Raw genomic sequence first — 72,089 nt, 5'->3', positions numbered from 1 at the left:
GAGATATGGTATGATCAGATCATGTCCCAGTATGGCCAGACACATCCATTACACAGCACATAGCAGTGACACATGTATAAGATTATCTCAGCACAGGAACATTTTTTTTAATCACATCCAATTGTGGAACTTATTATTATTCCAAGATCAACTCATAAAAATGAACTTAGTTAATAGGAAAACCACTTTACTTATAAATCAGGCCAAAATAGACTCTAATGGCAAATGATTCTCTCAGATTTTTTTACTCCAAGTGAGATTGTCTACTGTAGATTTATAAGGGAAATTAAGATAGAAGGGACGTGCTGCGATTGTACCTGGTGGTGGGGGGTAAAGGACTAATGTGCCAAGAGGCTGCACCCCTGCACAACCCCAGTTAAAGTATGTGTGGTCGGCCTCAGGAGCTGGTGGGAGCCGTGCTGGCTGGATACATGTGGCCACCTCTTCGATCTTGCTTCCGGGTGTTACAACGTGATTGGAGGATACCGGGAGTCCACCACCAAAGATCCTGCCACACACTTCTCATATGCCCGGTTACCAAGCAACCGCAGGTCCTTACTAAGTTGTTGAACCGCCCAATTCACGGAGCTGCTCCTGCCGTCAATCCCTCGGGCGGGATATGAACATGTGATTGGGGCAAAAATGGTGGTCAGAAATAAAAATTTTTATTGAACCCTATAAATGGCCATTTAGAGGGTTCAATAAAAAGGTTTGTTTTTATCCTTGGTTTAAATCGTTCTTTCCCCAGCGCTCCATCTAACCGCCATTTTTGCCCCAATCACATACTGTAGATTTATGCTACTGTAGTGTCTAATATTCTAATAGAAAGTGAGCCCAACAAAGGATGTCTCTTACCTTGTGTACAGTATTGTAAGCATAAATCACTGAATAAATCATCTTAGTATTCAGTACCTCTGAGTTTGTGCCATACAGTATATCAGATATTTCCCTCTTCAAATACACTCTTAGACAAGTGAACCTGAATAAATATGAAGGATTGAAGATCAATGTTAAAATGTATCGGTCCACAATTCTTCTTATAGTGGTCAATGTTTGTTTTTCTAATATAGAGCTCGAAATATCTTCCTTGCTTTATACATACTAAATCTCTGACTACCTTTTAACTGAGGATGGCTTTATTCTCCCATTGTAGTCAATAATAAATGTCTACTATAAGCTTCTATGCGTCCCATAGTGGTGATTGCAGCCAGTCAGAATGCTATCATTTAACACTGTGGCTGCATAAAGAGAAGCATGGGATTTGGAACTTGGTAACAGTAAAAAATGTATTCCTCCTATAGAGATAGAAGAAAAAGAGGGGTTATGAGATAAATTAGAAGATGGGCTGATGTTACCTTCATTGGTTCATCAATCACACCACTTTGAGTATAATTATAGTCTCATTGGCTTCCCTATAGTTGGATGAAGCACCGCCCAGATGACTTATGACGATAATTAGAATATGCTTTATTTCTGATAAAAATTAACAACTATCTGCTTGATAATACAAAGACATTCAAGGATTGCTTTATAAAAAGGATTGACGGATCTTTGTATGGGAAAATCGGGACGGGTTTGCGTCAGTTAACAATAACGATCCAGAGGTTACACAGCCAACAAATTATTTAATTCTGAGTGCAGCACCTTGTGTGAATTGGAAATTGACCAAAAAAGGAGAAAAGCTTCACACAATTTAGATGCGCACACCAGTAAATACAAATAAGAATGTAGAAATCTTTATTAAATCCATAAACAAACACACCATAAAACCATATAAAAAACAGAATTGTCACAAACCACGACCTCCATAGGATTATAGTATACCACTAATAAGTGATGGTGATCCAATTATACAATAATATTCAATATGAAAATAACATATCCATTGTTACAATCCTCAATGCAGCACATTGCATGCATATACACACAGGGCCGCCATCCGGGCATTACAACCATGACTGGTGCTTAGCTTTATTAAGCCCTGGCCGCTCCCTCTTCACTAGGCACATGGGCGGCACTGTACCTTTAAATCTTCCTGTCTACCACTTCAGACGTGGCTACATAGCACAATGTGCGTGGTCAGGTACTGGCGTGCAGATCATCATTCCCGTCATCGTCTCTGCTTCAGAGCAGGACCTGTGGAGCTCAATACAGGCTCCGCCCCTCCACTTCTTGTGCTGTGATTCATTGCTTCTCTCCCTTTAGACATGTAGTTCCAGGCCAGATAGCGTCTGGTAAGATGGATGTGTGGTGATGTAACAGGGTAAAAATGTACATAAGATAAATTTGCATATTTGTTTGTTAATGTATTATATATATATTTATGCTATAACTTAAATGGCCACTAGGTGTCACTAGAGGACAGGCACACTGCTAGACAGTAAGGGGTTACATTAGGTTTCCCTAGTAACCTAGACACAGAGAGACAGTTGAAAATTTCAGTCAGGATCTAAGGGACTGCGCAAGAGAAAGATGGCTGTCGTTTTCCCGTGTTTGGATTTATAGGATTGCCTAGTTTTTTTCCTTTTGTGGACTGCTTACTCATTTTTTTTTGGAGCTCCTACTGCCCCTGACGAGGGGAATTCATCTGAGTGAATTTTTTCTCCAGAAACTGTTTGGATAAAATCATCTAAAGGCCGATTTACACGCTGCGACATCGCTCAAGCGATCTCATTGGGGTCACGGAATTTGTGACGCACATCCGGCCACTTTAGCGATGTCATTGCGTGTGACACCTATGAGCGATTTTGAATTGTCGCAAAAACGTTCAAAATCGCTCATCGGTGACATGCCCCTCTATTCTCGATTATCGCTGCTGCTGCAGCTAGTGATGTAGTTCCTCGTTGCTGCGGCAGCACACATCGCTATGTGTGACACCGCAGGAACGAGGAACCTAACCTTACCTACGTCCGCCCGCAATGAGGAAGGAAGGAGGTGGGCGGGATGTTACGTCCCGCTCATCTTCGCCCCTCTACTTCTATTGGACGGCGGTTCAGTGACGCTGCTGTGACATCGCTGTGACGCTAAACGAACCACCCCCTTAGAAAGGAGGCGGTTCGCCGGTCACAGTGACGTCGCTAGGAAGGTAAGTAGTGTGCCTAGTGTGGGTCCGCTCGATGTTGTGCGCCACAGGCAGCAATTTACCCATGTCGCACAACCGATGGGGGCGAGTACACACGCTAGCGATATCGGTCACGATATCGCAGCGTGTAAAGCGGCCTTAAGAGTGAATCAGAACCAGTCTGAGGGGACGGACGCTATCTTGGGTGAAGACTTCAGTGAGTAACAATTGACCTGAGACCGATCGGTGTATAATAGTCAGTTAGGGACAGATAGATAGATAGGATAAAGGAGAAGGAAGATTATTCTTCGACCGATTATTCACTAAGAAGGAGCTGTGTTTCTTGTTTATCCTGAGGCGTTTGCTCTGAAGTTATTAGAGGTTAAGCTGTGTTGTGCTGATAATAACAGACTATTCTGCCTTTGCTTCATCACACTGTCTGGGGGCAGTGAGGTACTGTGACACCCTGGACTAGTCAGGTTGTCCCAGGTAGTCCCATGCACACACACCCCCTCCCTAAAAAGGTGACAGCAGCCAAACTTCAAAACCTTGTCACCACCCTCCAGTTCTGATGTCCACACTAGGAGGGTGGAGTTAGGCGGTTGGTCCCGCCCACCGAGGAGTTCACAGGCCTGGAGGCTGGAAAAGCAGTAGTTCAGAGTAGATGATTAGTCTTGACAGTGGAGGAGAGAAGTCAAGTCCAAGGGCAGACCTGTGACAAGGCCTGCCATAGTCTACCAGGTGTCTGGGTTGGAGCCCAGTCAAGGAGGCAGACGGTGGTGGCCACCTGCAGGAGCTGGGATTACAGCCGGTGGAACCGTAGGGACCGGGGTCGGGCGGTGGCCCGCCGGTACTGAACCGGAGAGCCGATTGGAAACCGGAGCACCAGGAGAAGTACTCAGACCCACTACGAAGTCCAGAAACTACCGGGCCGAGTCGAATCAACTGATTGAGGACTGGACTTTAGGACCTTTCCCACACAAGACCCAACTGAAGACAACAGCCCAACCATTAGGGCAAAGCCACCGCCAAGGCATAGAGACCCAAGGGGCCAGCGTCTGCGGGCAAACAGGGCTCTCCCGACACCCAGCAACCTGGGGAGTGGACTACCGTGTCTTAGGCATAGGAGTCATACCATTTATATTCAGGAGGTGCAGGAGAAAGGCGGAAACCACCAACCTGTTAAGAATGAAGCTGCAGCCGGCTGCGGGCCCCATTCATCATCCCGTTTGGTTTACCAGAGACTCCAGTGTGTTTTGTCATAGTGAGTACACCAGTGCCTTCGGGCAGCGCACCGCACCGGCACCCAGCACGCACCCACTTCCCCGCTTCAGCACCTCCCTCGGGCCCCCGATACCATCACTCTCCTACCCACGGAGGGGTCAACACCAAGCTGCGCAACACCGTGCCCGGGAGGCCTAGTCAACGGCAGCGGTGGTGTCCATCCATTCACCACAACCCGAGGGTGGCGTCACAAACTTACACCCCTTACAAACAACCGCGGCCCCGGCCTTGGAACTCCCCACCAAAGTCCCTGCGTGTAGCACCAACCCCCTTGCAGAGCGATGTGACCCCCGGGTCCATGAGGAGCTCAAGCCACCCACCGTACGAGCATGGATCCTAGCGGCTCGGCAGCCGGCCGAGCCCACAGAGCGGTACAGTACACAATATTGAATAGAGGTACATGTACATATATTTGCTTGTTTCTGGCTGTATATGGGAAGGTGGCCAGGTACCCTGAATGAAATGTAAAGATAAGGGGAGGTGGTTGTAAGATTATATCCATGGAGGTATCACGTGCCATTATCTGTAGTAGTGCACCCGGGTAAGCCACATTAAGAGATAAGGGAGGGAGCGGTATAGTGGGGGGAAATATAGTCCAGTTCATCCTCTACAGACTGACACTTGAAGTCCTCCAAGTTGCATAAACTGTTATTGTTTATTCCGGGCTGTTGTGGCCTATACATTGTAAGAGAACTGGGGTTTTTTGTAAAAAAAAAATGTTTTGAGACATAAAGAAAATTGTTATTCACCATCTTTGTGTCCCTGGGTTTTCCATAGTGCCATCATATCTTAATAATCATAACGACCAGCATTCAGTCGTTACATATTTGGCATAGTCGGCAGGATACGGTGCTCGCTATGGATAACTCCGATCAGGTGGGAGATGCTGTAACACCCCCTGTAGTAATTCACCCCCCTTCCCCCTTGGTGACCAGCAGTGAGCGGCTAATAGGGTGCTCTGCAATGGGAGCACTGCTAAATCACCTGGCTAAATTTGATGGGTAGAACTTACTGTTCAGTGACTGGGTGGGCCGGCTGAAGAATGCCATTGCCTTGCACAGCATACACCAGAAACTGCAACCCGAGGTCGCACTGAATGCTCTGGAGGGGGATACCCACAAGGTTGTTCTGCTGAAACCAGAAGGTCAGCGAAAGACAGTGGACGAAATAATTCAGGTCTTGGAAAAGGCTTTCGACTATGTGGCAGCAACCGGACAACTGTGAGTACAGTTTTTCGCTCGTACCCAGAGGAGTGGAGAAAGTCTGATCCAGTATGGCATCGCATTGGAAGAATTGCATCAGGAAATTAAGAATAAGTCGAATTTAATGGGGGGCGCTGAGGCTGAGGTTGATCGCATTTTACGGGATCAGATCATTGAGGGGATCCAAAATGAGATGTTAGCCCTGGTGTGGGCCATGACCGAAAAATTTGCTGAGTATCTAGCAGGGTCGGAGGTTCTTGTAATGACAGACAATAACCCACTAGCTCATCTGGAGAATGCCAAACTGGGAGCGTTAGAACAGCGATGGGTGGTGCGAATGTCCAAATTGAATTACCGCATTCGTTTCCGGTCCAGCAAAGAGAACTCCAACGTGGATGCCCTGTCACGAGTAACGTGAGATGCACCAGTGCGTGAGGTAGACGAAGATCTCGAGGATACTGAGATTCCTGACCTGAGGCGATTACCTGAATTTGTAGATCTGGCACGTTCAAGTGGGGTGGTGACACGAGTAGCCAGATTCCTGGGGAAGACTCGTCAAGAATAGGCTGATCTACAGAACGCAGACCCTGGGCTGTCACGAGTAAAGAGGTTTGTGAATCAGAAAACTTGGCCTGATGTGAAAGCTAGAGCTCAGCTTAGCTCGGAGGAGCAGAAGTTGTTATGGCAGTGGGACAATAACAGAGGGAGTGTTGTATCGCTGGATCTACTTGCCGGCTGAGTTAGGATACCGAATGCAGGTGGTAATCCCATCCTCGGCAGCCCCAGAGATTGTTTGCGAGGCCCATACCCAGGGTGCTCACCTTGGGCCTGAGAAAACTTATCGATGGTTGCACCGATTTGTATACACTCTCGGCTTAGAAGAAGTTGTAAGGGAGGTGTGTGCTAGATGCCGGCCCTGCGAGTTGTATAAGTTCCCTGAACAAAGGGTCCCTGTTCAAACCATCGTGACATCCGCCCCGCTGGAGGTGTTAATGGTAGATTACCTGACAATTGGGTATTCTAGGAGTGGACATCATTCGTTCCTGGTGATGACTGATCACTTCACAAAATTTGCTGCGGTTGTCCCCACTAGGGACCAGACCGCTGAAACTGCAATAAAAGCAATCTGTAAATATTTTATCCTGACCTACGGGTGTCCACAATGGATACATTCAGATCAAGAAGCCTGCTTCCAGGGTAAACTCATGACTGAGTTTCTGCAGGTCTATGGCATCAAACAATCGTGAACAACACCCTACCATCCGCAAGGGAATGGGGCCTGTGAGCGGTTCAATCGTACGCTGCTACAGATGTTGAGGACGCTTGAACAGCAACAGAAGGCGAGGTGGACTGAGTTCATCCCTGAACTTGTGTGGGCCTATAACAATAGAGTCCATAGCACTACCGGGTTTACCCCTTACATTATGATGTTTGGGCGGCCTGGGAGGGAGGTTGAGGAACTGAACTTGTCAGTACCTGGGGAACTCGATTATCGCACAGCCAGTGAATGGGTTCAGAGTCGCCAAGCTGCGGGAAATCCACAGATTAGTGGGGGAACAAGTGCGGGACCATCCCCATCGAGATCGTGGACTGGTGCATGGAGATGAGTTCCTAGTGGGCGATAGGGTGCTTGTACGAGTTACTCGCCCAGGTGGAATGTTGGATGATCAGTGGAAAGCTACACCTTACACTGTGGTGGACAGACCATTTACAGGGGGAAGTGTGTACACTGTGATCCCTGAAGGATGTGTTGGGTCCCGTCGTACATTGCATCGGAACTGGTTAAAAAGGTGTATCTCCGACACACCCACATGCCCACCTGTCTCGCCTGATCCACCAATCACGGGTTGGCCAAATAACCTTGTGTGTCACTGCTGTGATGATTTCAGCAACGTGGCACCAGATGACCAAGATCCGGCATTGCAGATTCCAGTTGCGCCAGAGCCACCTCCAAGTGTCGTTGCTCCGCCAGACTTGGAAATTGCCCCCACGAACACGACAGGTACTGAATTACGAAGATCTGAAAGGAATACAGCTGGTGTTCCTCCGATACGGTACAATCCTGAAGAATATGTACTGCATGTAAGATGTAGAAATTGATTTATCGGGATGCCAAATCTTAAGTGGGGTGGAGTGTAACAGGGTGAAAATGTACATAAGATAAATTTGCATATTTGTTTGTTAATGTATTATATATATATATATATATATATATATATATATATATATATATATATTTATGCTATAACTTAAATGGCCACTAGGTGTTACTAGAGGACAGGCACACTGCTAGACAGTAAGGGGTTACATTAGGTTTCTCTGGTAACGTAGACACAGAGAGATGGTTGAAAATTTCAGTCAGGATCTGAGGGACTGCGCAAGAGAAAGATGGCTGTCGTTTTCCCGTGTTTGGATTTATAGGATTGCCTAGTTTTTTTTTCCTTTTGTGGACTGCTTACTCGTTTTTTTTGGAGCTCCTACTGCCCCTGACGAGGGGAATTCATCTGAGTGAATTTTTCTCCAGAAACTGTTTGGATAAAATCATCTAAGAGTGAATCAGAAGCAGTCTGAGGGGACGGATGCCATCTTGGGTGAAGACTTCAGTGAGTAACAATTGACCTGAGACCGATCAGTGTGTAATAGTCAGTCAGGGACAGATAGATAGATAGGATAAAGGAGAAGGAAGATTATTCTTCGACCGATTATTCACTAAGAAGGAGCTGTGTTTCATGTTTATCCTGAGGCATTTGGTCTGAAGTTATTAGAGGTTAAGCTGTGTTGTGCTGATAATAACAGACTATTCTGCCTTTGCTTCATACACTGTCTGGGGGCAGTGAGGTACACAATATTGAATAGAGGTACATGTACATGTATATTTGCTTGTTTCTGGCTGTATATGGGAAGGTGGCCGGGTACCCTGATTGAATTGTAAACATAAGGGGAGGTGGTTGTAAGATTATATTTTTGGAGGTATCACGTGCCATTATCTGTAGTAGTGTACTCGGGTAAGCCCCATTAATAGATAAGTGAGGGAGCAGTATAGTGGGGGGAAATATAGTCCAGTTCATCCCTACCGACCGACACTTGAAGTCCTCCAAGTTGCATAAACTGTTATTGTTTATTCCGGGCTGTTGTGGCCCATACATTGTAAGAGAACTGTTTTTTTTGTAAAAAAAAAAATCTTTTGAGACTTATAAAGAAAACTGTTATTCACCATCTTTGTGTCCCTGGGTTTTCCATAGTGCCATCGTATCTTAATAATCAGAACGACCGGCATTCAGTCGTTACAGTGACAGCTGGTGACAGGGATCTGCTATACTGTGCACAGCGGTGGGCTAGATGGAGAGCTAATAGAGGGTCTATAGCTGTGTATGTTATAAGGGGCTGGGGAGTCTGAGCTGTGTATTTTATTATATGAAGCTGGGGGGGCCTGAGCTGTGTATAATATTATATTGGGCTGGGGAGTCTGAGCTGTGTATATTATTATATGGGGCTGGGGGGGGCTGAGCTTTTTATAATATATGGGGATGGGGGGCCTGAGCTTTTTTTTATTATTATATGGGGCTGGGGGCCTGAGCTGTGTATAATATTATATGGATCTCGGGAGCCTGAGCTGTATATATTATTATAAGGGGATGGGGAGTCTGAGCTGTGTATATTATTATATGGAGTTGGGGGCCTGGGCTGTGTATATTATTATATGGAGTTGGGTGCCTGAGCTGTGTATATTATTATATGGGGCTGGGGAGTATGAGCTATGTATATTATTATAAGGGGTTGGGGGGTCTGAGCTGTGTATATTATAAGAGGCTGGGGAGTCTTAGCTGTGTTTATTATATGGGGCTGGGGGGGTCTGAGCTGTGTATATTATAAAGGGGCTGGGGCATCTGAGTTGTGTATATTATTATATAGATATATATCAGAAGGAGGACATATACACAGTGTGCAGAATTATTAAGCAAATGACTATTTTGATCATATGATACTTTTTATACATGTTGTCCTACTCCAAGCTGTATAGGTTTGAGAGCCAACTACCAATTAAGTAAATCAGGTGATGTGCATCTCTGTAATGAGGAGGGGTGCGATGTAATGACATCAACACCCTATATAAGGTGTGCTTAATTATTAGACAACTTCCTTTCCTTTGGCAAAATTGGCCATAAGAGAGATTTGAGGGGCTCTGAAAAGTCCAAAATTGTGAGATGTTTTGCAGAGGGATGCAGCAGTCTTGAAATTGTGAAACATTCGAAGCGTGATCACAGAACAATCAAGCATTTCATGGGAAATAGCCAACAGGGTCGTAAGAAGCATGTTGGGCAATAAAGGTGCAAAATAACTGCCCATGAATTGAGGAAAATCAAGCATGAAGCTGCAAAGATGCCATTTGCCACCAGTGTGGCCATATTTCAGAGCTGCAATGTTACTGGAGTATCAAAAAGCACAAGGTGTGCCATATTCAGGGACATGGCCAAGGTAAGGAAGGCTGAAAAACGACCACCTTTGAACAAGAAACATAAGATAAAACGTCAAGACTGGGCCAAGAAATATGTTAAGACTGATTTTTCAAAGGTTTTATGGACTGATGAAATGAGAGTGAATCTTGATGGACCAGATGGATGGACCAGAGGCTGGATCAGTAAAGAGCAGAGAGATTCACTCCGACTCAGATGCCAGCAAGGTGGAGGTGGGGTACTGGTATGGGCTGGTATCATCAAAGATGAACTTGTGGGACCTTTTCGGGTTGAGGATGGAGTGAAGCTCAACTCCCAGACCTACTGCCAGTTTCTGGAAGACAACTTCTTCAAGCAGTGGAACAGGAAGAAGTCGGTATTGTACAAGAAAAACATGATTTTCATGCATCCAACTACTACACAGTGTGGCTGGCCAGTAAAGGTCTAAAAGATGAAAAAATAGTGACATGGCCCCCTTGTTCACCTGTTCTGAACCCCATAGAGAACCTGTGGTCCCTCATAAAATGTGAGATCTACAGGGAGGGGGAACCGTACACCTCTCGGAACAGTGTCTGGGTGGTTGCTGCACGCAATGTTGATCTTAAACAGATCAAGCAACTGACAGAATCTATGGATAGTAGGCTGTTGAGTGTCATCATACGGAAAGGTGGCTATATTGGTCACTAATTTTTTGGTGTTTTGTTTTTGCATGTCAGAAATGCTTATTTCTAAATTTTGTGCAGTTATATTGGTTTATCTGGTGAAAATAAACAATGAGATGGGAATATATTTATTTTTAATTAAGTTGCCTAATAATTCTGCACAGTAATAGTTACCTGCAAAAACAGATATTCTCCTAAGATAGAACTAAAAAAAACCTACTCCAACTTCCAAAAATATTAAGCATTGATATTTATGAGTCTTTTGGGTTGATTGAGAGCATAGTTGTTGATCAATAATAAAAAATTGCATAATAATTCTGCACATGGTGTATGCTAGGAAGAGGACAAATAAACCAGGATGGGGACATACTGTACATACCAGGATGGGCTCAGAAGGGGGACATATATACAAGAAGGGGGACTAATATACAAGGAGGGGGACATATATACCAGGAGGTTATTATAGTGTACAGTGGTAGTGTGTGTGGGGAGTTATGCAGAGTTGCAGCATGTGTGGGAGGATATATATATATATATATATATATATCCTCCCACACATATATATATATATATATATATATATATATATATATATATATATATATATATAAAAAGAGAGACAGCTTGTGTGGGGGATAGTATACAGGGGGGCAGTGTATGTGAGGAATATTATACAGAGGAACACTGTGTGGGGTAATATTATACAGAAAAGCAGTGTGTCTGGGAGAGATATTATACAGAGGAGCGGTGTGTGTGGATATTATACACAGGGGCATTGTGCAGGGGTATATTATATAGAGGGGCAGTGTGTGTGTGGGGGGGTATTATACATGGGGCAGTGTGGGACAGATATTATGGAGAAAGGCAGTGTAAAGGGTGTATTATGGAGAGGGGCGGTATAGAGGTGTATTATTAATTTTCTGCGGGAAATACTTCATTTTCTGGAACAAATTCAAGGGTACTAATACTGTGTGTGTCTTTATGTGTAAGGCTGAGCACACCTGGTGAGTAAAACAGAGAAAGTGAAATGTGATATAAAAATCACATTCCGCTTGGACCAATTTTACTCTATGGGGCCGCTGCCATGAGTGATTTTTTTTCTGAGCCCTAATCAAACCAAGCAAACAATCACAGTATGCTGTGGGTAAACTCCGATTTGGTTTCACTCGCACCCATACAAGTCTATAGGTGCAAGACAAACATCGCATTGCACTTCCATTACAGCAGTGTAACGCGAGTGCAGGATGAGAATTGCATTAGCTGACAGTGATGAAGATGGGGAGATAAGTCCTTCCCTCTCCTCTGCTGCACCCACCCTGTCCTCTGCGGCTGTGTTGCATTTGCAGGATTGGAGCATATTGGCATGACACTTGCATAACACTCGGCATACATTCCAGCAGAGCGGGAGCAGAGTGTTATGCGATAGACTCGCAATAAAGCCCGTGTGTCCCCAGCCTAAATATATGTATATATATATATATATATATATATATATATATATATATATATATATATATATATATATATATATATATATATATATATATATATATATATTATATATATATACAGTCATATGAAAAAGTTTATGCACCCCTATTAATGTTAACCTTTTTTCTTCATAACAATTTGGTTTTTGCAACAGCTATTTCAGTTTCATATATCTAATAACTGATGGACTGAGTAATATTTCTGGATTGAAATGAGGTTTATTGTACTAACAGAAAATGTGCAATCCGCATTTAAACAAAATTTGACCAGTGCAAAAGTATGGGCACCCTTATCAATTTCTTGATTTGAACACTCCTAACTACTTTTAATGACTTACTAAAGCACTAAATTGGTTTTGTAACCTCATTGAGCTTTGAACTTCATAGGCAGGTGTATCCAATCATGAGAAAAGGTATTTAAGGTGGCCACTTGCAAGTTGTTCTCCTATTTGAATCTCCTATGATGAGTGGCATCATGGGCTCCTCAAAACAACTCTCAAATGATCTGAAAACAAAGATTATTCAACATAGTTGTTCAGGGGAAGGATAAAAAAAGTTGTCTCAGAGATTTAAACTGTCAGTTTCCACTGTGAGGAACATAGTAAGGAAATGGAAGAACACAGGTACAGTTCTTGTTAAGCCCAGAAGTGGCAGGCCAAGAAAAATATCAGAAAGGCAGAGAAGAAGAATGGTGAGAACAGTCAAGGACAATCCACAGACCACCTCCAAAGACCTGCAGCATCATCTTGCTGCAGATGATGACACTGTGAATCGGTCAACAATACAGCGCACGTTGCACAAGGAGAAGCTGTATGGGAGAGTGATGTGAAAGAAGCCGTTTCTGCAAGCACGCCACAAACAGTGTCGCCTGAGGTATGCAAAAGCACATTTGGACAAGCCAGTAACATTTTGGAAGAAGGTCCTGTGGACTGATGAAACAAAGATTGAGTTGTTTGGTAAATACAAAAAGGCGTTATGCATGGAGGCAAAAAAACACGGCATTCAAAGAAAAGCACTTGCCACCCACAGTAAAATTTGGTGGAGGTTCCATCATGCTTTGGGGCTGTGTGGCCAATGCCGGCACCGGGAATCTTGTTAAACTTGAGGGTCGCATGGATTCAACTCAGTATCAGCAGATTCTTGACAATAATGTGCAAGAATCAGTGACGAAGTTGAAGTTACGCAGGGGATGGATATTTCAGCAAGACAATGATCCAAAACACCGCTCCAAATCTACTCAGGCATTCATGCAGAGGAACAATTACAATGTTCTGGAAAGGCCATCCCAGTCCCCAGACCTGAATATCATTGAACATCTGTGGGATGATTTGAAGCGTGCTGTCCATTAGAGATGAACGAACTGGCCATGGTTCGGCTCGAGTTCGGTTCGTCGAACGGAGGTCTCGTTCGAGTTCAGTTCGGCGAACGTTCGACGAACCGAACTCGAACCAATAGGATATAATGGGAGGCAATCACAAACACATAAAAACGCATTATAAATGTACACATACAGTTAATAAACATTGCCATAACACTTACCGGTCCCCGCGATCCCTCCTGCACTCTGTCTCCTGCCGCTATTCCATCTGATGATCGCTGAATCCTCCCGGTGACCAGCACTGCCAGCAGTGATGCAGGACCTATCGTGACGTCAAAATAGCCATATGACCAGTCACGTGGCTATTATCTCATTGGCCACAGACTGGTCACATGACTATGACGCGTCATGTAGGACCTGTCATTGCACTGTCCGGTACACGGTGCATATTTGTGTATCGCCGTGTACCGGCGACATGCTCTAGCACACGGTCGACTCCCCGTTCCGTTAGGGACCGGCTGACACAGCCGGTCATTAACGGAGATCACCGTTGCCATAGCAACGCAGTTAGCGGTGACGTCACCGCTAACCGCGGCTCCGGGAATCACATGATCGGAGCCCTGTTGCTATGGTAACGCGTCTGTCACCGCCAGCAGCACTAATCTCTCATGGAGTGAAGGCTGCACGTGGCTTCCTGTGCAGCCTTCATGGAGTGAAGGCTGCACGGGAAGCGAAGCAGCGTCTTCCCCCATGCAGCAGTGATGGAGCAGAGTTGCAGTTGTTGAACGAGAAAGACAGAAGACCATGGATCGTGGAGGGCTGACAGGGGGTAATAAAGATGGAGTCTCTAATGTGTCTGTGTATTTATTTCTATTAAAGTATTTTTTCTCTGTGTGGTGTTTTTTTTAACCCTTTATTGGAGATTCTTAATGGCCGGGTCAAACGTGCCTGACATTAAGAATCTCTGGCTTAATACTGGCTAGTAAAACAAAGCCAGTATTAACTCATGATTACCCAACAAGCCACCCGGCTCCAGGGCTGTTGGAAGAGTTGGATACAGCGCCAGATGATGGCGCTTCTATGAGAGCGCCATTTTCTGGGGCGGCTGCGGACTGCAATTCGCAGCAGAGGCGCCCAGAAACCTCGGGCTAACCTGTGCTGTGGATTCCAATCCCCATCTGCCTAGTTGTACCTGGCTGGACACAAAAATGGGGCGAAGCCCACGTCATGTGTTTTTTAATTATTTCATGAAATAAGTGAAATAATTAAAAAAAACGGGCTTCCCTATATTTTTGGTTCCCAGCCGGGTACAAATAGGCAACTGGGGGTTGGAGGCAGCCCGTGGCTGCCTGCTGTACCTGGCTAGCATACAAAAATATGGCGAAGCCCACGTCATTTTTTTGGTGGGCAAAAAACTTCTGCATACAGTCCTGGATGGAGTATGCTGAGCCTTGTAGTTCTGCAGTTGCTGTCTGCTCTTCTCCATACAGACAGACAGCAGCTGCAGAACTACAAGGTTCAGCATACTCCATCCAGGACTGTATGCAGAAGTTTTTTGCCCCCTGAAAAAATTATGTGGGCTTCGCTATATTTTTGTATGCTAGCTAGGTACAGCAGGCAGGTACGGCTGCCCCCAACCCCCAGTTGCCTATTTGTACCCGGCTGGGAACCAAAAATAAAGGGAAGCCCTTTTTTTATTATTTCATGAATTTCATGAAATAATTAGAAAACAAATGACGTAGGCTTCGCCCCATTTTTGTGTCCAGCCAGGTACAACTAGGCAGCTGGGGATTGGAATCCGCAGCACAGGCTGGCTTGAGCTTTCTGGGCCCCACTGCTGGGAATTGCAGTCTGCAGCCGCCTCAGAAAATGGTACTTTTATAGAAGCGCCATCTTCTGGCGCTGTATCCAGCTCTTCCAGCATCTGCCTGCTATACCTGGCTAGCATACAAAAATATGGCGAAGCTCACGTCCTTTTTTTGTAGTTTTTTGGCAAAAAAAATAAAAAATGCTTCCCTGGATTTTCCATTGCCAGTGAAGGTAACACCAAGCAGTGGGGGTTAGCAGCCAGTAGCTGCTTGGATTACCCTTAGCTAGCAATACAAAAAATGCAGCGGGAGCGCATATATATGTTTTTTTAATTATTTATTTAAATAACTAAAAACAAAATGGGCTTCCCTGTATTTTGATTGCTGGACATCACAGTGCTGTAAAAATAAATGTTTAAAAAAAATGACGTAGCGCTCCGCGGTATTTTTGATTCTCAGCGCAGATAAAGCAGACAGCTATGGGTTGCCACCCCCATCTGCCTGCCGTTACCTTGGTTGGCAATCAAAATACAGGGAAGCCCATTAATTTTTTCTATTTAAAAAATAGTTAAAAAAAATGACGTTGGGTCCCCCCATTTTTGATAGCCAGCTAGGGTAAAGCAGACGGCTGTAGCCTGAAAACCACAGCTGGCAGCTTTACCGTGGTTGGGGATCCAATGTGGAGGTCCCCCCAGGCTCTTTTTTTATAATTATTTTATAAATATTAATAATTACACAAAAAAAGTAGGTCCCCCCCAAATTGGATCACCAGCCAAGGTAAAGCGGACAGCTGTGGTCTGGTATTCTCAGGGTGGGAAGGTCCATAGTTATTGGGCCTTCACAGCCTAAAAATAGCAGGCCGCAGGCACCCCAGACGTGGCGCATCCACTAGATGCGCCAATCCTGGCGCTTCACCCCAGCTCATCCCGTGCCCTGGTGCAGTGGCAAACGGGGTAATAAATTGGGTTGATACTAGCTGTAAAGTCACCTGAGATCAAGCCCAGCAGTTTGTGATGTCATGGCGTCTATTAGATACCCAACATCATAAACTGTCAGTACTAACAAAAAAAAAATCAACAAAAGAAATTTATTTGAAAAAACAGTCCCCAAAACATTTCCTCTTTCACCAATATATTGTAAGAAAAAGATAAAGGGGTCCCACGATGACTCTGGACCGTCTAGAATATGGGGGGGAGACACTCAGGGAACGTATACCCCATTTTCTAGGAGTGCAGACCCTTCATGTGAGGAGTGTGGGTGCAATGAATCTGCACTCACTCTCCCCGGGTCCACAGCAGTAGAGTCCATGTCGTAATGGTTGCTACCAAAGCTGCAATGCCCTGCTCATGAGGTAAGGGCATGCCTAATCAGGAAAACTATTCTACATTTCCAAATATTGGTATTTGCTGATATTATTGCTATTCCTCCTACTATATATTGGGGATAGGATCTTGGAGATGGAATACCAATTTAAGTCCAGTTATCCAGCTGAATGAATACTTAACAACAGAGCTCGCTATTTAGATGTGTTTTCTTGTGGCGTATAACGGACTCTCATGTTTGGTAGTCGTTCAGCAGAGAAACTATAAAAGCAAATCCCTCCATTTGGAAATGTAGTATATAGCTCTCCTGATCAATTATGTTCCTTACCTCATGAGCAGGGCATTGCAGTAATAATAATAATTTATTCATTTATATAGCGTTATTAATTCCATAGCGCTGTATGTCTTTGGAGTGTGGGAGGAAACCGGAGTACCCGGAGGAAACCCACGCAAACACGGGGAGAACATACAAACTCCTTGCAGATGGTGTCCTTGGTGAGAATTAAACCCAGGACCTCAGCGCTGCAAGACTGCAGTGCTAACCACTGAGCCACCGTGCCGCCCATTTAGCTTACAGATGCATAACCACCACTCACTGTGTCTGAACACAGGAAGCTGAGCTGATAGACGCTATGTGCATGCGGCAGCGTCTATTGTGAAGGAGAGGGCCGTGGGGGAATCAACGCTGCACAGGTACCGTGGGACACCGGGGAACACCGGTGGTGTTATAGGGGGTGACCTGGCAGGGCCTGGGGAGGAGTTTTCTGTCGCATGTGTCATGGCACATGCGACAGAAATCAGAGGAGTAGGGTGAATGCGGCCGGCGCGCTGCTGTGCACGCGGCCATCTTGGATTTCTGGGAGGGCATCAGGGGGGGGGCACTTTGGCGACACCGGGGGACCGGGGAGGAGATTTATCATGTTTGTTCATGCCAGATTGGAGATAAATAATTTTTTACCGGTGCTGTCATTTACTGTAACGTGTAACGGTGTATACCTGTGATCACGTGAGCGGGGACCGGAAAAACCGTCCTGAATCATGATCTCCAGGGTCTCAGCTGGCCCTGAAACCCCGGAGATTTTCTGACGCTGGGGGGCGTTATTCACTTATTTCTGCCTGCTGTTTATAAACGGCAGATCAGAATAAGGCTACATTCACACGACCGATCCATTTTTGTGCTCTGCAAAAAACAGTCCGTTTTTTTTCACGGGTGCATCCGTGTGGCATCCGCTTCTGTTCCGTAGACGGTCCGTATGTCATCTGTTTGTCATCCGTGTGCCTTCTGTTTTTTTTGTGTGCTGCAAAAAAACTGAAGGAGGGAAAATACATAAATTTACCCAGGATCCTTAGCTTCAACCTACATGAGGCGGTCACATGTTCACCCCAGTGCCATTTTCTACTGCTTTTCACAGCGTAGAGCGATCTGGTGATTTTCCTCTGCTTGTTCACTTCATATCAGTCTTTTCTGTCATTATAATGGCAGAAAGACACATAATGTCCCACTCTCCTGCATTTTGTAATTTTGCACCCTTTGGTGCCTTTCATGTGGCACTAAGGGGTGCTTAGCTTTGTATTTAGCCAAAAAAATGAAAAAAAAAAAATGACGTAGGGTTCCCCCTATTTTTGTAGCCAGCTAGGGTAAAGCAGACGGCTGCAGCCTTCAAATCACAGCTGGCAGCCTCACCTTGGCTTGTAATCGAAAACTGAGAGCACCCCACGCTGTTATTTTAAATTAAATAAATAATTTAAAAAAAAAACACGTAGGGGTCCCCCCAAAATTGGATCACCAGCCAAGGTAAAGCAGACAGCTGGGGTCTGATATTCTCAGACTAGGGAGGTCCATGGTTATTGGACTTTCCCCAGCCTAAAAATAGCAGGCCGCAGTCGCCCCAGAAGTGGCGCATCCATTAGATGCGCCAATCCTGATGCTTCGCCCCAGCTTATCCCGTGCCCTGGTACGGTGGCAAACGGGGTAATATATGGGGTTAATACCAGATGTGTAATGTCACCTTGCACCAAGCCCTGGGGTTGGTGAGGTCAGGCGTCTATCAGATACCCGACATTACCAACCCAGTTAGTAATAAAAAAAAAATAGACGACAAACACATTTTTATTTGAAAAAACACTCCCCAATACATTCCCTTTTTAACCAATTTATTAGAAAGAAAAACAAATCCAGGTCTAGTGTAATCCAAGGGGTTGCCATGACGATCCACACTGTCCCAGTCAATGAAGAGCAGAATGTTCCCCATTGGCTGGGAGAGCAGTGCAGTGACCTGAGCTAACATCAATGGGTCAGCCCAGGTCACTGCAGGGGATGACAAGTGCTGCTGTCAGTGAGGTACATTACCTGCGTTGATCTCCTGCACTGCTGAGAGCACCTGTCACTGAGTTCAATGACCGCTGCCTTCACAGCCAAGTATCGCGAGAGGCCCGTGACGTCACCGCTAGTCAGTCTTGGGTCGGAAGCGAGAGAAGGTGATATGACAAGCGGCGGCCATGGAGGACAGTGACAGCGCTGAGGTCGGGACTTCATCACCGCAGGTAAGCCGAGCGGGACCATGTGTGCAGAGTGCCAGGAGGACGTCAGTGTCGTGGATTGCATGGCTGGGGACGTGTGTGTGTGTGTGTGTGTGAGTGTGTGTGTACATGCCACATGCAGGAGGGGGCGGAGTGAGCTGAGCGGGGAAGTGTGGGCTTCCTGCACGTAACTAGGATAAACATCGGGTTACTAACCAAAGCGCTTTGCTTGGATACCCGATGTTTATCTTGGTTACCAGCTTCTGGCAGGCTGCCAGCGATGGCTCCTGCACACTGTAGCTGTAAAAAGCCCTGCTTTTTGCTGCTAGAACCGTTCTCGAACGTATCTAGAACTATCGAGCTTTAGCAAAAAGCTCGAGTTCTAGTTCGATCCAGAACAGCCCCCAAAATCACTCGAGCCGCGAACTGGAGAACCTCAATCTGCGCTCAACTCTACTGTCCATGCTCGGCGACCATCAAACTTAACTGAACTGGAATTGTTTTGTAAACAGGAATGGTCAAATATACCTTCATCCAGGATCCAGGAACTCATTAAAAGCTACAGGAAGCGACTAGAGGCTGTTATTTTTGCAAAAGGAGGATCTACAAAATATTAATGTCACTTTTATGTTGAGGTGCCCATACTTTTGCACTGGTCAAATTTTGTTTAAATGCGGATTGCACATTTTCTGTTAGTACATTAAACCTCATTTCAATCCAGAAATATTACTCAGTCCATCAGTTATTAGATATATGAAACTGAAATAGCTGTTGCAAAAACCCAAATTTTTAAAAGGAACAAAGGTTAACATTAATAGGGGTGCCCAAACTTTTTCATATGACTGTATATATATATATATATATATATATATACTATATGTATATTCAATGTGTCCACCCATATCCTGTCCACCGCCATTAATTTGAGAATGGCGGCAGCTATAGGCATAGACGTGGTGTCTAGGTATAGTAAAGTAGCCATGTGCTACGCAATGAAACCACCTATAGCGCCACCTGGTGGAAAACAACGGAGTTAGCATTTTTATTTAAAAAATGGAACGAGATAGAGAAAAAACGTGAATTACAAAGTTGTAGGGCATCATCAATTCAATACGAATCGACACCTTGCATACAGAAATCCTATGATTAGAATGTGTAAAACTCAAAAGGCTGAGGACGTGAAGCGATACCTCATGGAGACCTTGCTACAAGTCATTTGGTATGGTGGCTGCATGGAGTGGCCTCCATGCTCACCTGACCCCATTGGACTTCTTTTTGTGAGGTCACATCAAACAGCAGGTATATGCAATCACTCCACCAACATTGTAGGACCTACGATGACGTATCACAGATGCTTGTGCAAATGTGTCACCTACCATATTGCACAACGTGCAGCAAGATACAGTATGCTGTCCAGAGTGCAGATGTGCATTGCAGCTGACGGTGGCCACTTTGAGCATCAAAGTTAAATGAGCACCATATGCGTGACCAGCATTCAATATTTTGAGGGGGTCATAGGTTTTATATCATAGCATTTCTGTATGCAAGGTGTTGATTAATATTGAGTTGATGATGTCCTGCAACTTTGTTATTCACTTTTTTTCTCTATCTCGTTGCGTTTTCGAGAAAAATATGCTAACTCCATTATTTTCCACCAGGTGGCGCTATAGGTTGTTTCATTGCGTAGCGTATGGCTACTTTACTATACCTAGACACCACTTCTATGCCTATAACTGCTGCCGTTCTCAAGTTAATGGCAGTGGACAGGATATGGGTGGACACACTGTATGTATACACACACACATTTTTCCAAGAGTGGCGGTGAGGCTATGGAAGGTTTGAGGGGTGGAGGCAGAGTTGGGGTGGAGCCTGGGGAGGGTCTCAAGGAGGTCTAAAAATGTTGCCAGTATGGGGCCTTGAAATTCCTAGTGGCGGCCCTGTATACACATATGTATTATCTGACAAAATATTACCACTAAAATTCCAAGGTCAACATATAATTACATGGATGTATAGAATTATAGAGATAAAAAAAGTTGATATGAAAATAGTTACCTATAGACAGCCACTATATCTATAGTAGTAACAACATGAGCACCATGTAAAGTATAGAACATATCTATCATATTTGTATGTATAAAGGCAAAGGGATCCCAAGATACTAGACTTAGATAGTGAAAAAAGGGGGGAATTGAGATGTTATAAAATGATACCCATAGAAATAGTCAAAAACCTTCATAGGTTAATGCTCCCTTTCAAACCAGATATTCCCGAGATATTAGATGTATTAAACAAAGCAACTTTTCAAAAATAGAATTAGAGAGCATGGAATTCCACTAAATGCAAATCATAAGGTAGTTTGATAGTTTTAAGGTTGAAAGAAGACACAAGTTTACGGAGTTCAAACTATAACCTAACATGTTGATCCAGAGGAAAACAAATACGCAATGCGGTATATGCTAACTGCCCAATAAAATGCCTTCCTAACTCTACATCTAGCAATCAGACTAGTTCCTTCGATCAACATCTCATCACTGAATCTTATACCTATAACCTTATTACATTTTTCAAGAAAGGCATCCAGGGCCTCCATGTACTTGTCTAGTGAATCAACCTTTACAACATCATGTGACAGAGAATTCCATAATAATCTCACTGCTCGTACAGTAAATAATTGCAGTTTACAATGAGTGAACCTACTTTCCTCTAAATGTAGAGGCTGTTTCCTTGTCACTGTTGCTGGCCTGGTGTAAAAGATCATTAGAAAGATTTCTGTAAAGTCCCTTCCAAAAGTTGTATATTGTAATACCATTTCCCTAAGTCTTTGCTATTTCAATCTGAATAACTCAATTATGATAACTGGGTTTGGTGCTCCAGTCCACTTATTCCCTTAATAACTTTGGTGGGTCTTTCTATACCTATTCTAGCTTAACCTTGTCCTCTTAGAATACTGTCTACAATTTTGTCTCCAACGAATAAGCATGGGCACACTCGTGACTTCTATACAGGAAAAATAATTTTATTGTCATGAGTAGTGATGGGCGAACCTGAACTGTAAAGTTTGGGGTCCGTACCGAACACATAATGATCGTGTACACGATCCTGGACACGAGTTTTCCTGGGAAGCTTGTGTTACAGTTCGGGTCCAGTTCGGGTCCAGGGGCTGTAAAAACAAGTACATTATTAAAAAGCAATATGATTATACTTACCAATCCCGCGACGTGTCCAGCAGACCCGCTCAGCCGCTGTCTCCTGGCCGCTTCTGCTTCCGGGTTCGATCAATAACTTCTGTGGGTATTTACTAGAGATGAGCCACCCCCTTGAATCTAATTATACAGAAGTTAGTAGTTGTCCGTCCAGCTTTCTGGGCAGTAGAGATGAGCCACCCCCCTAGAGTTCGAGTTCGGTTCGGTTTGTCGAACGGAGGACAGGTTTGTCAAATGTTCGACGAACCCCTTCAAAGCCCATTGAAAACAATGGCAGGCAAACACAAACACATAAAAACACATTATACATGTACACATTCAGTTAATAAACATTGCTATAACACTTACAGGTCCCCGCGATGCGTCCTGCACTCTGTCTCCTGCCTCTTTTCCTTCCGATAATCGCTGCGTCCTCCCGGTAACCAGCACTGATGAAAGGACCTTCCACGACATCATCATAGCATGTGACCAGTCACGTGTGTATTATCTCATTGGCTACAGACTGGTCACATGGCTAGACATCATGCTAGGTCCTGTCCGTGCATGTCTCCTATACGCGTGCTCATTTGTGCATCTCCGTGTACCAGCGAGATGCTCTGGCACATGGTCGGCTTCCCCGTTCCTGCATGTGGGCACTCTTTAGAGTCAGCCCACATGCAAGAACTGGCTGCCACAGCTGGTGAATTGCGGCACCGTGAATCACGTGATCGGAGCACCGTTGCTATAGTAACCGCCTGTCAGATTACTTTAGCAATGGTGGCAGCGGTGACGTCACCGCTTACAGCCCGCAGCCTCTGCTCACTCTCACTGAGTGGTTAGACTGAACGGGAGCAGCAGCGTCTTCCTCCCATGCAGTGCTGTCTGATGTAGCACAGCTGCATGGGTTGAAGGAGAAAGAAGACAGAAGACCAGGATCGTGGAGGGATGAGAGAGAGTAATAAACATGGAGTCTCTAAGTGTGTCTGTGTATTTATTTCTATTAAAGTATTTTTTCTCTGTGTGGTGTCTTTTTTTTGAACCCTTTATTGGTGATTCTTATTGGCCGGGTCAAACTTGCCTGACATTAAGAATCTCTGGCTTAATACTAGCTAGTAAAACAAAGGTAGTATTAACCCATTTTTACCCAATGAAGCCACCTGGCTTCAGGGCTGCTGGAAGAGTTGGATATAGCGCCAGATGATGGCGCTCTTATGAAAGCGCCATTTTCTGGGGCGGCTGCAGACAGCAATTCGCAGCAGAGGGGCCCAGAAATCTCGGGCCAACCTGTGCTGCGGATTCCAATCCCCAGCTGCCTAGTTGTACCTGGCTCGACACAAAAATGGGGCGAAGCCCATGTCGATTTATTTTTAATTATTTCATGAAATTCATGAATTAATAAAAAAAAGGGCTTCCCTTTATTTTTTTAGTTCCCAGCCGGGTACAAATAGGCAGCTGGGGGATTGGGGCAGCCGTACCTGCCTGCAGTACCTGGCTAGCATACAAAAATATGGCAAAGCCCACGTAATTTTTTGGGGGGTCAAAAAACTGCTGCATACAGTCTTGGTTGGAGTATGCTGAGCCTTGTAGTTCTGCAGCTGCTGTCTGCTCTCCTGCATACACTAGTGAATGGAGCATGCTGAGCCTTGTAGTTCTGCAGCTGCTGTCTGCTCTCCTGCATACACTAGTGAATTGAGCATGCTGAGCCTTGTAGTTCTGCAGCTGCTGTCTGCTCTCCTCCATACAGACAGACAGCAGACAGCAACTGCAGAACTACAAGGCTCAGCATACTCTATCCAGGACTGTATGCAGGAGTATTTTGCCCCCCAAAAAAATTATGTGGGCTTCGCCATGTTTTTTGTATGCTAGCCAGGTACAGCAGGCAGCTACGGGCTGCCCCCAACCCCCAGCTGTTTATTTGTACCCGGCTGGGAACCAAAAATATAGGGATTTTTGTGTCCAGCCAGGTACAACTAGGCAGCTGGAGATTGGATTCCGCAGTGCATGGTGCCCAAGCTTTCTGGGCACCCCTGCTGAGAATTGCAGTCCGCAGCCACCCCAGAAAATGGCGCTTTCACAGAAGCGCCATCTTCTGGTGCTGTATCCAACTCTTCCAGCTGCCCTGGTGACGGGTTGCTCGTCGGGTAATAATGGGGTTAGAGTTAGCTGTATATTATCAACTGGCCCTAAGCCCAAAATTCATGGTGTCACACCAATATTAGACATGGCCACCATGAATTTCTAGTACAGATAAAAAAAAACACAACACACAGAAAAATATTTTTAATAGAAATAAAACACAACACAATTAGTGACTCCATCTTTATTGAAATAAAGAACCCCCCTCCGCAGTAATCCTGGCTGGGTCAAGGGTCCCGCGCCGTCCAATCTGGATCCAATATCATCTGATCGGTTTGCTGGAAGGCAAAGCAATCAGATGATGTGTCAGGTTCAAGGGCCTGAATCACATGACACAGTAGCTGATTGCATAAACGCTGGCTTTTATACAATCAGCTGACGCATCAGTGCAAAAAAACCCCAACAAACTTCACACTTCTGTGCAGACTCCTGTCCGACTGCAGCAGCTGATAGTTTAAAGGCGCTAAAAAGCCGGCCTCACCACTCGACTTTTAGTGTCAGCTGATTCCGTCAGGTGACCGCATCAGCTGATCATCGCCAGGTCTGAGAGAGAGAAAAGAGAGAGAAAAGAGAAGAGAGAGGGAGAGGGAGAGAAGAGAGAGAGAGAAGAAGAGAGAAGAGGAGAGAGAGGAGAGGAGAGAAGAGGAGAGAAGAGAGAGATGAGAGAGATGAGAGAGAAGAGAGAGGGAGAGAGAGAGAAGAGAGAGAAAAGAGAGAGAGGAGGGAGAGAGAAAAAGAGAGAGAGAGAAAGAGAGAGAAAGAGAGAGAGAGAAAGAGAGAGAAAGAGAGAGAGAACAAGAGAGAGAGAGAGTGAACAAGAGAGAGAGAGAACAAGAGAGAGAAAGAGAGAGAAGAGAGATAAAAGAGAGAGGAGAGAGAGAGAGGAAGAGAGAAAAAGAGAGAGAAAGAGAGAGAGAGAAAAAGAGAGAGAAAGAGAGAGAGAGAAAAAGAGAGAGGAGAGAGCAATGCAGCCTCATTCTGTGAACTGCTCCGATTTTAGAGGTGTGTCCTGCGGCTCACAGCTGATGTCTGGCTCCTCCCCTCAGTGAATAATTAAATTAAATTATAATTAGAAATAAATAATAATTATAATTTAAAATTAAAAATAAATTAAATTCTTTACTGGGGCGGCCGGGACTTTAACTCGTGAACTAATGCTCCTTAGGCAGTAGCTCTAACCATTAAGCCACGGGCTCCAATGAGAAATGTAGGAAGATTTGGTTATCTTGACCTCTGCATTGTAGAGTGAAGTGTACGGTGACAGCGTGGCTCACTTCAGGTGCTGCGTGGAGAGGACACAGAGCGCTCCCTGTCATCTTCATGTAGCTGAGCTGACAGTGTCGTATGGATTACTTCGGACCTGGATTGTTGTTTGGGGATTAATAAAGAGGTAAATGAGTGTGTGTGTTTCTTTACTTTCACTTACAGGTTAATTATGGAAGGTGTCTCGGGGAGACGCCTGTCATGATTAACCCCGTTATTACCTCGATTGCCACCGCACCAGGGCAATTTGGGATGAGCCGGGTAGAGTCCCGGGACTGACGCATCTAATGGATGCGGCATTTCTGGGCGGCTGCCTGCTGATATTGAAAGGGTGGTGGGCTCCCCATAACGTGGCGCTGCCCACCCTGACAATACCAGCCTCCAGCCGTGTGGCTTTATCCTGGCTGGTATCAAAATTGGGGGGAACCGAATTTTTTTTTTTTAATCATTTATTTATTTATTTTACTGCACGATATAGACCCACCCACCAGCGGCTGTGATTGGTTGCAGTGAGACAGCTGTCACTCATCGTGGGGGCGTGTCTGACTGCAACCAATTATGGGTGCCGATGGGCGGGGAAGGCACGGAATACCTGATTGAATAATGAAGCGGCAGCCATTTTCAAAAGAGGAACATCCGCCGGAGATTTGTGACAGCCGTGCAGCGAGGCGCCCGTGATCGGTGAATAGGAAAGAGAGAAGGATTGTGCTGGGGACGCAGGACGCATGCAGATACGCAACGTGCACACATACGTACTGTGAAAAGCAACGCTTTTGGTGATCAAACCGTTCTCGAACGTAACTCGAACTGCCGAACTTTAAGCAAATCATTTGAGTTCGTCGAACGACTCGAATACCCCCCAAAATCACTCGAACATGAAATTGGCAAACCATTCGACTTGAACATCGCTCAACTCTAGTATTCACTGCACTGCTTTCACTTGGCAGTCTTCGGCTGTTTTCAGCCGTGTTCGCAGTGACATCAGGGTTCACCCAAGTCCATGGTTAATGGACTCGATTGAACTTTTACTGTCACTGTGCGAGTCTTCCATCGGTACCACCTTGCACGGCGCACACTCTCCTTACAGGAGTGCGTTGACTGCATGTATTTCCATGTAGCTCTGGCGCTCCTGTCAGGAGAGTGTGCGCTGTGTGAGGTGATACAATGCACGAGTCATCCGCAAGTGGAATCAAACCCTCAATGTCACCCTGCTTCTCGCTCTGTAGAGACACTTGTCTGTACAGAGTGATGAAGCAGAGCTGACATTGCTCTCCCTACTTCTCGCTCTGTAGAGACACTTGTCTGTACAGATTGATGAAGCAGAGCTGACATTGCTCTACCTGTGGACTACGTCGGGCTAAGGATTTTTTTATAATGAAGATGGAGTCTCTAAATTTTTTTGTTTTATTTCTAATAAAAAAAAAATTCTATTTGTTTTCTTTTTTTTTTACTGTTAACTAGAAATTCATGGTGGCCATGTCTAATTTGGCATGACACCATGAATTTCCAGTTTAGTACCAGCTGAGAATACAAAGCTTGTATTAACTCCTTTATTACCAAGCGTGCCACCACCATCAGGACCGCTGGATGAGCCAGTTAAAGCACCTGGAAATGGTGCTAAGAAACAATGCGCCATTTTCAGGGGCAGCTGCAGTTTTTAGCTTTGGAGGCCCATGCTAAAATGCTTGAGCCTTACCATGCTGAGAATCCCAGCCCCAGCTGCCTGATATTACCTGACTGGTGATCAAAAAACGGAGAGAGCCCATGCATTTTTTTTTACATTATTTTTTTTTTTTAATTATTTAAAAAAATAATCGGCTTCCTGTATTTTGATTGCTAGTCAAGGTAAAGCCAGGCAGATGGGGGTGGAAGCTTGTAGCAATCCGCTTTATCTGCGCTGAGAATCAAAAGTACTGCAGAGCATCAGAGCTGTGACAGCATCTGTGATTTTCTGTTATTTTAACAGTAAAATAAAACAATAACAGTGAAAAAAAAATGTTTTATTAGAAATAAAACAGAAGACATTTTGGACTTCATCTTTATTATCCCCAAAAAACCTTCCAACGTAGTCCAAAGGTGGGTGAGTATCTTCAGCTCTGCTAAATCTGTGTGAGGAGACAACAACAGGTCTGCTCACACAGACTCAGCTGAGAGCTGTCAGAGATTTCACCTGAATGCATAGCTGAAGTCGGTCAGCTGTGCCCCCGGGTAACCAGCACTGACTACAGGACCCTCCATGATGTCATAGCCATGTGACCAGTTTGTAACCCACAAGGTAATACAACATTCACACCAGACTGGTCACATGGCTATGATGCCATGGAAGGTCCTGTAGTCAGTTGTAGTTACTCGGGGGAACAGGAATGATCAGACCCGGAAGCAGAAGCAGCCGGGAGGGCTATTCACATTGGTCAATAGATTCATGGCAGGCTATGATACTATGCTCATGTTCTCATATGAATCTAGACTGCATGATTCTCCCGTGTTTTTACTGATCCTAAGGCTTGGAGAACAGTCCCTATACCCTGCCTATATTAGTCTCCTGCCTCACATGTATTAATCTAGAGGTGGAGTAGATGAACATAAGTGAGGCACGAGATTAATGTGAATAGCCCTCTATAAATGTCCACAGTTTTTAGTGCCAGGCACGAGTCACTTTAAAAATAAGTTGCTGGTTCTATCTATATGAGGAACTGTGGAGGATAGGTGACTTATCATATATGATGCTAAGGTGCAATGGATCTTGTGTTGTAATAGGCACTTGTCACTTTATAGATTGGGGCTGAATGTACACATAGTAATTAAGCTCTACAGTAGTTTAGTGACAAAAACTGTAGGGTGGTCTGCATAAATGTAAATATATTAGTATCTGAGCCCCGTTGTTTTGTAAATGATTGGACTCAGATAGGTTCAGAAATTAGTGAATAAGTCATACAGAAATTTTAAATAAGATTAATAAAAGTTATATTTTAATTATATTGTTCACATAAGCCAGTGAATTATTTAAAGTTAGTGATCATAAGATTACAGGTAGTCTCAGTGATATCCTCCCCTTTCACCCGCACTGCCCACGGTGGGAATACAATGGCAACTGGTGACCGAAGCAGAAGTCGCAGGAGCGGACTCTGGTGGGGACGTTACATGTATAAGGTCCTGGTGTTTTGTCTATTATACTGTTTTTGAGGCATTACTTAATACTGATCATTCTTATTTAGTGTTATAAAAATCTAAAATGGAACAATAGCATTTGAAAAATTAATTTTTTTCTCGGCTATATGTAAAAATATTTTTTTTCCCTAACCTTTTATTCATTCACAGATGCTCGCAATTCAAAATATCTACTAAACTCCTCAAATTCATTTGTAGCTTACAGATAAAATACGGTAGATAAATAAGAAAAGCAATAAGGAACATAATAACTATATAACATACACTGGAACTGCAATTTAACCACTTTTTTAAATCAATATCAAAATCCACTAGGGAACAATATTCCAATACAGCATATAACCATTGGAGTGTCTTAATGGAGAATGGGGAACCATAAGGAAACTCAATTGCCCACATAGATCAATATACTTGTACTTTTTTTGTGTATTTCGAGCTCCAGTTACTCATCTCTACTTGACTTAGAAAATTTGTTAAAAAATTACAAGAATTTTAGCTAGTAATTGTTAATGAATGTTGTGACAGATTTATCAAATTTATTAAATGTGTTTCACCATATGTTAATCAATTAGCCAAACTTTAACTTTAGGGGCATTTACACTGGTCGATAACCCATCTAATGGTAATGACTAGAGATGAGCGAACCGGTCCCGGTTCGGCTCGAGGCCGGTTCGCCGAACGGAGGTCCCGTTCGAGTTCGGCTCGTCGAACGTTCGACGAACCGAACTCGAACTGCATAGGAAACAATGGCAGGCAATCACAAACACAGAAAAACACCTAGAAAACACCCTCAAAGGTGTCCAAAAGGTGACAAACAACTCAAACACATGGGAAAGTGACAAGGACATATACTCATGCGAAAACAAAACAGCTGGACAAGGAAAAAGAGGAGGACACACAGATATATGAGTATATGCAAGGAAACATCGATTCCATTATTGTGCAACTTGAGCCCTGCTCATTTTAGGCTTCCAATCTTGATAAATTGCCTGAGCTCGCCACGTACGCCTTGGGGATCTTGTCGTGTCCTGCAGCCAGCGTTCTCTCGGAACCTGTCTTCAGTGCTGCTGGGGGTCTGCTGGCAGATAAGCACACGTGTCTGTCCACTGACAATATGGACATGGCTCTCAGAGGACTTTTCTTCCCCTGGGTCAGCCAGGGGACGGGAAAGGCACGCGTATTTTTGAGAGTGCTTCATGCAAAGCATCTTTTTCTTTTTCAAAAGGGGGCTCAACCGATGCCAGTCAAGTGGGGTGTGTGTGGCCCAGTTAGTGGAAACGAGGGAGACTGTGGTTGGAGTCCCCTCGCTGTGTTTCTAAAAGAACCAAGATGAACAAGTCATGGCTCTCAGAGGACTTTTCTTACCCTGGGTCATCCACGGGCGGCGAAAGGCACGCGTATTTTTGATAGTGCTTCATGCAAAGCATCTTTTTCATCTTGAAAATGGGGATCAAGTGATGCCAGTCAAGTGGGGTGTGTGTGGCCCAATTAGTGGAAACGAGGGAGACTGTGGTTGGAGTCCCCTTGCTTTTGAAAAAAGAACCAAGATGAACAAGTCATGGCTCTCAGAGGACTTTTCTTACCCTGGGTCATCCAGGGGCGGCGAAAGGCACGCGTATTTTTGATAGTGCTTCATGCAAAGCATATTTTTCATCTTGAAAATGGGGGTACACTGATGCCAGTCAAGTGGGGTGTGTGTGGCCCAAATAGTGGAAACGAGGGAGACTGTGGTTGGAGTCCCCTCGCTTTTGAAAAAAGAACCAAGATGAACAAGTCATGGCTCTCAGAGGACTTTTCTTCCCCTGGGTCAGCCAGGGGACGGGAAAGGCACGCGTATTTTTGAGAGTGCTTCATGCAAAGCATCTTTTTCTTTTTCAAAAGGGGGCTCAACCGATGCCAGTCAAGTGGGGTGTGTGTGGCCCAGTTAGTGGAAACGAGGAAGACTGTGGTTGGAGTCCCCTAGCTGTGTTTCTAAAAGAACCAAAATGAACAAATCATGGCTCTCAGAGGACTTGTCTTCCCCTGGGTCAGCCAGGGGACGGGAAAGGCACGCGTATTTTTGAGAGTGCTTCATGCAAAGCATCTTTTTCTTTTTCAAAAGGGGGCTCAACCGATGCCAGTCAAGTGGGGTGTGTGTGGCCCAGTTAGTGGAAACGAGGGAGACTGTGGTTGGAGTCCCCTCGCTGTGTCTCTAAAAGAACCAAGATGAACAAGTCATGGCTCTCAGAGGACTTTTCTTCCCCTGGGTCAGCCAGGGGACGGGAAAGGCACGCGTATTTTTGAGAGTGCTTCATGCAAAGCATCTTTTTCTTTTTCAAAAGGGGGCTCAACCGATGCCAGTCAAGTGGGGTGTGTGTGGCCCAGTTAGTGGAAACGAGGGAGACTGTGGTTGGAGTCCCCTCGCTGTGTTTCACATGCTTTTAGAAGGGCATGACATGGCTTGGAGGTTGACTTTCATCATCTGCAAACTGTTGGCTACCAAAATGCTGCCTTTCCAACAACTGTGGTTATAGACAATGAGGAACATACTGATGAAGATGAGACGCAGATACCCGATTGGGATGACAACTTAAATATTCGGTCAGGGCAAGAAGAGGCTCGGTCTGAGGGGGAGGGGAGTGCAAACACAACAATTGATGATGAAGTTCTAGATCCCACCTACTGTCAACCCACAGTCAGACACTCGAGGAGGTCAACAGAGGCGGTGGAGGAGGATGCAACCGACGACGAAGTAACCTTGCGTCTTCCTGGACACAGTCGGAGCACTGGTAGCACGTCTACAACTGCATCCTCAGCCACCACTCTGCCTCTGAGCATTATTCGGGGTGGATCAACAGGTCGCATGGCCTCTAAGCCTTGCCTAGCCTGGTCCTTTTTTGACATAAAAAAAGATTGCCCAAATTATGTGATCTGTAACATTTGGCATGGTTATCTTAGTAGAGGTCAAAACCTCAGCAGTTTGACAACTTCTTCCATGAATCGTCACATGAATAAATATCATATGGCCTGGTGGGAAGCTCACCGTGCTGCAATGCGGCCTAGCGGAGCCAACCATCCACCGCCTGCCCCTTCCAGTGCATCCGCGCGCTCGTCATCTTCTAGGACTGTGGGGACAGCTGTCACACCTGTTTTTCCACCCACAACTTCCACCACTGTAACCGCAACAGGCAGTTTGCTTGGTAGGTCGTCAGTTGGTTTGGAAGGGGAAACAAGTGATTGTTTACAGCTCTCTCAAACATCGATAGCACCAACGTTGGATGAAGGCAACATCATGTCTCCGCCTGCACTTTCCTCACAAACCTGCATTTTTCCAGGCACACCCTACTCAACACCGTCTACACACAGCAGCCAGATCTCTGTCCCTCAGATGTGGTCAAATAAAAGGCCACTTCCTGCGACCCATGACAAAGCTAAGAGGTTGACTCTATCCCTCTGTAAGCTGTTGGCTACCGAAATGCTGCCTTTCCACCTAGTGGACACACAGGATTTTAGAGACCTTATGTCTGTCGCTGTGCCCCAGTACCAGATGCCTAGTCGCCACTACTTCTCTAAGAAAGGTGTGCCCGCGCTACACCAGCATGTCGCACACAACATCACCGCTTCCTTGAGAAACTCTGTGTGTGAACGGGTGCATTTCACCACCGATACTTGGACCAGTAAGCATGGACAGGGACGTTACATGTCGCTGACTGGCCACTGGGTAACTATGGTGATAGATGGTGAAGGGTCTGCTGCACAAGTCTTGCCGTCCCCACGACTTGTGTGTCAATCCTCTGTCTGTCCAAGTTCCGCCACTGCTTCTGCATCCTCCACCTCATCTGGGTCCTCCACCTCCGCCCCAAGCCTGCCTGGTCAGGCCACCAGCGTTCTCACTGCACAGAAGGAATCACGCAACCCTCATTACTATGCTGGCAGCAGAGCGCAACGGCATCAGGCGGTCTTTAGCTTGACATGTCTTGTGAATAAGAGTCACACAGCTGAGGAGTTGTGGTCAGCTCTGCGGTCCGAGTTTAATAAATGGTTGTCTCCACTCAACCTGCAGCCTGGTAAGGCCGTGTGCGACAATGCTGCAAACCTGGGTGCGGCCCTTCGCCTGGGCAAGCTGGCACACGTGCCTTGTATGGCTCACGTGTTTAACCTTGTTGTCCAGCAATTTTAACCCACTATCACGGCCTAGATGGGCTTCTGCACAGGGCATGGTCACTCTCTGCTCACTTCTGCCGTTTAAACGCCGCAGCTGACTTGACTTGCATTGCTCCAGAAGTCTTTCAGCCTGCCGGTTCATCACCTGAAATGTGATCGACATCGTGTATCGACACGCTGGAATTCGACTCTCCACATGATACAGAGACAGCACCACCGAGCCCTGGTGCATTATGTCATGACGTATAGCCTAGGCCAATGAGATGCAGAGGTGGGGCAGATTACACTGCTAGAGTGGTCTCAGATCAAGGACCTATGCACCCTTCTGCACAGTTTCGACATGGCGACGAATATGTTTAGCGCTGACAATGCCATTATCAGCATGACGATTCCAGTCATTTACATGCTGGAGCACACGCTAAACACTATTCGGAGTCAGGGGGTGGGACAACAGGAAGGGGAGGAACTACAGGAGGATTCATATGCGCAAGACACAACAACATCACCAAGGTCCAGACGTTCATCATCACCAAGGCGCCAGGCATGGGACCATGGGGGACAGGGATCAACAAGGGCGCATGGTAGCAGGCGAGATGTTGAGGAAGGTGCAGGAGGACATGAAGATATGGATGACGAACTGTTCATGGACATGGAAGACTCAGCAGATGAGGGAGACCTTGGTCAAATTTCAGTTGAAAGAGGTTGGGGGGAGATGTCAGAGGAAGAAAGAACGGTTAGCACCTCTATGCCACAAACACAGCGTGGACTTGGTCCGCATGGCTGCGCAAGACACATGAGTGCCTTCTTGTTGCACTACCTCCAACATGACCCTCGTATTGTCAAAATTAGAAGTGATGATGACTACTGGCTTGCCACACTATTAGATCCCCGGTACAAGTCCAAATTTTGTGACATAATTCCAGCCATAGAAAGGGACGCACTTATGCAGGAGTATCAGCAGAAGCTGTTACTCGATCTTAGATCCGCTTTTCCACCAAACAACCGTGCAGGTGCAGGGAGTGAATCTCCCAGTTGTAACTTGACAAACATGGGACGGTCTCGTCATCTTCAACAGTCTACACGTACCAGTAGGACCGTATCTGGTGCTGGTAACGGCAATTTAATGGAATCTTTTCATAATTTTTTTAGACCCTCCTTTGCAAGGCCACCAGAGACAACAAGTCTGACACATAGTCAACGGCTGGAGAGGATGATACAGGAGTATCTACAAATGAACATCGATGCCATGACTTTGCAAATAGAGCCTTGCTCATTTTGGGCTTCAAATCTAGAAAAATGGCCAGAGCTATCCAGTTACGCCTTGGAGATTTTGTCGTGTCCAGCTGCCAGCGTTGTCTCTGAACGTGTCTTCAGTGCTGCTGGGTGTGTGCTGACAGATAAGCGCACGCGTCTGTCCAGTGACAATGTGGACAGACTGACGTTCATCAAAATTAACAAGTCATGGATCCCGAAGGAATTTACAACCCCTGTGTCATCCTGGGGAGAGTAAATGCTTGTGGATTTGGAATGTGCTTGATGCAAATCTAGCTGTGAAGTGTACAACTATGGCACAACTGCTGCCACTGAATGGGTGGGTGTGTGTGGGGCACAATTTTTGGAAAAAAGGGAGGCTCCGCTTGGAGTAACCCTTGCTTACATTGTTTTTAAAAGGAGCCAAGATGACCAAGTCATGGTTCAGCAAAGACTTTATCTACCTACCCCGGTGTCATGCTGGGGACGGTTAATTATGGCGTATTTTTGAATGTGCTTGATGCAAATCAAAACATCCTGTTTGCAACTAGGGCACAAGTGCTGCCACTGATGGGGTGTCTGTGTGCCCAATTTTTGGAAAAAAGGGAGACTCCGCTTGGAGTAACCCTTGCTTGCTGTGTTTTTTAAAAATGATACAAGATGAACAGATCTGAAGGCAAGATGAAGGCAACATCATGTCTCCGCCTGCACTTTCCTCACAAACCTGCATTTTTCCAGGGACACCCTACTCAACACCGTCTACAGACAGCAGCCAGATCTCTGTCCCTCAGATGTGGTCAAATAAAAGGCCACTTCCTGCGACCCATGACAAAGCTAAATGGTTGACTCTATCCCTCTGTAAGCTGTCTGCTACCGAAATGCTGCCTTTCCGCCTAGTGGACACACAGGATTTTAGAGACCTTATGTCTGTCGCTGTGCCCCAGTACCAGATGCCCAATCACCACTGCTTCTCCAAGAAAAGCATGCCCGCGCTACACCAGCATGTCGCACACAACATCACCACTTCCTTGAGAAAATCTGTGTGCGACAGGGTGCATTTCAACACAGATACTTGGACCAGTAAGCATAAACAGGGTCATTACATGTCACTGACTGGGCACTGGCAAACTAGGGTGAGAGATGGAGAAGGGTCTGCTGTACAAGTCTTGCCGTCCCCACGAGTTGTTTCAATCCTTCTTCTTTATGTAGAAGTTAATACACTGCTTCTGCCTCTTCAACCTCGTGTGGGTCCTCCACCTTGGCGCAAACCCTGTGTGGTCAGGCCACCCTTCCTTGCAACTGCGCACAAGGACTACCACACACCTCCTTACTATGCTGGCAGCAGAGCTCAATGCCATCAGGCGGTCAAAGTTTTACTTTGAAATGTATGGGAAATGTGAGTCACACCGCTATTCCAGAGAATAGTAGTCAGGCAGGGTCAAAACATTAATTGAGGAACAGGAACAGAATGGGACGGCCAGGACTTAATCAGAAAACAAGCAGAGGTGAAATGCGGATCGGCCAACAAGGTACATAAACAGCAAGCAGGAAAAGTAGTCAGGTAACAAGCACACAAAATCATAAAACTGAACTGGGGGTAAAATTAACCAGAGGTTCATAGCTATGTCTGGCAGTGGTCTTCAGACAGAATGGGCATAAAAAAGGGTGTGGTGTCTTCCCATTGGTTGTAGCTGAATGATGGTATTTCATCTGTGAGATACCCACCAGCTACATTCAGCCAGAGATTCTGCATCTGTCAAGGTAATGCAGCCCAGTGGGTGAGCATAACCTGCGTTCACCTGCGCCGCTGGCATCGACTACTCTCCCATCATCAGCACTATTCATGAAAGGAACACGTTGTCACCTGGCGACCGCAGTACAAATTGACGGAGCGGACTCCGTTGGTGACTTAACAGCCGTGTGCGGCAATGATGCAAACCTGGCTGCGGGCCATCCTCAGGGCAATGTGACACACGTGCCTTGTATGGCTCACGTGTTGAACCGAATTCTCCAGCAATTTTTAAAACACCATCCCGGCCTACATGGCCTTGTGCAGCGGGCACGCTCGCTATGTGCTCACTTCCATCGTGCGCACACAGCAGCTCAACAACTTTCATCACTCCGGAAGTCTTAGGGTCTAGCAGTTAAACGCCGGAAATACGATGTTCCGACACGCAGGAATTGGAATCTGCACATGTTGCAGCGTGTGTGGCAGCACCGCAGAGCCCTGCTGAAATACGGTATGACATATAGCCTGGGATAACTTGATCAAGAGGTGGTGCAGATCACGCTGCTGGAGTGGTGTCAGATCAAGGACCTATGCACCCTGCTACACAGTTCACAAATGTCGACGAAGATGTTTAGCACTGGCAATGTCATTCTCAGCGTGACAATTCTGGTCATCTACATGATGGAGCACACTGTAATTATTATTCGGAGTCAGGTGTTGGGACAAGAGGAAGGGGAGGAAGTACAGGAGGAGTCATATGCGGAAGGGATAACAAGATCTACGAGGTCCAGATGGTCAGCGGCACCTATGCGGCATTCATGGTGAGGGAGAGGGATTAATAAGGGCGCATAGTATCAGCAAAAAGTGTTGATGAAAGTGCAGGAGCCCATGAAGAAATGGAGGACGAACTGGCGATGGGCATGGAAGTCTCAGCAGATGAGTGAGAGCTTGCTCACATTTCGGTTGTGCGAGGTTGTGGGGAGAGGGCAGAGGAAGGATGCACGATTCTCACCTCTCTGCCACCAACACACCAAGGACTTGGTCCTCCTGGATGCACAAGACACATGAGCGCCTTCTTGCTGCACTACCTACATGACCCTCGGATTGTATGAATTTGAAGTAATCCTGAATACTGGGTTGCCACACTGTTAGATCCCCGGTACAAGACAAAATTTGGCGAACTAATTCCTGCCATAGAAATGGACGCACGTATACAGGAGTATCTGCAGAATGTGGTACGCAATCTTAGATCTACTTTTCCACTAAACACCAGTGCTGCACAGAGTGAATCTCAACGCTTTGTCATGGATAGGAGGAAATGGTCTTTTACTTGTCCACATCGGAGGGACCGAGGGATGGCTGCTGTGCTGAGATGGCGTTGAGTACGGTGTCCCTGCACAGTTGCACTTTTGGTCATATCCCAAAATGAGTTGAAAAAGGACAGATGCTGTTGGAAAGGGGAACAGGTGTGTTGGAAAGGGGAAAAAAGTTTTGGTCCGTGGATTTGGTGGTTAAGCAAAAGTAACATTTGCTGAAGAAACACCATCTGTTACAGTGGGACTGGCAGATTTGGATAAAGTGGTATATAATCTGTGACCGCTATATAATGAAAATTAATAAGAAAAGAAAGAGAAAGGTATATATCCCCATCAGCAGTCAGTGTCCACCGTGCTCCCAGTTGGAAAAGGAGAGGTTGGCAACTGGAAGGTTTGGTGGAGGATACAGAGCTGTGTGGCTATGAAACTAATAGTAGCCTGAACCGAGTTACACGCCATTCGGATCTGGAGACTGGGAGCCCTGTTAGCGTCACAGGGTCCACATGCCCACCCAGCCCAGGAACTCCCTGTTAACAACACAGGGGCCATTGAGTACGCTGACCGTGTGCGTAGGGGCACACCTGTGGACAGCAGGCGCATCAGCAGCAGCAGGCCTGTTAATGCCACTGTGCTGCACAAGCAGGACTGGTAGGACAGGAGCTGGCCTTAACCGTTCTGCGTTACCAACTGTGGTGGTGGCCTGCATCGACACCCTATCCCTGCCTACCTCTGGCCTAAAGCCGCAATGGGTTCAACACATGGAGGTGTGCTCTTTCGGAGCATAATAGAAGACTGCGCACCTCCTTGTTGGCTCCAGCCCCTTTTATAACCTGGGTTCGCCCCAAACCAGGGTGAACCACAATGCACCTCCTGGAGACAAAAGTAGAGTGACACGTCATCATGAGTGGCATAACTAGCGTCCTATTTGGAACCGCAACTTCAATGATGACCTCATGGCTGCCATGACCCAAACACCTCACCAGTCATCGTCTGACCATCAATAATGCGGTGACAAGTCATAGGTGTGGGCCTCTGCAAGCCATTTGGGAGGACACCTGATGCCCTGTGGTCTATATGGGACCCCCACATCAGGGCCAGGGCCAGGGCCAAAGAGTTCATTACCGGACCTAGTCTCTGATGCAGGAAGTGCCTGAGCATGCTCAGTAGCATGAAATACAGTCTCTGAAAAAAGACTATCAGCTTTAGCATGGTGTCTAGGCACAAAACAGGACTTAGACCCGGCACGGAATGCAAGCACCTGTGCAAAGAGGCTTTTCACACTTAGTGTGGGAGCATGCGCTGTATCCCGAAAAGAAGACTTAGCGTCAGGAATAACACAGTCAGGCTGAGCATACTCACTAGGCGAAACACTGTAATTATGCTGCAGCTGGGGTACATCGGCACACGCATGCGCACTAGCTGCCTCTCCACACTTAGACGTGGAGGGGAAATTGCTCTTGGAGATGCTGTCTATGAACAGAAGGAAAAGCTAAAGGAAGCCTGACTTTCTATCCCTCCGAATTATCAAATGCAGCAATGAATTCCATGATTTTGCTATAACATTAGCGTAGCAAAATGTGCATGAGGGTGTCATGTGGAGGTGCTAGAAATAGCTTGTCACCAGTGGGGCACTAATGGAATACAACAGCCAGTTCTATGATGCCACTAAATGGCAGCATTTTGTGCTATCATTATAGCTTATTAAAAACAGAGCAGGAGGGTGTCATGCAGAGGTGCTGCACATAGATTTGCAGTAGTGTGAATAGATAAAAGTACAATAGCCACGTTTAGGATGCCACTAGGTACACTGAGTGTTTGCTAGTATAATGGCTTAGTTTAAAAAAGTTGGAGTGTGCAATGCAGGCAGACGTGCTGCAAATATCGTTACAATAGTGTGAATAGACAAAAGTACAATAGCCACGTTTAGGATGCCACTAGGTACACTGAGTGTTTGCTAGTATAATGGCTTAGTTTAAAAAAGTTGGAGTGTGCAATGCAGGCAGACGTGCTCTGCAAATGTCTTTGCACTAGTGGGACTATAGCAAAGTCCATTAGCCACGTTTAGGATGCCACTAGGTACACTGAGTGTTTGCTAGTAAAATGGCTTAGTTTAAAAAAGTTGGAGTGTGCAATGCAGGCAGACGTGCTCTGCAAATGTCTTTGCACTAGTGGGACTATAGCAAAGTCCAATAACCACGTTTAGGATGCCACTAGGTACACTGAGTGTTTGCTAGTCTAATGGCTTAGTTAAAAAGAGTTGGAGTGTGCAATGCAGGCAGACGTGCTCTGCAAATGTCTTTGCACTAGTGGGACTATAGCAAAGTCCAATAGCCACGTTTAGGATGCCACTAGGTACACTGAGTGTTTGCTAGTATAATGGCTTAGTTTAAAAAAGTTGGAGTGTGCAATGCAGGCAGACGTGCTGTTACGGTTGCTGCGAGCACTGGAGACTAAGTCCAGATTTCTTACTACTGCACATGTGCGAGCGCTGGAGACTAAGTCCAGATTTCTTGCTACTGCACATGTGCGAGTGCTGGAGACTAAGTCCAGATTTCTTGCTACTGCACATGTGCGAGCGCCGGAGACTAAGTCCTATCTTGGAGTCATTGCACATGTGCGGGTGACATCATCGCTGACACGACGTCACATGTCTCTGACACCTTCTATGCCGATTGGTCGCTGGTCATGTGCTTGTGATGCCTTGCTCGGTGATAGGCCAGCATGACGTCACTCCTGTCGTTCTGGCAGCGGATTGGCTCTGGTGTCCTCCATCTTGGATGAGGCACAGATTCTATATAAGACCCTGACACACGCCGCATGGTGCTCAGTCCTCTTGGTTCATGCATAAGAGTAGACGCTCTGTGCGCGTTCCTCTAGGCATTCCTCTGTCTATGCTAGGTGAGCGCTACCGGCTGGGTAGCGTTCTTATACCTTACAGCTTCGGCTGCTGTCCGTATCCTTACCTCTTAGGGGAGCGGACATAGGCAGGTGCCTGAGGCACATGGTCTGGCTGGGCCTTGTGGTTCGACTCGTAGGTGGACGTTGCCGCTAGGGTAACGTTCCTTATACTGCGTCTGGCAGTTGTTCGTATCCTCGCACACTAGGGGAGCGAACAGAGGTAGGAGCTTTGTGCGGCTTACGCTGCTGTTCGTCTCTTTTGCACCACTAGAAGAGCGGACCTAGGCAGGTGCCATATCTAGTGGTTCGTGTCCTCGCACACTAGTGGAGCGAACGCAGGTAGGAGCTTTGTGCGGCTTACGCTGCTGTTCGTCTCTTTTGCACCACTAGAAGAGCGGACCTAGGTAGGTGCCATTTCGCACACATTGCCTTTGTCTCTGTGATTATTAACAGAGATCATTCCACACAGCCTCCAAGTAAGGGAGGAATTGCTTTACTTACTTATTATATCCTTCTGTGAGTTAACAGAGGTATTGCACTCTGCCATAGTCTGCAGCAGAGTCTTTGCACGGTGGACCCTGACTGTCTGATACTCCTTTAGGTTATCAGACAGCCCCCCGTAACATTAGGACTGAGCCAAGGGTCTGGCAGTTATGGCAGAATATCAGCAGTTACACCGTTACATACAAGTACTTGAGTCACGGCTCAAGAGTATAGAGGATAAACCTCAGACCATGGTGACATCTGCACATGATCCTCGACTTGCTCTGCCAAACAGATATTCTGGCGATGCCAGATCATGTCGTGGTTTCATTAGTCAGTGTCAGATACACCTAGAGGTCAACTCTTCTCGCTTCTCTACGGAGAGGTCCAGAGTAGGCTTTATCATCTCCTTACTTCAGGACAAAGCCTTAGAATGGGCGACTCCCCTATGGGAGCGCTCTGATGTGGTTACTCTGAGACATCAAGACTTTCTTGATGCTCTTAAGGCGGTATTCATGGGTCCGCAGGTTACCCATGATGCGGCCCTGAGACTGTTAGAGCTATCTCAGGGTTCGTTATCCACTAGTTCTTATGCCATTGCTTTTAGAACTCTGGTGGCAGAACTAGATTGGCCAGAGAAGGTGTTGATTCCTATCTTCTGGAGAGGGTTGGCAGGCTATGTCAAGGATGCTCTTGCTACTCGTGAGGTCCCTGCTTCTCTGGAGGACTTGATCACAGTAGCAACGAGGATCGATGTACGCCATAAGGAACGTAGACTCGAGGTCTCTTCCTCATGCCCTAAGCATCGGGCTATTCCAGTTGTTGAGGGTCCACTACCATCTTCCTCAGCATCTGAAACATCTCCCACTCCTATGGAGTTAGGTCATACGTCTTCCAGACTACGCAAGTCTGGTCCTCCTATATGTTACGTATGTCGTCAGGCTGGGCACTATGCCAACAAGTGTCCTAGTCGTCAGGGAAACTCCCTGGCCTAGTAACCATTAGAGGGGGGTTACTAGAGACGTCTTCTGCACCCTCTAAGTGTTGTATCCCAGGTCAGCTCTCGTTATCTGAGAATACATGGCCTATTATGGCTTTTGTGGATTCCGGAGCTGACGGGACTTTTGTGTCCTCAGGATTTGTAAAGGGACACAATATTCCCTCTATCATGTTAGAGGCGCCTATTCCTGTCCGTGTTGTTAATGGAACTATGTTGTCTGACTCCATTACATTGAGGACAGTTCCCTTGCGCCTTTCCCTGTCTCAGGGTCACATAGAGGAGATTTCTTTTCTTGTTTTGCCTGAGGGTATAGACGACATCCTTCTGGGTCTCCCATGGCTTCGGACTCATGCTCCTCACATTGACTGGGAGTCTGACAGCATTATTAGTTGGGGTTCGAAATGTCAGTCCCGATGTCTTCCCTTACCACCTAAGGTCATTGCGGTTGCATCTACTGATCTCTCTCCCATACCTACACCCTATCTGGATTTCGCTGACGTGTTCTCCAAACAGGGTGCTGAGGTTCTTCCACCCCATAGGCCGTATGACTGTGCCATAGACCTTATCCCAGGTTCGGTTCCACCTAAAGGCAGGGTTTACCCCCTGTCGATACCTGAGTCGGAGGCCATGTCGACCTATATAAGAGAGAGTTTAGAGAAGGGGTTCATTCGTAAGTCTGTCTCTCCCGCGGGAGCTGGGTTTTTCTTTGTTCGGAAGAAAGAGGGTGATTTGCGTCCCTGCATAGATTACAGGGGTCTCAACGCAATCACAATAAAGAACAAATACCCATTACCTTTAATTTCGGAGCTCTTTGACAGATTGAGAGGAGCTCAAGTTTTTACAAAGTTGGATCTGCGGGGTGCGTATAACTTGGTACGAATTCGAAAGGGTGACGAATGGAAGACCGCTTTTAACACCCGAGACGGTCACTATGAATACCTCGTCATGCCTTTTGGGTTATGTAATGCACCCGCAGTATTTCAGGACTTCGTAAACGATGTGTTTAGGGATTTACTGTTATCCTCAGTAGTGGTGTATCTGGACGACATCCTGATTTTTTCTCCTGATCTGGAGACTCATCGTCAGGATGTCGTTCGTGTCCTTTCCCGTTTAAGGGAGCACTCATTGTTTGCTAAACTCGAGAAATGTGTATTCGAGCAGTCCTCATTGCCTTTTTTGGGTTACATTATCTCACAAGAGGGTCTGGCTATGGATCCTGGGAAGCTCTCTGCTGTCCTGCAATGGTCCGAACCTCATTCCTTGAAGGCGGTGCAACGCTTCTTAGGATTCATAAATTATTACAGGCAGTTCATACCCCATTTTTCTACTTTGGTGGCCCCTTTGGTGGCCTTGACTAAGAAAGGTGCTAATCCCAAAGCCTGGTCTACTGAGACATCTCAGGCTTTTGAGGCAGTAAAAAGACACTTTTCAACTGCTCCCGTTCTTCAAAGACCCGATGAGAGTAAGCCCTTCCTCTTAGAGGTTGATGCCTCTTCAGTGGGTGCTGGTGCGGTCTTGTATCAAAAGAACGGTGCAGGTAGAAAAAGGCCGTGTTTCTTCTTTGCGAAAACCTTTTCACCAGCAGAGAGAAACTATACCATTGGGGATAGGGAACTGCTCGCCTTGAGATTAGCCTTGGAGGAGTGGCGTCACTTGCTGGAAGAAGCGAAACATCCTTTCCAGGTCTATACAGACCATAAGAATCTGACGTACTTACAAACCGCTCAGCGTCTGAATCCTCGCCAAGCCCGCTGGTCCTTGTTTTTCTCCTGCTTTCACTTCTCCATCAACTATCTGTCTGGGAGTAAGAATAACAAGGCAGACGCCCTGTCTCGCTCTATGCTTTCTACCCAGGAGGAGATTGACGAACCTCGTCTTATCCTTCCCTCCAGGGTTTTTCATACGCTCTCCCCTGTGACGTTAGACCAAATCCCACCGGGCAAGACCTTTGTTCCGCCTGATCGACAGAATGATATACTGTCATGGGCCCACACCTCAAAGGTGGGTGGGCATTTTGGTATTAGGCGGACACGAGAGTTACTGGAGAGGTGGTATTGGTGACCACACTTAGCCAGCCATGTCAAGAGATATGTCGGTTCCTGCTACTCGTGTGCTCGCAACCGTCCATTACGGCAGAGACCGGCTGGACTCTTGCATCCTTTACCAGTGCCAGATAGACCATTGGAGGTGGTAGGCATGGACTTTGTGGGTGATCTTCCATGTTCACAGGGACATAGATTTGTGTGGGTCATTACGGACCATTTCTCCCGGATGGTTCATCTCGTACCGTTATCGAGAATCCCATCTTCCAGGGTACTAGCCAAACTATTCCTCAAGCATGTCTTTAGGCTTCACGGGATGCCAGATCGTATCATTTGTGATAGAGGCCCGCAATTTACTTCCCGTTTCTGGCGAGATCTTTGTAGCTTTCTGCAAATTGAGTTGAATCTCTCTTCGGCATACCATCCGGAGACCAATGGTTTGGTTGAGCATACCAATCAATCTATGATTATATACCTTTGACACTTTGTTGCTGAGAACCACGATAACTGGTCCTCCCTCCTACCCTGGGCAGAATTTGCCCTTAACAATTCGCTGGCTGAGGCCACTGGGCAGACACCGTTCGTACTCAATAATGGGCAACACCCTAGGGTACCGGTACCATTTCCCGCTGCTGCACCTCCTCCTCTTGTGGCCGACTGGGCAACTAATGCCAGAGAGGTTTGGGATCGGACTCAAGAGTCGATCCAAGCAGCTAAGGACCGTATGAAGACGGTGTCCGATCGGTTTCGTCGCCCGGCTCCTGTCTTTTCTCCAGGGGACTTTGTGTGGCTCTCTGCAAAACACGTGAGACTTAGAGTGAGCTCTGTCAAATTTGCTCCTCGCTTCCTGGGTCCTTATGAGGTTCTTCGACAGGTAAATCCTGTAGTCTACCAATTGAAGTTACCCGTCCATCTTAAGATTCATGACAAATTCCATGTCTCACTGCTAAAGCCGGCTATTTTACCTCACGCTCGTGAAGTGCACTCTCCTGCCTCTGATTCCTCTCGCTCTAGCTATGAGGTACGAGCCATAGTTGGTTCTAAGATGGTTAGAGGGCGCAGGTTCTTCTTGATAGATTGGGAGGGTTACGGCCCGGAACATCGCTCTTGGGAGCCTGAGGAGGCTGTCCATGCTCCCGACTTAGTTGCCGATTACCTGCGTCGCCGGGAGGGGGGCCCTTGAGGGGGAGGTACTGTTACGGTTGCTGCGAGCACTGGAGACTAAGTCCAGATTTCTTACTACTGCACATGTGCGAGCGCTGGAGACTAAGTCCAGATTTCTTGCTACTGCACATGTGCGAGCGCCGGAGACTAAGTCCTATCTTGGAGCCATTGCACATGTGCGGGTGACATCATCGCTGACACGACGTCACATGTCTCTGACACCTTCTATGCCGATTGGTCGCTGGTCATGTGCTTGTGATGCCTTGCTCGGTGATAGGCCAGCATGACGTCACTCCTGTCGTTCTGGCAGCGGATTGGCTCTGGTGTCCTCCATCTTAGATGAGGCACAGATTCTATATAAGACCCTGACACACGCCGCATGGTGCTCAGTCCTCTTGGTTCATGCATAAGAGTAGACGCTCTGTGCGCGTTCCTCTAGGCATTCCTCTGTCTATGCTAGGTGAGCGCTACCGGCAGGGTAGCGTTCTTATACCTTACAGCTTCGGCTGCTGTCCGTATCCTTACCTCTTAGGGGAGCGGACATAGGCAGGTGCCTGAGGCACATGGTCTGGCTGGGCCTTGTGGTTCGACTCGTAGGTGGACGTTGCCGCTAGGGTAACGTTCCTTATACTGCGTCTGGCAGTTGTTCGTATCCTCGCACACTAGGGGAGCGAACAGAGGTAGGAGCTTTGTGCGGCTTACGCTGCTGTTCGTCTCTTTTGCACCACTAGAAGAGCGGACCTAGGCAGGTGCCATATCTAGTGGTTCGTGTCCTCGCACACTAGTGGAGCGAACGCAGGTAGGAGCTTTGTGCGGGTTACGCTGCTGTTCGTCTCTTTTGCACCACTAGAAGAGCGGACCTAGGTAGGTGCCATTTCGCACACATTGCCTTTGTCTCTGTGATTATTAACAGAGATCATTCCACACAGCCTCCAAGTAAGGGAGGAATTGCTTTACTTACTTATTATATCCTTCTGTGAGTTAACAGAGGTATTGCACTCTGCCATAGTCTGCAGCAGAGTCTTTGCACGGTGGACCCTGACTGTCTGATACTCCTTTAGGTTATCAGACAGCCCCCCGTAACACGTGCTCTGCAAATGTCTTTGCACTAGTGGGACTATAGCAAAGTCCAATAGCCACGTTTAGGATGCCACTAGGTACACTGACTGTTTGCTAGTATAATGGCTTAGTTAAAAAGAGTTGGAGTGTGCAGAGGACAAGAGGGTACAGTGGCAGGATTGAGGGGCTCTGGGTAGAGGAATGGAAGCCTGCCTTTCTATTCCCTCCTAATGGTGAAATGCAGGGAGGAAATCCTTGACCTTGGCTACACAGACGCTGTTGCTGTTTGCAGGACCTGTCACCTATGGCTCTCTGACCCTGCCGGTTTGAGCCCTTAAAAGGACTGCTAGAAAGTGCTCTCCCTAAGCTGTCTAACGCTGTCTAACGATACAGCTGTATCGGCGATAGGACTCAGGAGGACGGAGCTGCGACAGTGATGTCTGACACCAAAGACGCAGAAGGCAGATAATGGCGTCCTGGAGGAAAATGTCCGTTTTTATAATGCAGGGACATGTGACATGGACATCCTATCACACATGTCGTTGCTTCTCTGGCTAAAAGTCCACTTAGCTGTGTGTGTGTCTGGGATTGGCTGACATGCTGGCCCGCCCCACTACACGCGCGCGCTTAGGGAAGGAAGACAAGAAAAAAAAAAAATATATTATTTTTCATTATAGAAACAGCAGTGATCTGAAGGCGCTGTTCACGCACACTATACACTGAAATGTCATAATAGTGTGATTCACAGAGTGACTTACACTATTACAGCAGAAACCAAGCTAGGATTTAGCTGGTTTTTGGCTGCTAGAACCGTTCTCGAACGTTTCTAGAACTATCGAGCTTTTGCAAAAAGCTCGAGTTCTAGTTCGATCTAGAACATGCCCCAAAATCACTCGAGCCTAGAACTGGAGAACCACGAACCACGAACCGCGCTCAACTCTAGTAATTACCCATCGTTCACAAGAACTGTGCAATGTGAAGGGTTTGAAGGATATGTCAAAAAATGCTTGCTCGTCATGCATACAATTATTTAGATGTGCTAAAACAATACTTGCTTATCTTTTAAAGATTGTGTAATGTAGATGGAAAGGAGGAATAGGATGATGGCTATTCAACCATTTCAATCACAATGCTTGTTCTGTATAAGTACATCAGACATAGTTTGGTGGTTATGAGTTACGATTGCATTTTGTTTAAATGATTATCTGTAAAGGCTGCTTTACATGCAGCGACATCGCTAGCGATGTCGCTCGTGAAAGCACCCGCCCCCGTTGTTTATGTGTCACAGGCAAATCGCTGCCCATGGCGCACAATATCGCTAGTACCCGTGACACGGACTTACCTTCCCAGCCACGTCGCTGTGGCCGGCAAACCGCCTCTTTTCTAAGAGGGCGGTTTGTGCGGCGTCACAGCGACGTCACACGGCAGGCGTCCAATAGAAGCGGAGGGGCGGAGAGCAGCAGCATTATCGACACGCCCACCTCATTGCCAGAGGATGCAGGTAAGCTGTTGTTCGTCGTTCCCAGGGTGTCACACGTAGTGATGTGTGCTGCCTCAGGAATGACGAACAACCTACGTCCACAACGCCCAACGATATTTTGAAAGGATGCCTATCGCAGCATAATGTGTAGAATGAGGGGGCTCCCTCATTCTACACATTATGCTGTGATAGGCATCCTCTGGTGATACCCCCATTCCTCTACCATTATATAGTGCATATCCTTCATACCCTATGTGGCTTTTACCCACACATTATTGGTCTCTGAATGCGTATGACTGACCGACACAAGACACAATTCCGCTACATTGCATATCGCATTCTACTAGTATTGTTATCCTACTACTCGTCATATGTTATGTGAGCCCCCATCCATATAACACGACAGTCGATTACTGCTATACACATAATCCCTTTCTATCAATATCAAGTGTCCTTTTAGAGTATCCATATACTTTTCCTTTTTCACCACATGTGTTAATAGGACCTTTTCCCAACAGCTTACCATACGGTATTCATTTGTCCCTGATGAAGGCTCTTGCATGAGTCGCAACGTAGGACAGAACCGTTTATATATGTAACAATAAAAAAACACAAGCATACCACAATACCTGGACTGTTTACCTTTCCTTTACTGTGTGCCGGGGTAATTTTTGATATTCAGGACTTTCTTCTCCCGAGCATCAGGGCCATAGCGGGTGAGCACAGCTTATTCTTTGTTTATTGATACCGGAAGTGTAGTGACATGATCATGTGGATCCGGTGGTTGTCATGGTAGGACAAGGTCATGTGATGACTCCTGTAGCTCACATGACTAAGGTCCTGTAAGAAGCAGCCGAGAAACAATAAAAAAACACAAGCATACCACAATACCTGGACTGTTTACCTTTCCTTTACTGTGTGCCGGGGAAATTTTTGATATTCAGGACTTTCTTCTCCCGAGCATCAGGGCCATAGCGGGCGAGCACAGCTTATTCTTTGTTTATTGATACCGGAAGTGTAGTGACATGATCATGTGGATCCGGTGGTTGTCATGGTAGGACAAGGTCATGTGATGACTCCTGTAGCTCACATGACAAAGGTCTTGTAAGAAGCAGCCGAGTACTGCAGCTTACAGGAGATGATCATTTCTCCCGGTCTGAATGATGCTGCTCTGATTGGGAGAAATGAATGAGCAATCAGACTGCTGATCCTAAAAGTCCCCTAAGAAGAAGAAAAAAAAAAAATGTAAAAAAAGTTTTGAAAAATTGAAAAAAAAATTAAAAATCCTAAAAGTTCGCCCCCTTTTGAAAATTAAAGGGTTAAAAAAATAACAAATATACACACATTTGGTTTCGCCGCGTTCAGAAATGCCTGAACTATCAAAATATAAAATCAATTAATCTGATCAATAAATGGCATGGTGGCAAAAAATTCCAAATGCCAAAATTACTTTTTTGGTCGCCGCATATTTTGCACAAAATGCAATAAAAGGCGATGAAAACATAGCATCGGCGCAAAAATGGTACTGTTAAATCAGCAGAGACGCAAAAAATAAGCCATCACTGAGCCATAGATCCCGAAAAATGAGAACACTACAGGTTGCGGAAAATGGCGCAAAAAGTACACCACGTTTTTCGGACAAAATTCAGATTTTTTTAAAATAGATAAAAGTAAACCTATACATGTCTGAAGTCTACAAACTCGCACCGACCTCAGGCATTACAGCAACACATCAGTTTTACCATAGAGTGAACATGGAGAATAAAATATCCCAAAAACAATAGTGCAATCACACTTTTTTTTTTGCAATTTTTCCATATTTGGAATTTTTTTTAGCCATTTTCCAGTACATTATATGGTAAAACTCATAGTTTAATTTAAAAATACAGCTCGTTCCGCAAAAAAACAAGCCCTAACATGACCAGATTGAATGAAAAATAAAAAAGTTACGTCTCTCGGAAGAAGAATGGCGAAAAAAACAAACGGAAAGCGACAAATCGGCCTGTCGTGAAGGGGTTAAAAGAGGCACGCACTCAGACGATACGTCGATGCATAGGCAGAGGCACGAGTCTGAGAAACCCAGCGACATAGATTCTCCAATCTCATACCTTGTTTGTCTTCTCCAGTTTTCTTTACAGATTACTTGAAAAAATCTTTTCCATTTAAACATTGGAATATTATGTGCTTATTCACCACCGGACTATTATATTCAAGCATCATACAAGCTTTGCATCTGCATTATTGTGCTTGGAATCTCAGACTATCTTAAGAAAGAAGCCTACAATAGAGCAAGATTAGTGGCCTATGCATCAGTCTCAACACAAGGGTGAAAATCACTCCAACTATCTCCTTTATGTAGACTGGAATAAATTGTTTTCAACATCCAATTCTATGTGTTTGGTGATAAGTGGAACATAAAGCCAGTGGTAATATCTTATTTTTTTGCACATTGTAGATTATGCTGTTAACTGTCATACAAACCAAGTCCGATGTAATGACTCTTACCTCATTATAACATGGCAGTGGATCCAGCTTATTGGACAGTAAACTTTGCAGATTTTAGTATGCACACTGATGGCTTGTTGGCAAACCTTGTTCTAGTTTGGACGTTAGTGTACAGAGACTTTTTTTCCAATGTTCTCACTTAAAATGCTGAAACAATCCCATAGCTGGCATATTAACTTTTATTACCTAAAGAACATTCCTGGCTAACAAAGTTCAGTATTCTCTTCTTTCTATACACCAGATGTTGGTAGTTAAGGAATCAATATTACAAAAACTAAAAATCAAACTTTGTCAACATCAATGGGATTCCAAAACAGTATAAGCAAAAATAAAAAAAAAAAATTATATATATATATATATATATATATATATATATGTGTGTGTGTGTGTGTGTAAAAATCGCCCTGTCATTGCATCCCACCATTTTAATGGTTCTGGAACAAATGCCAGTGTGTTTGTTTTGCAAACTACTTCAATCTGTTCACTCACGATCCACGCACATTATGATGAATTATTGGACTGTAAAGGACCCATATACTGTTCCTGCACAGGGGCCTTGTTCTACCTGTGTCCGCACCTGTTCCCAATAAAAGTATACCATAAAGATGATCGAATCTGCAGAAATTTGAATTCAACAAATCTCTTGAATTTACCAGGGAAAATTTATTTGCAAGGAAATTATTTAATATAGAGCATAATAAATGTATAGTAGAATGTAAAAAAAATAAATAAAAATAAAATGTTCTACTCATTTCAACGCTCACATCTCCTGCCACCCTCACAGCTCAATGCCTGGTACTCTCCACCTCTTGTTTTCACCTTCACCTGTTGCGTAGATCTTCTTTGGTCTACTTCACTCTTGGCTGAGACCTTACAGAGTGACTAGACCTCTGACTTCACCCTGTGCCATTGTGGCACACGTCATGATGTCACCATGTTACACACTGCGTCACCCAATGCTTAGTCAACCAATTGGTAGGGATAGTGCATAGGGATGTAAAAGACCTAATTACTCCCAAATTCCCATTCTAGAGGAAAGAAGTTCACGATGGGGAAAAAGTATAAATAGAGGCATAGAGGCAAAAAGACAGGCTGCAGGGGGTGGCAAGACAGGTAAGTAGTGAGGTAATTATGTTCAGCATATAGGCAAGGTAATATTCTAGTACTTGCAACTAGTACTGCAAGCCTAGTCACCATCATTTGAGCTGTATGTAGTTGTTCTTTATGTGTAAGGCCGCGCTCACTTTAGCGGTATTTTGCCGCAAAACCAGATCTGTCACAAATGCGTTTCAGTTCCATTCATTTCCAATGGACTCGCTGCAAGATGCAGTCACATGAGTTTGCATGCGTCATACACAACCATATGTTACCGCATCTTGCCACGAGTCCATTGGAAATTAATGGAAGTAAAACGCATTTGTGACGCATCCGGCAAAATACCGCTGATGTGAGTACGGTCTTACTGAAATTCTACTGAATGTGACTTTTCACTCCCTATTAGTGAAATATTAATGGCCTGTTTTTAAAACTAATAGTAGTGATATTGAGAGAGCATCAAGCTTCAATACCATGTGAATGTACCAATGCCAAATGTTGGATGATCTATTCACACAAGCAGCATCCAAATGAGAGAAGCTTCAACATCCAATAATGGTCAGCTCGCTTTATTGTGGCTTCACAAATAGAGAAAAAGCATCCACACTATAACCCGTAATATACAGTGCCTACAAGTAGTATTCAACCCCCTGCAGATTTAGCTGGTTTGATAAGATGCAAATAAGTTAGAGCCTGCAAACTTCAAACAAGAGCAGGATTTATTAACAGATGCATAAATCTTACAAACCAACAAGTTATGTTGCTCAGTTAAATTTGAATAAGTGTGGGTCAATTATTATTCAACCCCTAGGTTTAATATTTTGTGGAATAACCCTTGTTTGCAATTACAGCTAATAATCGTCTTTTATAAGACCTGATCAGGCCGGCACAGATCTCTGGAGTTATCTTGGCCCACTCCTCCATGGAGATCTTCTCCAATTTATCTAGGTTCTTTGGGTGTCTCATGTGGACTTTAATCTTGAGCTCCTTCCACAAGTTTTCAATTGGGTTAAGGTCAGGAGACTGACTAGGCCACTGCAACACCTTGATTTTTTCCCTCTTGAACCAGGCCTTAGTTTTCTTGGCTGTGTGCTTTGGGTCGTTGTCTTGTTGGAAGATGAAATGACGACCCATCTTAAGATCCTTGATGAAGGAGCGGAGGTTCTTTGCCAAAATCTCCAGGTAGGCTGTGCTATCCATCTTCCCATGGATGCGGACCAGATGGCCAGGCCCCTTGGCTGAGAAACAGCCCCACAGCATGATGCTGCCACCACCATGCTTGACTGTAGGGATGGTATTCTTGGGGTCGTATGCAGTGCCATCCAGTCTCCAAATGTCACGTGTGTGGTTGGCACCAAAGATCTCGATCTTGGTCTCATCAGACCATAGAACCTTAAACCAGTCTGTCTCAGAGTCCTCCAAATGATCATGAGCAAACTGTAGACGAGCCTTAACATGACGCTTTGAAAGTAAAGGTACCTTACGGGCTCGTCTGGAACGGAGACCATTGCGGTGGAGTACATAACTTATGGTATTGACTGAAACCAATGTCCCCACTGCCATGAGATCTTCCTGGAGCTCCTTTCTTGTTGTCCTTGGGTTAGCCTTGACTCTTTGGACAAGCCTGGCCTCGGCACGGGTGGAAACTTTCAAAGGCTGTCCAGGCCGTGGAAGGCTAACAGTAGTTCCATAAGCCTTCCACTTCCGGATGATGCTCCCAACAGTGGAGACAGGTAGGCCCAACTCCTTGGAAAGGGTTTTGTACCCCTTGCCAGCCTTGTGACCCTCTACGATCTTGTCTCTGATGGCCTTGGAATGCTCCTTTGTCTTTCCCATGTTGACCAAGTTTGAGTGCTGTTCACAAGTTTGGGGAGGGTCTTAATTAGTCAGAAAAGGCTGGAAAAACAGATAATTACTCCAAACATGTGAAGCTCATTGTTCTTTGTGCCTGAAATACTTCTTAATACTTTAGGGGAACCAAACAGAATTCTTGTGGTTTGAGGGGTTGAATAATAAATGACCCTTTGAATAAACTTTTCACAATTTAAAAAAAAAATAAAAAAAGAAATAACATTCTTTTTTGCTGCAGTGCATTTCACACTTCCAGGCTGATCTACAGTACAAATGTCACAATGCCAAGTTAATTCCGAATGTGTAAACCTGCTAAATCTGCAGGGGGTTGAATACTACTTGTAGGCACTGTACATCTGATTTGGTTCTTGGTTATGCTACTATAAAATGCACAACCCTCCTCTTAAAACCCTCTTTTAGCCATGAAATCCATTGCACATGTACTGTATTGTTACGAGGGGGACCCAGGGAAGCGTGCCAAGATGGGAAATGGACTGCTTCCGCCGGTCAAGGTCCACTGTGCGGTGTAAGGGACCGCCGCTATGGTGGGTGAAGAGTGAGCGGGTTGCTGCTAGCGATCGTCTGGAATGTCACAGACGATCTATGTACACCGATCTGCCCTAACCCGTGAGGGTTGTATGGCACAGATCTCACGGCTCGGTGTACCTGTTGCACGGGGAAGCACAGAGGTGCCCACGCACGTGTGCCAGTGGAAGTCACGAGAATATGGCACGAGGGTAGCACAGAGGTGCCCACGCACGTGTGCTTTCAATAACCAGGTGAGTCCAATGGAGACTTGAGGAGCTCACCTGGGACAGGAACACGGCCTGTTGACGGGGGTACTGCCGGAGCAGCAAGGCAGGAACACGGCCTGCAAACGAGGTACTGCCGGAGCAGCAAGGGCCAAGCCCACAAGAGACAGTAATGCCTGAGCAGTGGTGTGGCAGCACGCTGCCAGACATCCAAACATAGAAGGACGGTCGCGCGCCGCCATGATGGCAGGGGGAGCTTTTAAGGAGGTGCAGCTCCACCCGAGGGCGGGCGCGAGGCGGAGATGACGGACTTGACCCAATCAGGGTCCACGACGTCCCAGCCTGGCCAGTCAGGATTCACCACGTCACCAGCCTTGTCATCAAGCCGTGTGACGTCAGTGAGCGAATCAGGACCCACCACGCATTGCACATGCTCACCCTCCTGCCTCTGGGAAATAGAGGCGGGATCCTCGGTGTCACAATGTGGAGAGATAACGGGAATCTCACTGCTTCCCTGAGCAGTAAACCTCTGCACATTGCGCAGCCTCGCAGACCTTCGGGGCCGCTGAGCAGGAGAGTCTGCGGCAGGCCAGGAATGGGAGACCGCTTCACTCCTTGTAACAGGAGAACCACTAGGTGTCACCCTTCTGCTGCCTCTCTGAGAAGGTATCTCCTGCACACTGCGCAGTCTGGCAGACCTTCGGCGCTGCTGAGCAGGAGTGCTCGTGGCAGGCAAGGAATGGGAGACTGCCTCAGTCCTTGCCTCAGGAGAGCCACGAGATGTAACACTGTATGGTGCCAGTGGGACTAGAATGTATGGAATGGGCTCAGAGGCTGATGATGGCTTTGGTGTATCGCAATCTTCTGCTTCTAATAGCATCAAGTGGAGCCAAGCTCCACCACCTGCTGTTAAACTCTTAGATGCCATTGTCAATGTATGACAGCGTCATTTACAGCACGCTAACAAGGGAGCGCGTCATTCCACATACTCACCACCCTATCATTATAATTTGCATAAACACAAATTACTTAAGATTTCTGCTTCTTTGTGCCACTTATTGTGTTTCCTAGCTTCTGGTTTTCATGATGCTGTTTAAAAACCCTGGCGCATTCTCCTCCGATGTGCTACTGCAGCATTCTATGGTAATGATGCCACATCGACATCCTGGTATTTTTGATTCTTAGCACAGATAAAGTGAACGGTTATGGGCCGTAATCCCCCTCTGCCTGTCTTTAACTTGGCTGGCAATCAAAATAAAGCCCATTAATTTTCTTTTTAAATTATTTTCAAAAAATATTTAAAAAAAAAATGCATGGGCTCCCACCGTATTTTGATCGCCAGTCAGGTAAAACCAGGCAGCTGGGGGTTGGGATTCTCAGCGTGGTAAGGCCAAGTGTTCTGGGTCCCCCATGCTAAAAATACATAGCCCACAGCCGCCCCAGGAAATGGCGCATTTTTTCTTAGCGCTATTTCAAGGCACTTTACTCGGCTCGTCCAGCGGCCCTGATGAGGGTGGGATGCTGGGTAATAAAGGGGTTAATACCAGCTTTGTATTCTCAGCTGTTACTACGTCTGAAATTCATGGTGTCACGCCAAATTAGACATAGCAACCATGAATTTCTAGTAAACAGTAAAAAAAAAGACAACACAATTTTTTTTTTTATTAGAAATAACAAAAAAATTTAGAGACTTCATCTTTATTATAAAAAATCCTTAGTCCGACATAGTCCACAGGGAGAGCAATGTCAGCTCTGCTTCATCGCTCTGTACAAACAAGCGTCTCTACAGAGTGAGAAGCAGGCTGACAGTGACAGTGCTAGTCAAAGTTCAATCGGTATTCAGTGCAGTGCTCGGCAGTCTTCAGCTTTCTTTGGCCTGTTCACGGCGATATCAGGGTTTACCCGAGTCCATGGCCGAGCCATGGACTCTCGTGAATCCTGACATCACCATGAACACAGCCGGAGACTGCCGAGTGAAGAGCAGCAGTGTAGTGAATAACGCCGGAAGTTAATGATCGGACCCGGAAGCAGAATCAGCCAGGAGACAAAGTCTGCAGGACACGTCGTGGGACCTGTAAGTATAATAATGTTTATTATTAAACATATTCTTTATTTTACAGCGCCCCCGCCTCATCCAATAACTGTAAAGTCCAAGCTTGGGGTTCAGATGCAAGTTCGCGTTATCTTCAATCCCGAACATAGAATTTACAAAAAGTTCGGGCGAGGCACCCGATCCCGAACATGGGGGGGTTCACCCATCACTACTAGAAACCAGAGATATATGTCACACAAAAATGAAAATTTTACTTTTTCCCCCAAAAATGTTAATCAACCCCAATTTTTGCATTTTCACAAGGGTAAGTGGAGAAAATGCATTATACAATTTGTTGTGCAATTTTTTCTGAGTATAGAATACCCCATATGTGGTAGAAAACTACTGTTTGGGTGAACGACAAGGCTTGTAAGGGAAGGAGCACCATTTGACTATTGAAACGCAAACCCAGCTGGAATCAATGATGGCGCCATGTTGCGTTTGGAGAGCCCCTGATGTTCCTAAAATGTAGAACCCCCAAAAGTGACCCTATTTTGGAAACTAGCCCCCTCACAGAATTTATCTAGATGTGTGGTGAGCATCTTTAACCCACAGAATTGTATAATGTTGAGCTATGAAAATAAAAAAAATCACAATAGCTGACATTATGGTGCATTTTTTAGAGCCACTGACTAATCAGCTTGGAAAGAAAGGAGCACTATTTTGTCTATAATAAATTGTGGATGCCTTGACACATTTAAAGAGACCCTGAAATGCCAAAATAGCAGAAACTCCCACGTGACCACATTTTGGAAACTATACCTCTTGAGTAGAGATGGGAGAACTCTCAGATACCTGGGATTGGTGGGTACAACCGAGTGAAAAAAAAAAATACCGGTTTGAGCCTGGAATTGATCCTGGATATCTGGCCGAGTGTCAGTCCCCATTTAAGTCTATTGGGACCAGAATCCAGTGCTTTAAAATAGTGATAGAAGGGATAGGGGAATTGGAGCAAGCGTGTTATACTTACTGAGTCTCCACGCAATTCTAACCCTACTGGCCACTAATTAACCTCATACATATTTATTGCTTCCCCCACCGTCAGTCCCTGCATCTCTGATTGGTTGCAGTCCGACGCGCCCCCAGACTGTTTGACAGCATGTCAGACTGCAACCAATTAGATGCGCTGTGTATGAGTCTCTATTACTGTAAAAATAAATTGGCATGGGGTCCTCCAAAATTATAATGCCCAGCACAGATAAAGCATACGACTCTAGGCTGCAGCTCCCAGCTGTGCGCTTACCTTGGCTGGGTATCAAAATAAGAAGAATTGCATGCTGTCAGGGCCAGGCGGTCGGGCAGACCCAGGAGGTGGATCCACTGGGCCGAACTCTAAGATGGTGGTAAGGAGTCCGGTAGCTGAAGCACTATGGGCAATAGAACAGTCCGTGCCAGTGAGTGTAACGAAGGAGTCCCTGGGACCGCGGAGTCACAGATGGTAGTCCGGGTGACGTAGCTCAGGTTCGGAAGCCGAGGTGATGTCAGGCGGGGTCCGGAACCTTTGGAGCGAGATGACGGGTCACCGCAGGGATCCGAGATGGTACGGACTGTCAGATGGCAGACGGACAGCGTGCGGGGTTCGGGATTCAGCAGGACCGGATGGCGAGGCAGGATCAGCTCTAGAAGAGAGATACGTGAGTATGGCAAGACGACACAAGGAGACCTGACTCCTAGCTTGGAAAACACGAAGATCAGGCCCCGCCCTCTTGGACAATACACCCCTATATACCCTGTACCTGTTCAGCCTCATTTCCTGTTAATGGACGCTGGCCCTTTAAGAAAGGGTCAGTGACCGCGCGCGCGCCCTAATGCGCATGCGCGCAGCCCGGGTGCCAGAAGCCAGGGAAGGAGGCTGAGAAGAGGACGCAGGGGAGCCGGCCAGGGCCTGGGAGGCCGTCGGGCGCCGCGATCGGAGACCAGGGGGCCTGGGAAGGACGGGCACCGGAGCCAAGGACCCGGGGAGCGTGGCAGGTGAGCCGGGGAGCGGGGCTGAGGACCCGGGGAGCGGAGCGGAGGACCCGGGGAGCGTGACAGTACCCCCCCCCCCCACGCCCCCCTCCCCGCAACCGGGACATGAAGGCACGGATCAGAGGAGTGCCCACGTTCTCCCTGGGCTCCCAGGACCTATCCTCAGGACCATACCCCTCCCAGTCCACCAGGAAGAACTGTCGACCTCGTACGGTCTTCATGGCCACGATATCCCTTACCGCATAGATGTCGTCATCGGCAATAGGTGGAGGAGCCGGACTGGCAGCAGCGGAGAAGGGACCAAGGACAACCGGCTTGAGCAGGGAGACGTGGAATGAGTTGGGTATCCTCATCGTGGCCGGGAGCTGTAGCTTGTAGGAAACCTCATTGATCTTGGCGAGGACCTTAAACGGCCCGATGTAGCGAGGACCCAGCTTGTAGGAAGGTATCTTCAATCGGATGTACTGGGAAGCAAGCCAGACCAGGTCACCAGGAGAGAAACACGGAGGGTCCAGACGCCTCTTGTCAGCGTGTTTCTTCATCCGCTGGGAAGCGCGTCCAAGGGACGCCTTGACAGAGTCCCAAATGGTAGCGAAGTCACGGGCTACAGTATCAGCCGCAGGGACATCCGAAGAAGGGGATATAGGCAATGGAACGGAGGGCTGAAGTCCGTAAACGACATGGAAGGGAGATTTGGAGGACGACTCACTGATGTGGGGGTTATGCGAGAATTCAGCCCAAGGCAGAAGCGTGGACCAGTCGTCGTGATGGGTGTTGACATAGTGACGTAAGAAGGATGTCAAGATTTGATTGACCCTCTCCACTTGGCCATTAGACTGAGGATGGTATGCGGAAGAAAAGTCCAGAGTTACTCCCAGGTGTTTGCAGAGCGCCCTCCAGAAGCGGGAGGTGAACTGAGTTCCTCTGTCGGACACGATGTGGGATGGAAAGCCATGCAAGCGGAAGATGTGATGGATATAGGCTTCCGCGAGTTCCTGAGCAGAGGGCAGTCCAGCCATGGGGATGAAGTGGGCCATTTTGGAGAACCGGTCCACCACGACCCATATGACTGTGTGTCCAGAGGATAATGGCAAGTCCGTAATAAAGTCCATCGCAATGTGTTGCCAGGGAACTGAGGGTATAGGCAGAGGCAGAAGACGGCCATAGGGCAGGTGTTTGGGCGTCTTGTTTCTGGCACAAGAGGAGCAGGCAGAGACAAAAGCAGCGACGTCCTTGCGAAGGGATGGCCACCAGTAATGGCGTACAATCGCACCCCATGTTCTCTTCTGACCTGCATGACCGGCTGTTTTTGAGGCATGACCCCAGTGTAACACTTTTTGCCTGTCAGTCTCAGAGACATAGGTCTTTCCGGGCGGTATCTGGGCCAGGGTGACAGGGGCCACCGAAATGATCTTGCTAGGAGAGATGATGGGTTGGGTAGTCTCTTCCTCCTGTTCCATGGGCATGAAAGACCTAGACAAAGCATCAGCGCGTACGTTCTTGTCCGCGGGTCGGAAATGGAGCTGGAAGTCAAACCTGGCAAAGAATAGGGACCACCTGGCTTGCCGTGGGTTCAGTCGCTGAGCGGACCGCAGGTATTCCAGGTTCTTGTGGTCCGTGTAGATAATCACGGGGTACACTGCTCCTTCCAGGAGGTAGCGCCACTCCTCCAGAGCCAGTTTGACCGCCAATAGTTCTCGGTCACCGATGGTGTAATTGCGTTCAGGTGCTGAGAAGCTCTTGGAGAAGAAACCGCACGTCACCATCTTGCCGGAGGAGGACTTCTGCATGAGCACTGCTCCGGCTCCCGAGGAGGAGGCATCCACCTCCAAGGTGAACTGGCGGTTTAACTCCGGACGGTGGAGTACAGGCGCGGAGGCAAATGCTCGCTTCAGTGAGCAAAACGCGGCGTCGGCCGCAGGTGACCAGTCCTTTGGATTGGCCTCCTTTTTGGTCAAAGCGGAGAGAGGAGCAGTCAGGGCAGAGAAGTGAGGGATAAACTGGCGGTAGTAGTTGGCGAATCCCAGGAACCGTTGGATTGCCTTCAGTCCAGAAGGGGGAGGCCAGTTGAGTATGGAGGAGACCTTCTTTGGATCCATCTGCAATCCAGTGCCCGAGATGATGTATCCCAGGAAAGGGAGAGAAGACTGCTCAAAGACACACTTCTCATATTTGGCGTAGAGACGATTCTCTCTCAGTCTTTGTAGAACCAGCTGTACGTTCTCTCTGTGGGTCTGGAGGTCCGGAGAGTAGATAAGGATGTCATCCAGATAAACTACTACACAGATGTAGAGAAGGTCCCGGAATATGTCGTTCACCAATTCTTGGAAGACTGCTGGTGCGTTACACAAGCCGAAGGGCATCACGCAGTATTCATAGTGCCCATCGCGAGTATTAAACGCGGTCTTCCATTCGTCCCCGGAGCGGATACGAACTAGGTTGTATGCACCCCGCAGATCCAGCTTGGTGAACACACGGGCTCCTCTGAGCCGGTCGAACAATTCGGGGATGAGCGGCAGAGGGTACTTGTTTTTGACGGTGATCTGATTCAGACCCCGGTAGTCGATGCATGGGCGTAGGTCACCCTCTTTCTTCTTAACGAAGAAGAAGCCTGCTCCCGCAGGAGAGGAGGATCTCCGGATGAATCCCTTTGCCAGACTCTCTGTGATGTAGGTAGACATGGCCCTGGATTCGGCGGGAGACAACGGATATATCCGTCCTCGAGGTGGTGTTGTTCCTGGGAGCAGGTCGATGGCACAATCGTAGGGACGGTGTGGCGGAAGTACCTCAGACTCCTTCTTGTCAAAAACGTCTGCGAAGGACCAATAGGCCGAGGGCAGTTCCGGTAGGTTCTCTGGAACCGGAGGTCGTCGGCTGGGTTGTATGGACTTCAGACACTTCTCATGACAAGCAGGGCCCCATCGGGTGATTTCGCCAGTACCCCAGCTGACTGATGGTTCGTGTGTCCGCAACCAGGGAAGTCCCAGCAGGATTTGATGGGACATGTGTGGTAGGACGTAGAGAGCGATGTTCTCGGTGTGCAGGGCACCGATACGCAGTTCGACCGGTCTGGTGACCCAGGAGATGGTATCAGAGAGGGGTCTCCCATCCACAGAGGCAATCACTAGGGGCTTCTCGAGTAGAGTAACAGGCAGCTGGTACTTGTCCACAGTGGCCTGCTGGATGAAATTGCCTGCTGCTCCAGAATCGAGGTATGCCTCAGCCGTGAAGCGCGTCTCTCCCGCAGACACTTGCACAGTCCACATAACCGGATCTGAGAGAGTCCCAGCACCTAGGGTGGCCTCTCCTACCAACCCTAGGCTTTGGAGTTTCCCGGCCTTTCTGGACAGGAGCGTAGGAGGTGTGTTCCCTCTCCGCAGTAAAAGCAGAGACCCTTGGCGAGCCGCTCTGCTCGACGTTGTTCAGACTGTCGTACTCGGTCGATCTGCATGGGCTCGTGGACGGGAATCCCAGCTGTTGATGACTGAGGTACGGAGGGCTTCTGTGGAGGAGAAGAATGCCGTACCGGACGTCTCTCACGAGACAGCTCTTTGGAGCGCTCCTGAAAACGAATGTCCACTCGAGTTGCTAGGGCAATCAGGGCATCTAGGGTGGAGGGCACGTCACGACCCGCCAACTCATCTTTGATGCGACTCGAGAGTCCTTCCCAGAAGGTGGCTGTTAGGGCCTCATTATTCCACCCGAGTTCTGAAGCCAAAGTGCGGAAACGGATGGCGTATTGGCCCACCGTCAGTGTTCCTTGACGTAATCGGAGAAGAGATGAAGCAGACGCAGAGGCGCGTCCCGGCTCGTCAAAGGTGCTGCGAAAGGCCTGCAGGAACTCTTGAAGATCCTTGGTCATAGGATCCTCCTTCTCCCACAACGGGTTCATCCACGCCAGTGCCTCGCCCTCCAGGTGAGACATGATGAAGGCGACCTTGGCTTGGTCGGAGGCAAACAGATGTGGCAGCTGCGTGAAATGGAGGGAGCATTGGTTTATAAACCCCCTGCAGGTCTTGGGATCTCCGGCGTACCGGGGTGGTGAGGCCAAACGCAGTCGGGAAGCATCCGAAGAGTCAGCCACGGGAGCGGGGGACGTGGCTTGACTAGTGGCGGCTTTGGATGTTGAAGACGTGACTGCCGCTTGTAGCGTGGTCAGGCGGGTGTCCACGGACGTCATAAAGTTCAGCATGCGGGTCTGGACTTCACGCTGGCGTTGGAGTTCCTCTTGCAAGGCCGCTAGTGCTGCAGCGGGATCCATGGCCTGATCTTACTGTCAGGGCCAGGCGGTCGGGCAGACCCAGGAGGTGGATCCACTGGGCCGAACTCTAAGATGGTGGTAAGTAGTCCGGTAGCTGAAGCACTATGGGCAATAGAACAGTCCGTGCCAGTGAGTGTAACGAAGGAGTCCCTGGGACCGCGGAGTCACAGATGGTAGTCCGGGTGACGTAGCTCAGGTTCGGAAGCCGAGGTGATGTCAGGCGGGGTCCGGAACCTTTGGAGCGAGATGACGGGTCACCGCAGGGATCCGAGATGGTACGGACTGTCAGATGGCAGACGGACAGCGTGCGGGGTTCGGGATTCAGCAGGACCGGATGGCGAGGCAGGATCAGCTCTAGAAGAGAGATACGTGAGTATGGCAAGACGACACAAGGAGACCTGACTCCTAGCTTGGAAAACACGAAGATCAGGCCCCGCCCTCTTGGACAATACACCCCTATATACCCTGTACCTGTTCAGCCTCATTTCCTGTTAATGGACGCTGGCCCTTTAAGAAAGGGTCAGTGACCGCGCGCGCGCCCTAATGCGCATGCGCGCAGCCCGGGTGCCAGAAGCCAGGGAAGAAGGCTGAGAAGAGGACGCAGGGGAGCCGGCCAGGGCCTGGGAGGCCGTCGGGCGCCGCGATCGGAGACCAGGGGGCCTGGGAAGGACGGGCACCGGAGCCAAGGACCCGGGGAGCGTGGCAGGTGAGCCGGGGAGCGGGGCTGAGGACCCGGGGAGCGGAGCGGAGGACCCGGGGAGCGTGACACATGCGGCTTTTTTTTTTATTGTTTTTAGATATCTATTTAGATAAATAATTTTAAAACTGATGTGTGGTCCCCCGAAATTTTGATACCTAGCCATGAGAAAGCGACAGGCGGTAGCTGGTATTCCAGGACTGGGGAAATCCCTGGTTATTGGGGCCCCCAGCGTAAAAATAGCCGCCACCCAGGATTGTCCCTTCTGTTAGATGTAACAATCCCGGAACTTTACCCGAATCATCTTAATTACCCTGGTGCAGTGGCAAATAAGGTAATAGGGTAATAAAGGGTTAACAACAGCTCACAGCTGCCACTAAGCCCTAGTTTAGTAATTGGGAGGTATCCATGAGCCCACCCCCGTTACTAATCTGCATGGTAAGTGAAAATAAATAAACACAAACAGCAAAAAAATCCTTTATTTGAAATATAATACATAAACCACTCTTTCATCCCTTTATAAACCCCCAAAACACCCAGGTCCTACGTAATCCACATGAGGTCGCATGACGATTCCAGCTCTGCTACATCAAAAGTGACAGCGCATGGCCGTAGAACATACACTACGATACACTTTATTGATCCCGTGGGAAATTCTGGTATCACAGCAGCACAACTTAAATAATAACATGAATTACTTAATTGACAAGACAGTAGAGTTGACAGAAGAACATTATACATTAGATTAGGTCATACACAGCGGGTAAACTGAAAAGTAGAAGAAATAAAGAAGTAAACATTCACCTTGATGATTTAACACTAATGTTTTTGTTGTACATACCCATAGCAGTTGGCACAAAAGATTTCCTATATTTTTCCTTCTTACACGTCAGAGGGATTAGCCGGTTACTGAAGGTGCTCTTCTGTCTCATGAATAGCTCATATAATGGATGTGCATTATTATTCATAATCGCCATACACGTTTTCAGAATTCTTCTCTCCACCACCTCTTCAAAAGAGTCAAAATTGCAGCCAACAGTGGAACTTGCCTTCTTGATAAGCTTATTCAGCTTATTAACATCAGAGACCCGCACACTACTACCCCAGCATATGAGTGCAAAAAAGAAGGCACTTGCCACTACAGACTGGTAGAACATTTCTAACATTTTGCTGCACACATTAAAAGACCTCAGTTTCCTTAGGAAATACAGTTTGCTCATCCCCTTCTTGTAGACCATCTCTTTGTGGCAACTCCAGTCCAGTTTGCTATCCAGGTGGACCCCCAAATATTTGTAACTCTCCACCTGCTCCACCTCCTGACCAGCAATAGTGATCGGTAAACATTCCATCTTTCTCCTGCTATAGTTGGCCACCAACTCCTTAGTTTTCTTAACATTTAGTTGTAGATAGTTACCATGGCACCAATCCACAAAATTTGGCACCACCATTCTATATTTCTCATCACCCTGGTCCCCCCTAATACATCCGACTACCACGGAGTCATCCGAGAATTTTTGAAGGTGGCAAAAATCAGATTTATACCGAAAGTCTGATGTATACAGTGTGAATAGAAAGGGCGCTAGCACCGTTCCCTGAGGGGCACCTACACAACTCAATAATCTGCTAGATACAACTGCTCCCATCTGTACAAACTGTGGCCAATCTGATAGGTAGTCAGTTATCCAATTTCTCATCCCCTCCTCCACCTTCATATCAGTCATCTTTTTGTGTAGTAAGAGTGGCTGCAGGGTGTTACATGCACTCGAGAAATCAAAGAACATGGCTCGCACAGTGGTTCCGTCATTCTCCAAAAATGTATTGTACAGTATATAACAGAAAACGAATAGCATCGTCCACCCCCAATCTATGCCGGTAAGCAAACTGTAGGGGATCAAAAAAAGCCCTGCTATGACTGCCAGCTGTGATCTTCAGGCAGAAAATGAGCCGCAGGATGAGCGATGACATCACTCAGGTTATTTGCGTTCACAGCTGGAGGTTTCCACGGCTCTCCACCTGTGATCCCAGGTAACCACACAAGAGGTGACCTCATTAAACTAAGTGACCTTAGGTGAGGATACCTGCGATCACAGGTGGAGGACTGTGGGAACTTCCAGCTCTGACCGCAAATAACCCGAGTGACGTCAGTGCTCATGGCACGGCTTAAAAAGTTTCTCTCTGAAACTCACAGTGGGCGGTCATGTACAATGACCGTATGCTGTTACTTCATATGTAGCCGAGTCAGGATCATCGTGGTACCGTGTGTGGATTATGTAATAGCTTTCTATCCCAGTTTTTGGGAGGCAGAATGAACATAAAACAGTAATTCAGGGATTGTTTTTTGGGAATTTCTTTATGTTGTTCACTATGTGGTAAAATTAATAAGACAGGTTTATTTTTCGGGTCAGTACAGTTACAGTGTTACCCCATTGATGTCGTTTTTTATGTTTGGCCAGTTGTACACAATGGAAACAATTTTATAGAAAAAAGAACAGTTTTTGCATTGCTATATTCTGAGAGCTATAATTTTTTTTTTATTTTTCTACAGTGATAGCTGAGTGGGGGATTATTTTTTGCGGGACAAGATTTCATTCAGCAATATTGTTGTTTGCATGCAACTTTTTGATTGCGTTTTAGTCCAATTGTTTTCAGCGGTCTGATGAGGTGCATCATTTTTTGCCACCTTTTGTTACGGTATTTACCGAACTGATTAACTAGTGTGGCAGTTTTATAAAGCGGGTTGTTCTGAACTCGTCAATACCAAATATATGAACATTTTTTTGTATATTTTTGCTTTTACATAAATGTAGGTATTTATTGGTATAATTTTTTTCATTTTTTGTTCTATATCTTATGATTTGTTAAAAAAAATACATTTTTACAGTTTTTTAACCTTTTTTTTGTTTTATTTACCTGTCCCAGAAAGGCATATCAACGTTCCTTGGCGTAATCACTGACCTAATACTCTGCAATGCTGTTACAATACAGGGCTTTGGATCACTGAAGCAAACACAGGACAGATCTCACAAGCCACAGTACTTGGTAGAGCCTGCAGCCATTATTCTGCCCGGGGTCACTGTGGAGATCATCGGCACATCACAATTGGGATTGGAGAAAAGTGGCATCCCCCTTCCTCTGGTAAGAAGACCAATGCAGCTGTTGCTATTGTCAGCGGCATCAGAGAGGTTAAACACCCGCGATCACTGCTAGCACCAATTTTGGGTGTTACTGCAGGGTGTTACTGTCAGCTATGACACATAGTTGACGCCGCTGATGATTTTGCCGACTCTGCTTATGAGTTGGCGCAATCTTAGCACCTTAAGGCCGCTTTACAAGCAGCAACATCGCTAAAGCGATGTCGTTGTGGTCACGGAATTCGTGACGGACATCCGGTCTCGTTAGCGATGTCGTTTGCGTGTGAAACGTACGTTCCTCCATTCCCAAATATCGTTGCTGCTGCAGGTACGATGTTGTTCATCGTTCCTGCAGTAGCACACATCGCTATGTGTGACACCGCAGGAACGAGGAACCTCACCATACCTGCAGCCACCCGTAATGAGGAAGGAAGGAGGTGGGCCGGATGTTCTTTCCGCTCATCTCCGCCCCTCCGCTTTTATTTGGCGCCCGCTTAGTGATGACGTAGTGACGCTGTGACGCCGAACAAACCGCCCCCTTAGAAAGGAGGCAGTTTGCCAGCAACAGCGACGTCGCTAGGCAGGTAAGTACGTGTGACGGGTTCGAGCGATGTTGCGCGGCTGTGCGCCACGGGCAGCAATTTGCCAGTGGCGCACAACCGACGGGGGCGGGTACGCACGCTAGTGATATCGATAGCGATATCGCAGCGTGTAAAGCTGCCTTTACACGTATGGTGCTTTTAACTGCCCACAGCACCATCCATGTGCAGCAGATTTTGTGAAGAGGTTAAAGTTCATTTTAATCAATAAAAAGTGAAGAATAGATCACATTCACATGAAGACTTTGGAATTTTTAAATGTTGTTTTCTATTGCTGCATAATAAATAACCACAGTATTGGGTAGGAGAACAGAAAGCGACAAGCTGACCCGTTCCGGGTGTTTTTGAAATTGTCTCTGGGGGAGACTGTAAAAACAATACAATACAATAAGTGTGCTATAGACAATGGAAATCAAAATATCAAAAAACAAATAAAATCCAGATTGAGAAATACAACAAAATAAATAGACGTTCTAATGCACATTTTACGGCCAGGTTAGTCCAAGTCCGCAGTTTAGAGGGGGCATATCAGCTGAGCCAGCTAGTCCACAACACACAGAAAACAGGGGAGCACTGCCTCTTATTGTCACAGCATGCTTAACCATTTTGTAGTGTCAATCCCCTACAGTTAAATGGGCATGTCACTGAATTTCCTGCTGCAATGAGCCAGTGAAGTGACATGATGTGTATTAGCAGGGCTGGTCTTCATGTGTCAGAGATATGATACATCTATTATTGCTAGAGCAAGGCATGGAAATGCAATAGTAAGGTAACGGGGGGGGCGGCTAACTGTAATGTCATGAAGGGGGCATGTTGAAAGTGCAGTGTATACTATGGCATCACAGAGGCGTATGGACAAGTTTGGGTATCTAATAATGAATAATGAAAGCATGTAATTTGCAGAGGAAAGAGGGAAAAAGAAAAAATGAAGGGAAAGATAAGAGAATTGCAACATAGTTATGGAAAAAATCCAATTCAATAGAATTTCTATTGAATTGGATAGATCCAATTTCTATAAAATATAGCTTTAATTCAAAACTTCATTAAAAAACTATTTCAAGTTGAAGTCGGCACTAAAGATACAAGGGTGGAGGTATGTGCACAGGTAGTGTCACGGACTACGTGTTTGTGCGACTTGTGTTCGCCTTCATCCTGGTTCATATGATTGTAAGAGACAGTGTCAAAGAATTTAAAAAATATCCGGTCCCGGACCTTGGACCACATGTGGTGTAATCAATTAAAACAGAGTGTTAAAACCCAAATCAGTAGACTAGTAGATCTTATATAGCACTGGGATCTTCTGTGCAACTAAATATTTCCTGAAATATTCTAAACAAGGAAAATACAGAAAGGATTACACTGTATAAAAACTTATTTTCCCCCAAAAAATCAACCAGAAAACAAAAAACATAAATAATAGAGATATATACATAACCTACTAAAAATTGATATACCAGCATGTTTGGCACAATTGATTATATCAAAATTATTTTCATCCAAAATGAAAAAAATGAAAAATCTGTTTTACATTTATATAAATTTTTATTCCAATTAATATTAAGTAAATTCATCGAATCTACCGTAATTAATCCTGGATTTTCCAAGATAATCAGTCTATAAGCAAACTATAAAATATATAAAAAATTGTGACACCAATGAAAGTAGATCTAGAATCAATATGCAGAACAGGAAAAAAAAATTGTAAAAAAAAAAAAATATGCTCTGCATTGGGAACATAACATAGAGTTGTGCTCAAAAGTATATGCTGTTGGGCATTATCAATTCCTTGGCTATCTCTTTGTATCACTTTCCTGTTTTATACAGTTCAACTATCGCTTCACGCAGATCTGTTAACAATTCTTTTCCTTTCCCCATGACTCACAATCCAGAAGCGTCAGTGGCTGGATGAAAGCTGCAAGAGTCTGTCTGGATCCCAGAAACGCATTCAGCTTTTATGCACACATACTGATTACAAGCAAACAGGTCACAGGTGAGGATGTTACGTTTATTATAACTTCTGTGCATGTTATCAAGCTAAAACCATAAGGGTATGTGAACTTTTAATCAGGGTCATTTGGATGTTTTTGGTTGTCATTATGATTTAAAAAGATAAAACACAGTAGTTTGACAATAAATGGCTTCACCCAACCAATAACCATGAGTGGAAAAAAAGATTTTGTGTTACTCATATTCCCTGAAAAAAGGCCAAGAAAGAAAAAAAATCTGCAGGGGTATCTAAACTTTTGAGCACAACTGTATGTAATCTATAAACGTGCCCCACAAACATTTTTAGACTGTCACAGGTATAGAAAAAACAGGATCAGTATTGTGTGATCTGATCTTATCTGCTATTGAGCACCATAGGGGCTCTGGTTTCCAGCGTAAAGATCCATTTACTTTCATGATTAATCAATATTCTGTGATGGAAACCTCCTCTTTGCGGTCTATGCATTTTCTCAATACTCAAGAAACTATCCCGCTACATCACCACCATGGATCTTGGAGAAGTGTCTGGAGACTGGAACCCTCCAGGCTTCAGGGTTTCCTGCGTCTAAAAGATGTTTTCTGATTCTATTTTTGAGGGGTCTAGTAGTACACCCAACATATTGTATCTGGCAAAGATTACAGTTGATAAGGTATAATTGTAGAAAAATACGTGGACCGCACATCCAAAAATCACAAGTTGATCTAATGCCGCTAAATTTATGCACCTGAACATGAAGTTCTTGGTTTAACATTCTGATCAGACTATATGAAGCCCACTGCCACGTCATGGCAAACCACTGAGTGGGTCCCTGTTTTTTTCTATAACTATGATGCAATCAACAGTGTATCCCCCCCTTTTTTTGTTTTACTTGGACAAGCACTACTCCCATTTGCACAGGTGTTTTTAATTAGCAGGAGACTGCAAGAGGGGTCTGCCTTTTCTTTGCTCTCAGTTCACATACTGGGAGATGGTGGAAGGTGAGTTATTCAACTCCTTTTACAGGGTGTTTGTGCTGTGTGGCGGCCAATGTTGCATTGATTTTGTGTCTATGGGGCAGTGTGGCCTGGAGTCTTGAGAACTCAGCCTTGCAGTATGGGCGCTGTGAGGCACCAGGTCACCTGCCCTGCTTGGGCATTGTCACTGTTGCAGTGGATGGCGCATGGTGCCGCATCTTTAAGGCATCAAAGTTAGGGACCTACTCAGAGGTTCACCTTGACGTGGCAGTGGGCTTCATACAGTCTGATCAGAATGTCAAACCGAGAACCTCCTATTCAGGTACATACATTTTTGCCTAGTGGCATTAGATCAACTTATGATTTTTGGACTGGTTTTAGATGAAAACCAGACTTCGTGGTCAAGCATCAAAGGATGAATGCTAAGCACTTTATGCAGAGGAGGACCTGACTTCGTAGGTCAAGCATCGAAGACTGAATATCAATGAACGGAGATCAGGAAATGAACATTCACTCTAGAGCAGTGTCTGAGTAAGCTTGGTCATTACTTCCCACCTTGAAGTAAGGTACTAAGAAAGTAAAGCTAGTTACCAGAGTTAGCTGGTTGTGCAGGAAAGTGTAACAGCCACATCAAGTCTAGTGTACAACTAAGATGGATACAGTTATATAAGCCTTATATTTGTTTGTATAAGGGAATACTCTGACCAGAGTGACACTGACACTTCCTTGACAGAAAGACTGGGATTGGGATAACATTAGTATAATCTGTTAACTAGAATCTTATGTAGTTGTATCTATCCTCAACAAAATTATAAATGCAAGGCTTTTGTTTTTGGTGCCATTTTTCATGAACTGAACTCAAAGATCTAAGACATTTTCTATATACACAAAAAGTTGTTTTTCTCAAATATTGTTCACAAAATTGTCTAAATTTGTGTTACTGAGCGCTTCTCCTTTGCTGAGATAATCCATCCACCTCACACGAGTGGAAGTGTGGATATCAAGATGCTGATTAGAAAGTGTGATTATTGCACAGGTGTGCCTAAGGCCGGCTTTGCACACTACGACATCGCAGGTGCGATGTCGGGGGGGGTCAAATCGAAAGTGACGCACATCCGGCGTCACTTGCGATGTCGTAGTGTGTAAAACCTTTTTGATACGATGAACGAGCGCAAAAGCGTCGTTATCGTATCATCGGTGCAGTCTCCGACACTTCCATAATGCCGGTGCAGCGACAGGTACGATGTTGTTCCTCGTTCCTGCGGCAGCACACATCGCTGTGTGTAAAGCCGCAGGAGCGAGGAGCATCACCTTACCTGCGTCCCGGCTGCTATGAGATGGAAGGAGGTGGGCGGGATGTTTACATCCTGCTCATCTCCGCCCCTCCGTTGCTATTGGCCGCCTGCCGTGTGACGTCGCTGTGACGCCGCACGGCCCGCCCCCTTAGGAAGGAGGCGGTTCGCCGGCCAGAGCGACGTCGCAGGACAGGTAAGTGCATGTGAAGCTGCCATAGCGATAATGTTCGCTACGGCAGCTATCACAAGATATCGCACGTACGACGGGGGCGGGGACTATCGCACTCGACATCGCAGTATCGGCATGCGATGTCGTAATGTGCAAAGCCGGCCTTAGACTGGACGCAATAAAAGGCCACTCAAAAATGTGCAGTTTTACAATATTGGGAAAGTCTGGGGGGGTCAGAAAAATGCAATGCAACACGTCTCTGGAATGTTTGACCACTCCTCTTCAATGGCTGTGCAAAGTTGCTGAATATCGGCAGGACCTTGAACATTGCTGTCGTATACGCTAATCCAGAGTAGCACAAACATACTCAATGGGTGACACTTAATTCACAACATTGACATCAGCAAATTGCTCACCCACCTGATGTCATAGATGCAGTCTGTCATCTGCCTTGTACCATGAAAACCAGCATTCATCCATGAAGAGAACACCTCTCCAAAGTCCCAGATGTCATCAAATGGGAACATTTGCTCACTCAAGTTGGTTACAACAACGAACTGCAGTCAGGTGGAGACTCCGATAAGGACAACAAGCATGTAGATGAGACAGTTTCTTAAAGTTTGTACAGAAATTCTTTAGTTATGAAAACCGATTGTTCCATTAGCTGTCCAGGTGGCTGGTCTCAGACAATCTTCGAGGTGAAGGTGCTGGATATTGAGGTCATAGACTGGTTGGAATTATGTGAGTACTGCGATTGTGAGGAAGGTTGGATGTACTGCCAAATTCTCTGAAACATCTTTGGAGATGGCTTATGGTAGAGAAATGAACATTCAATGCATGGGCAACAGTTCTGGTGGACATTCCTTCAGTCAGCATGCAAATTTTACACTCTCAAAACTTGCGACTTCTGTGGCATTGTGCTGTGTTATAAAACTGCACATTTTAGAATGACTTTTTATTGTGGCCAGCCTAAGGCACATCTATGCAATAATCAAGCCGTCTGATCAGCATCTTGATATGCCTCATGGTACAATGCAGACTGCATGTAGGGAATTGTGTGGGTGAGCAGTGTGCCTACTTATTTTCTGGCCACTCAGACCTCTTCAATACTGTACACTATTACTCCCAAATGAAGAAAATCATGCAACTGTTCATAATGCAAAAACCTCAGCAAAAACCAGTATCGTCTTTTACGTTATTACAGGTGTGTCATCCATCTGTTTTTTACTCATACACATGTATACCCGCACAAGATAAAGTCCAGTCTGACGAAGGCCTAAAGCCGAAACGTCGACT

Source organism: Anomaloglossus baeobatrachus, chromosome 5 (assembly GCF_048569485.1).
Source record: "Anomaloglossus baeobatrachus isolate aAnoBae1 chromosome 5, aAnoBae1.hap1, whole genome shotgun sequence".
Taxonomy (NCBI): Eukaryota; Metazoa; Chordata; class Amphibia; order Anura; family Aromobatidae; genus Anomaloglossus; species Anomaloglossus baeobatrachus.
The sequence above is the reverse complement of the archived record's forward strand: the minus strand, read 5'-3'. Positions refer to the sequence as shown.